The 71,042-nt window shown below is 50.0% G+C and overlaps 3 protein-coding genes and 1 pseudogene across 5 annotated transcripts; all 4 read right to left on the reverse strand.

Annotated features, from left to right (window-relative positions):
• Nucleotides 1–11,114: 11,114 nt before the first annotated feature.
• LOC125539032 (F-box/FBD/LRR-repeat protein At5g56420) lies at nt 11,115–12,978 on the reverse strand. Its single transcript, XM_048702394.2, has one exon. The coding sequence runs from the start codon at nt 12,954–12,956 to the stop codon at nt 11,364–11,366; it is 1,593 nt and encodes a 530-aa protein (XP_048558351.2). The 5' UTR covers nt 12,957–12,978; the 3' UTR covers nt 11,115–11,363.
• A 2,070-nt stretch (nt 12,979–15,048) lies between these two features.
• LOC125539031 (uncharacterized) lies at nt 15,049–21,016 on the reverse strand. 3 transcript variants are annotated; one of them, XM_048702392.2, is made up of 6 exons: nt 20,714–21,016; nt 17,470–18,155; nt 16,817–17,009; nt 16,431–16,495; nt 16,120–16,219; nt 15,049–15,690 (listed from the first exon to the last, which is right to left on the reverse strand). In XM_048702392.2, the coding sequence occupies exons 1-6, from the start codon at nt 20,873–20,875 to the stop codon at nt 15,340–15,342; spliced, it is 1,557 nt and encodes a 518-aa protein (XP_048558349.2). In that variant the 5' UTR covers nt 20,876–21,016; the 3' UTR covers nt 15,049–15,339. The 3 variants fall into 3 exon arrangements, with proteins under 3 accessions (XP_048558349.2, XP_087400618.1, XP_048558348.2); XM_087544492.1 differs by having other exon boundaries at nt 15,049–15,684; nt 16,120–16,330; XM_048702391.2 differs by having other exon boundaries at nt 16,120–16,330.
• A 155-nt stretch (nt 21,017–21,171) lies between these two features.
• On the reverse strand, nt 21,172–27,139 carry LOC125539033 (uncharacterized). The gene is made up of 6 exons (XM_087541889.1): nt 26,979–27,139; nt 26,227–26,357; nt 25,125–25,581; nt 24,714–25,025; nt 24,403–24,607; nt 21,172–24,293 (listed from the first exon to the last, which is right to left on the reverse strand). The coding sequence occupies exons 1-6, from the start codon at nt 27,137–27,139 to the stop codon at nt 23,958–23,960; spliced, it is 1,602 nt and encodes a 533-aa protein (XP_087398015.1). The 3' UTR covers nt 21,172–23,957.
• Nucleotides 27,140–28,272: 1,133 nt separating this feature from the next.
• LOC147986132 (uncharacterized) lies at nt 28,273–29,316 on the reverse strand (annotated as a pseudogene).
• Nucleotides 29,317–71,042: the final 41,726 nt, after the last annotated feature.

Here is a 71,042-nt window from a genome sequence, read left to right on the forward strand (position 1 = left end):
TGCCGTGCGCCCACCACGACAGTTGGCGCCCACCGTGGGGCGGCTCGAGGAACTGGCCGGGAACATGCTTCAGACGGGGCCCTTCTCCTACACCGACGAGTCCGTCACGCTGGCGGACAACGTCGTCAGCGCGCTTGTCGCCTCCTTCGCCACGCTGTGCATCTCCGATGCGTTCGCGGCCGACGAGTATCCCAGCGAGGTGCTCAGCTACTCCGACTCTCCCCTCTCCCTCGGCGGCGGCATTTCCGCCGGGGCAATGGACGTCAACGTAGAGGTCTTTGTCACCGGCGACGGCGCCTCCTCCTCGTCGAGCAAGACAAGGAAGGCTGCCGAAGCCAGGTGTTGACACCAGATTTTGGCATGGTCATGAATCTGGGTTCGTATGCAAAAGTTAGAGGCAACACTTCGCAGGACGGCCCTGAGTGAGAAAGTATTCGGCCTTTGTCGGCTGAATGAAACCTTGCCGATGTGAGGGCTTGCTGGCGTGAAAGCTTGCCGGCGGAGAAGCTTGCCGGCGTGGAAAGCTTGCCGGTGGAGAAGCTTGCCGGTGTGAAACCTTGTCGGGGAGGAAAGCTTGCCGGGGGGAAAAGCTTGCCGGGCGAAGACCTTGCCGGGGCTGAAAAACTTGCCGGGAAGGAGCTTGCTGGGTGGAAATTGTCAAGGCCAATCTGACCAGAAGCTGAAGATGGGCTCAAATGATTATCTAGATGGACTCGGATGAAGAAGTGTTCAACATGAAAGTTATTCATAACGTAGAAACGGTCAACTTTGCTTTTGGAGTCATCATCATCCGACATAGTATACGACCTGCAGAGATGCTACAAGAGTCGGATGCTCCAGTCAGCTACATGACCGAGTCCGACTCGAAATTAAAGATGACCCCGTGGAGTATTCAAGATGGCCTTATTTGGAAAAGTGATCAACATATGGATTGTTGGCCTCATCGAAGCATACAAAATTGATATTTGAACCGTCTCCATCGGAAGTCATATGCAGGTTCCACGGCCCGCGCAAGGAGTAAGACAGAAGATTGGATCAGATTCGGGCTGAATCCAAGTGGGACCAGAACTAGGACTCTAGGTCGTGAATTGATGTGATTTTCTTGTAAGGAAAGCCTAGATGAATCCTTTGCTTGTACGGGAAGTCCAGCCACCTCTTATATATGTTGCGGGTGACGGTCGATTGAACAACACACAATCGAACAAATCAATATACTACTTTTTCATCTACGTTTTATCTCTCCACCGTTTTTCTCTCTCGTTCTTCACTGTTCTTCGTGTTTGAGAGCTGCGAATTCCAAGGCTCTAGGGGCGAGCAAATCAACCTAGGGCAGCCCATAGCCGCCGCACGGGGGTGTGGGGTTTTCGGGTCTGCAAAAGCGCCCGTCGACTGTCTTGCGTATCGCGCTGTCGGTCGGGTCTCCTTCGACGTGAGCTGCGGTGCATCACCCCCGGCGTCGAGGGTACACGTGACGTGTTCGTGTGTCAACACACTTTTTGGCGACTCCGCTGGGGAACAAAGATCAATCGTCATCCTCCACCATGTCTGATATTCCCAAGCCATCTGAAGTAGACGCCGATAACATCATTAAGCCCATTCTTGATGAGATATCGGCCGATCATCGCCAAGTTTATGAGGAGTACAAGAAGGCGCGCGAGGAGAAGGACTTGCAGGAGTTCCTTGCAAAGTTCAAGAAGGATCGCCAAGGCAACATCACTCCGATTGAAGAAATCAAGTTCCCTCCTCTTCAAGCCGAGCAGGTTAAAACCTCTGTAAGTACTGCCTTTTCTCCTGAGCAGTGGGCTGAGATTGAAAGTTGTATTGCTGATGGTAACAATCTAGTCTACCAAACTTTCATAGGAAATAATAATGCTCAGAAGAATACATCTCAATCGTCTAGTGGTAATGATGGTGTAGCTGCTAGTGTGCAAAACCCTAATCTGGCTTTACCTATTGCATCGGCGCCTCTCGTGCCAATGGCTTATTATCCTACTCAAACAAATCAGATTGTGACTACACCTATTAATCCTATTATGAGCATGCCAGGTTCGGTGGAAACGCCGAACCAAACCCTACCTACAGCTACAACCACTCGGCCATTACCGAACTATAGTTCGGCATACGTGCCACAGTTCATACCTACTGCTAGTAGTCCTACTCCTCCTATGCCGCTGCCACAAGTCGCATCGTCCACTATGGATGATGGTCTAGCTAATCTTAGAGAGGAGATGGCTAAGATGCTTCGAGAGAATTTTGGAGTTGAGTTACCTCGTAATCGGATTTACCAAAAGCCGTACCCCGAGTACTTTGATGCCATCCAGTGCCCTCCGGGATATAAGATTCCAGATTTTGTTAAATTCAATGGAGAGGGCACAAAAACCACATGGGAGCATGTTAGTCAATACTTGGCACAATTAGGTGAAGCAGGCTCACTAAATGAGTTGAAAGTGAGGTTATTTCCTCTATCATTAACTGGTACCGCATTTTCATGGTTTTCTTCTTTACCACATGGTTCCATTCGGGTTTGGTCGCAGCTAGAGCAGAAGTTTCATGATCATTTTTATAGCGGCGACAATGAACTCAAATTTTCACATCTAACATCAGTTAAACAGAAGCATGATGAATCGGTCTCCGATTACGTCAAGAGATTCAGAGAAACAAAAAAACCGGTGTTTTAGTTTGGTGATAACCGAGAGGGACTTGGCGGACCTAGTGCTGAGTGGTTTGAGAACTCCCATTAGAGAAAAGCTAGAAGGCTATGAGTTCTTAAATATTAACCAAGTCTTACAAAGGGCTTTGGCTCAGGAAAGCCGAAGCAAAGACCTCAGAGAAGTGCATAGATACAAAGCCGATCGTCCAAAGATGAATATGGTGGAATATGATAGCGATCACTCGGACGATGAGGGTGATGTTTTTTCTACTGAATTTTTTTGGCCATCTAAGGCCAAACCCTTTACTTGCAATGATCTGAAACCGATTCATATGAATCGTGATGAAGAGATGAAGTTTACTTTTAACATTGCTAAGTGTGATAAAATATTTGATGCTTTGCTACAGGCTAAGATTATTAGAATATCTCATACTTTACCGCCGTTTGAGGAGCTGAAATGGCGCGCTTATTGCAAATATCATAATTCTTTTTCTCATACTACTAACGATTGCAATGTTTTTCGACGGCAGATACAATCGGCCATTAATGACAGACGATTGAACTTTTCTGAGATGCAAGTTGATAAACAGCCTTTTCTGATGAATACCATGGATTTGGAGGGAAAGAAGCTACTCATTCGGCCGGAGGTTGCCGAATCTGCTAATAAAGCTAATGTCATTGTTGGTGAGCCCAGGAAAGACAAGGAGGGCGACAAGGTCTTGGGGAGACAGGTTGTGCTTGACAAGCAACCCTGTGGCAAGGAGGCAATCAAAATCACCATCAAGAATCCTACACTCGGGGGTCAACCGCAAGCGCAAGAAAATACTCGTGTTAAATTTGTCAAGCCCAAAAGTCCAGAAGTTGGCAAGTGGAAGACGAATGAAGCTAAAGTGCAGCGCAAGAAAATCAAGCCAACTTTTGATATGTTGTTGTCCAAGTATGCCAATCATGCAGCCGGTTCTAGCTCTAACCGGTCACCAAATTTGAAGCGCTCAAGGTCACCTCCTCGGGAAGAATTTCAGCATCATGCAAGGCCATATAGGTCGTGGGCGCCAGGACCATGGGCACCGCCTCTCCCCTATGTACCATATTACATGGGAGACTTCAATGGAGGATGGTGGCAGCCCCCAATGGCCCCTTATGCTTTTCATCCGGACTGGGCAGAACAAAGGAGGCCCGTTCATGAGAGACTTTCTTATCCCACACGAGGCCGTTTGAACAATAGTGTCAATCGGCCAGTGCAAGATAATCAAAAAAGGGTCGGCAAGCAAGAATGGCGTGTTAAGTCGCCAAGTGCTGTAACGGTCGAGTCAAGCAAAGGCAAGGAAAAAACCAATGCCGACTCACTCATCTTGGGAACCGAAACATTCACCATACAATAGCCGATTATGCATAGCAATCTGACTGAGCTGATACTTGCTATCGCACCAAAGCACTTGGCTAATGACCTTGAAAGAAACACCAGCCAAGTAAAGATGAGAGATCCTAAATACACTCAGCCAAAGTGGTGTCCTCCAGGGCTGACAAAAACACAAAAGAGGAAACTACATAGGTTAAGGAGTCAAGAGATGACAAAACAAGAAGCCAAGAAGCAAAGGGATAAGTTGTTCAATGACACTCGGCCCATGGTGCCTACAAAACAAGTGTGGAGGCCTAAACAAATACAAGATGCAGTCGCTTCTACACCTATCATAGCAGCACCTGCGCCACCAAAGGAGGACGATGCGACAGCTATTACATCGTCTGCGACACTTCTTACTTCTCCTTCACTTGGACAAATTTCAGAATCGGTGGATGCACTTGAAGAAGAGGATGATATGTTGGACTATGAGTCTACGCCGGTTCATGAAGGTATGGATATCAATATGGTGTATTACTTACCTGCTGAGTTTCGAGCTGTAGATAAGGAAGGGGAGGTAGCTCAGCTGGATTTTGGCCCTAAAATGCAAAATTCGAGAAGCCAAAAGACCCAGTAACGCATCTGAAACCGTTGTATCTCAGAGGTCATATCAATGGATCACCGCTCACTCGGATGCTTGTTGATGGTGGTGGTGTGGTGAATCTTATGCCGTATTCGGTCTTCAAAAAAATTGGGGCTGCATGATGAAGAGTTGATAAACACCAACATGGTACTCAATGGATTTGAAGGCAAAGAGAAAACGGAAGCCAAAGGTGTGATGTATGTGGAGCTCACGGTGGGAAGTAAAACTTTGGCTACCGCATTCTTTGTCGCTGAGGTGCAAGGTAACTACAATGTCATACTAGGCCGTGATTGGGTTCATGCGAACCAGTGCGTGTCGTCCACTATGCACCAGTTTTTGATTCAGTGGGTTGATGATGAAGTGGAAGTCATTCATGCGGATAACTCGGCCTATGTTGCTTTGGCCGAGGCGTCAGTGGATTGGCAACACCCAAATGCTACTTGCTTGACGGGACGTGACTTGTCAGAGTTTGATTTTCTCAGCGCAACCAAGAATGGTTTCGTGCCTGTCTCTTTAAAGCCGACTGAATGCAATCGGCTCCAAGGTATGATATGCTTAAATGGATCCTAACTCAGAGTGGTTACAAAAGCGACTTGTAGAATATCGGTCCAATGAGAACGATATGTATGAGTCCATAGAAGAGTTAGATGATATGGATAAATTAGGACAAGGTTTTACATCGGCCGATCCATTAGAAGAGATAGATATAGGAGATGGTTCAACTCCTAGGCCGACATTTGTAAATGCAAATTTAAGAGCCGATCATAAAGCTAAGTTGATCGAGCTATTGAAAGAATATGTCTGTTGCTTTGCGTGGGAATATCATGAGATGCCAGGTTTAAGCCGAGAGCTAGTGGAGCATAGGTTACCTATAAAGGATGGTTTTAGACCATATAAACAATCGGCCAAAAAGTTTAATCCAAAAACATATGACTGGATCAAGGAAGAGATCGGTCGTTTGCTTAAAGCTAATTTTATTAGACCTTGCAGGTATGCCGGGTGGATTTCTAACATTGTCCCAGTGGAAAAGAAAGGATCCGACAAGTTGAGGGTGTGCATTGACTTCAGAGATCTGAATAGGGCTACACCCAAAGATGAATGGCATAGAGATTGATCCCAAAAAGATAGAGGCCATACAGAAAGTGGAAGCTCCAACATGCAAGAGAGATATGCAAAAGTTCCTTGGCAAGGTCAATTACTTGAGGAGGTTCATAGCTAATCTGTCAGGGAAGGTTGATGCGTTTACTCCTATCCTTCGGTTAAAGAATGATGCTGATTTCACTTGGGGGGCAAAACAGCAAGAAGCATTTGATATGATCAAGGATTATTTGTGCACTCCTCCGGTGATGAAAGCACCCAAGCATAGGGAACCCTTCAGGCTTTACATTGCAGCAGAAGAAGAAGTTATTGGTGCTGTTTTGACTCAAGAAACCGAGGGAAAAGAGCATGCTATTACATATTTGAGCAGGCGCTTATTGGACGCCGAGACAAGGTATACATTTATTGAAAAATTATGTCTATGCTTATATTATGCTTGCACAAAATTGAGACATTATTTAGTGCCGAGTGCTTGTATAGTAGCTTGTCAAACCGATGTCATTAAATACATGTTGCATAGGCCAATTCTTAGTGGTAGAATTGGCAAGTGGGCTTATGCTTTGATTGAATATGATTTGGCGTATGAATCTCTAAAATCCATGAAAGGCCAAATTGTTGCTAAATTTATTGTTGAACATCGGATTGATGACAAGTATGACATTGATATAAACCTTGTCTCATTAGTACAGTGGAGATTATATTTTGATGGTTCAGTTTGTAGCAATGGCCAAGGTGTTGGTATTGTTTACATATCTCCCCATGGTGCTGTTTTTAAAGCCTCATGCCGCTTAGAATATTTTTGCACAAATAATCAAGTCAAATATGAAGCATTGTTATTCGGTTTAGAGATGTTGCTTGCTATAGGTGTTACACATATTGAGGCTTATGGTGATTCGTTACTAGTGGTGCAGCAAATATCCAAAGTCTTTCAGTGTTTGGACGAATCACTTAATGTTTATCTTAATAAATGTCTAGATATAATTTCTACTTTGGATTGTTTTAGCATTGCTCATATATCTAGACATGACAATTGGAAAGCAAATGAGTTGGCACAACAGGCATCCGGCTACCATGTTGATCATGGCGTGTTTCATATTTCTGAAAAGCCGATGTCTAGTCTTGCCGACGTAGGGGAGGCCAAACAGGAGCCCACCGTTTCGGCCATTAATGAAATATTCAATGCAGGAGAAAGTCAAGACTGGAGGAAACCCATTGTTGATTATTTGTGTGATCCTAGTAGAAGGGTGGACAGGGCTGTTCGACGAATGGCTTTCAAGTATACAATGAGAGATGATGATCTCTATCGCCGAACGGTTGATGATGTTCTTCTAAAGTGCTTGGACGAGGACCAAGCGAGAGTTGCTATGGGGGAGGTCCATGAAGGTATTTGTGGCACTCATCAATCGGCTCCCAAGATGAAATGGTTGCTATGACGTGCTGGATTTTATTGGCCGACTATGATTAATGATTGCTTCAGATATTACAAAGGGTGTGAAGCTTGTCAAAAATTTGGTGATATTCAGTTGGCTCCTGCTACTATGTTACATCCCATTATCAAGCCGTGGCCTTTCAGAGGATGGGGTTTAGACTTTATTGGACAAATTCATCCGTCTTCCTCAAAGGGGCATCGGTTCGTATTGGTGGCAACCGATTATTTCACTAAATGGTCTGAAGCAGTACCTCTCAAGAACATGACACATACGGAGGTGATTAAATTCATAACCGAGCACATTATTCATAGATTCGACATTCCTCAAACATTGACTACAGATCAAGGCTCCTCTTTCATGTCACACCAAGTTAGAGAATTTGCCGAATCTTATAACATAAAATTGCTCAATTCCTCTCCATATTATGCCCAAGCCAATGGACAAGCTGAGTCTAGCAATAAAATTTTAATCAAGCTCATCAAGAGGAAGATTGAGGATAATCCAAGGAGATGGCATGAGTTGTTGTCTGAAGCTTTGTGGGCACATAGGATCTCAAGACATGGTGCTACAAAGGTGACTCCATATGAGCTAGTATACGGTCAAGAGGCTGTTTTACCGGTGGAAGTGAATGTGAATGCTTTGAGAATAGCCAAACAAAATGATTTATCGGCAGTAGACTTTTATAACTTGATGATGGACAATATTGATGAGATTGCCGATAAAAGTTTGGCTGCTTTGAAGGCCATAGAGAGGGACAAGTTGAGGGTAGCAAGGGCTTACAATAAGAAGGTTAAGTTGAAGAATTTTCAAGTTGACGATCTCGTCTGGAAAGTAATTCTCCCGATTGGTTCAAGGGACAGAAAATTCGGGAAGTGGTCTCCAAGTTGGGAAGGTCCTTTTAGAATTGCAAGAATAGTTCCCGGAAACTCTTATTTGGTGGAATCCATACAAGGGGCACTATTACCTCGAGCTCTCAATGGCAAGTACTTGAAGAAATACCACCCAAGTGTGTGGTAAGAAGCCTAAGTGGGCAATGGCCGATATATGACTATCGCCCTTAGCACAGACATGGCCGATACCTGATTATCATCCTGAGGAAAATAAATGGCCGACGGAGTGTTGACATCGTCCTTAGAACAAACACAATACAAGTTATTTTTCGGCACACAAGCTTTGCCGAAAAATAGGGGGGGCATGTGTTGACACCAGATTTTGGCATGGTCACGAATCTGGGTTCGTATGCAAAAGTTAGAGGCAACACTTCGCAGGCCGGCCCTGAGTGAGAAAGTATTCGGCCTTTGTCGGCTGAATGAAACCTTATCGGGGTAAAACCTTGCCGATGTGAGGGCTTGCCGGCGTGAAAGCTTGCCGGCGTGGAAAGCTTGCCGACGGATAAGCTTGCCGGTGTGAAACTTTGCTGGGGAGGAAAGCTTGCCGGGGGGAAAAGCTTGCCGGGCGAAGACCTTGCCGGGGCTGAAAAGCTTGCCGGGAAGGAGCTTGCTGGGTGGAAACTGTCAAGGCCAATCCGACCAGAAGCTGAAGATGGGCTCAAATGATTATCTAGATGGACTCAGATGAAGAAGTGTTCAACATGAAAGTTATTCGTAACGTCGAAACGGTCAACTTTGCTTTTGGAGTCATCATCATCCGACGTAGTATACGACCTGCAGAGACGCTACAAGAGTCGGATGGTCCAGTCAGCTACATGACCGAGTCTGACTCGAAATTAAAGATGACCCCGTGGAGTATTCAAGATGGCCTTATTTGGAAAAGTGATCAACATACAGATTGTTGGCCTCATCGAAGCATAGAAAATTGATATTTGAACCGTCTCCATCGGAAGTCATATGCAGGTTCCACGGCCCGCGCAAGGAGCAAGACAGAAGATTGGATCAGATTCGGGCTGAATCCAAGTGGGACCAGAACTAGGACTTTAGGTCGTGAATTGATGTAATTTTCTTGTAAGGAAAGCCTAGATTAATCCTTTGCTTGTACGGGAAGTCCAGCCGCCTCTTATATATGTTGGGGGTGACGGCCAATTGAACAACACACAATCGAACAAATCAATATACTACTTTTTCATCTACGTTTTATCTCTCCACCGTTTTTCTCTCTCGTTCTTCGCTGTTCTTCGTGTTTGAGAGCTGCAAATTCCGAGGCTCTAGGGGCGAGCGAATCGACCTAGGGTAACCCATAGCCGCCGCACTCCCTGACGGGGTCCCTCCCGGGTGTGTGGGGTTTTCGGGTCTGCAAAAGCGCCCGTCGACTGTCTTGCGTATCGCGCTGTCGGTCGGGTCTCCTTCGACGTGAGCTGCGGTGCATCACCCCCGGCGTCGAGGGTACACGTGACGTGTTCGTGTGTCAACACCAAGGCCGCGGCGGAACGGATCGAGTCATCTGATCCGTTGCGCGCCGCGATGCAGAGCCTCTGCATCCCCATCGGCACCGACATCGACGCCACCAACGTCGCGGAGGCCCGAACCCAGCTCAAGGAAAGGCGCCAGCAGATGCTGGACCTGTCCGAGACGCTCGCCGCCACTCAGCGTCGCCTGGACGCCACTCAGCTGGAGCGCGATGCCGCCTACGGATTCACGCCCGCCGCGGTCGACCCAAGCCGGGTCACCGATGTGCGTGCCCGGGGAGGAGCGATCGGCCGGGCTCTCGGCGCCGTCCCAACCGTCTATGAAACCCCAGCGAAGAACATGCACGCTGCCCAGGCAGCCGCAGCCGCCTGGACCAGCTCGCGGGTGAGGAGCTGAAAGAGCGCATCGGGCGGATGCGCGAACTCCTCCACGCCGTCAACACCCAGTAGGACCGTCTCAACCATCTCGCCAAGCCGGAGGGATCCGGCTCCGCCCGCCTTGGCGGGTCCGGCGAACTACTGCACACCGCTTCCTCGCCACCTGGCGAGGCGCACTCCGGCCGAACCCGGACTCGGCGCGACCCGGCCGCTACGGCCGCCGATGGACTGGGCGACGAGCCTGTCCTAAAGATCCTGCGCGGACCCGGCCAGCATGGCCGGCGTCTGGCTCCAACCGACCCACCCCCCCCCACCCCCGTGGCCTGGCCGCAAGTCGACTCGGCCCGCGCGCCATCGACGACGCCGACGCTAGCCACAGCCTCGATCGGCTCGCTCACTCCCTGGAGATGGAGGAGAGCGGCGCTATCGGGCCGGCGTGTTTCGGCCCCCGCATCTGGGAGGAGCCCTTCCCCAAAGGATTCATGCTCCCCCGCGACACCCCCAAGTACAACGGGACGGTGAAGCCAGAAGACTGGCTCACCAACTACACCACAGACATCGGCATCACCGGTGCCAATCGTCGTCTCGCCGTGCGCTACGCACCGCTCATGCTCCAAGGGTCGGCCCGCACGTGGTTTAACAGCCTGCCGATGGGCAGCATCAACAAGTGGGTGGACTTCGAGGAAGCCTTCATCCGCAACTTCACGGGGACCTACAAGTGACCCGGCCGCCCTAGCCAGCTGGCCATGTGCGCTGGGGTCGGCTTATATAAATGGGGGCGCATCGCGTACGTGTGGTCGCCGTGTGCACGCGTGGCGGGCGAGAGACGCGCGTCGTCCGGTCTTCACTGTGCCGTCCGTGAGGCATCAATGAAGTAGGCTGACTGGCGCGGCAGCGCGCGGCAACTTTGGCATTGATTCGCCGCGGGAAACGAAGCGATGAGGACGACGAAGCGGCTAGAAGAGAGACGAGTCGCTGGCAAGGAGGACCCACGGCTCTTTCGCGTCAAAAACAATTCGTCCGGCGCCCCCAGCGCGCCGGGTTCGGATTGGATCCGCCGGCACTGATTTCGGCTCAGGCCGATGAAAATCGGGCTCTTAGGACGTGACTGGACCGTTTTTTCGGCGTCAGCGCGAAAAAAGCCTGAGGAGGCCTTTCTGAGGCGCGGCTGGAGATGCTCTAAGGTGTACCGATACATAATGGAGCGTAGAATCTACATTGACTACAGTACAGAGCTGTCTGAATCTCATAAACATCCAACGGCATCCACCTACTCGATAGAAGCCGGTACCGCTAGTTTTTCATTTCGCAAGCTCGACGGTGTCTTCCACCCTCCAAGCACATTAGAATTTGAGTACAACAGCACCTTATAAATCACATCGACCAAAAAAAAAACCGGAGGCCTACAAATTAACTGGACAAATGCACACTTTCACGTTATGGATGAAATTTTTTACAACAAATCATCCAAAAACTATAACCGGAGAAGCGGTTGAGTAAGAAGGAACCCCATTCATGATCTGTTTAAGCGTCTTGTCCTTCTCCTCGTCGGTCCACTGTGACTGTGAGTGCTGCTGCTGCGTCGCCATCTCCCAGTCCCAGTGGCCCTTGTCCCGAACAAGCCCCTTCTTGAGCATGGCGACATGGCGCAACGCCGTGCTGCACACTCCCATGACAAACCTGACGAGGTAAACCTGCCTCTCCGTCCCTTCAAAACCAGTCATCACAAACTCCTTGAGGTGCCGGTGCCCACGCATGGCGGGCCGCCACGATATCTCATTGCCGCTGGGCTCCTCTTCCTCTTTGCAAGGCGGCGGGGCAACGTGGACATGGAGGGTCTCGAGGGAAGGCGCCGTCTCAAGGAGGAGGCGCGGCCACGAGACGTCCCAGCACCGAGGCACGTCGGCGACCAGCAGCCGCCGGAGGTTAGGTAGCAGGGACAGCGCCGGCGAGGAAACGGACGGCACGATCCATCTGTCAGGTCCAGTGAACCGAACGATCATGCCCGTTACGTCCGGGATGCACCCCACAAACGAGGCAAGCTCCAGCTTCGTGCGTGGCACAAAGTAGCGGCGAGCCGTTGCCTCCGTGACGCCCCTGCACAGGGCGAGGTTGCATTGCCTGAGGCAGGGGCACGAGGCGGCCTCGAAGCTCACTCTCGTGCCCAGGGAGGCCAGGCGCTCGAGCCTGGGAAGAGCCCGCAGGCATATCCCTATGAACCCGACGCAGCGGTCGACGACGAGCTCCCTCAGGTCCGACCCGGGGGCGTCCACGGTGATCTGCCCTCGTATGTCAGCGGTGTAGCAGGAGATGAGGTGGAGCACCTGCAGCTGCGGGCACGAGGTGAAGACGCCCTCGTACGCCGACATGGGCGTGTCCTGCAGGACGAGCACGGTGAGCGCGCCGTGCCCGCGGAGCGGCGGGAGCGCGCAGCCAGCAAGCTTGAGGCTTCGCAGGCGTGACGCGTGAGGGTGCCCGCAGATGCCCTGGCTGGGGAAGGCGTGGAACTTCCGGCGTTGCGAGTAGACCGGCTTGGCGACGGCCACGACGTCGCGGACCTCCCAAGCATCGATGGCCGTGGAGATGAGCCGGTTGATGCAGCCGGTGTTGTGGGTCGAGAAGAACTCGAGCGTCAGCCTGCTGACCCTCCGGCCGGCCGCCGCGTCCGAGAGGCGCTCGGCGGAGCTGGCCAAGGCGCGCATGGCGCGGCGCTCGTACCTCCTGATGTGGCGCATGGCCTTCTCCACCTTTGCCGCGCCGGATTTGTGGTGGAAACCGGTGACCTCGGGGTCCCGATGGAGGAGGAGCCATCGGTGGTAGCGCGGCGGGAGTATGTCCCCGACGCGGAAGTCGAGGACGGGGTGCTCGCGGGGGAGGCCGGCCCAGCGCTTGGAGAGCATCCCGGTGGCGAGAACCGTGCGGGTGTCGAGGCGGCCCAGGATGTCGAGGAGGAGGTCGTCGGATAGGGCGCTGATCCGGTCATCACCGTGGACCGCCTGCGGCTGGCAGCTGCGGCGGCGGCGCAGAAATCGATCCCTCCCGCTCCTAGCCATCATGTGTGAACTACCTCCACCGGCGCCACGAATACTCGAGCTTGCTGCGACTAAATAGACCGTCTGCGTCGACACTGAAATCTGTCTGGATACGGTACGACCTGGAATCGGAGTAGAAATAGTATCCGAAACAGCTCTGCCTGGGCGGAGATTCGAGTGCGTGGAAAAAATCTACAGTTACCTCTATCTCTATCTCTTCTTTACTACCTAAAATAATCGTAAGGTTCCCTCTCCCCTCTTACGTCGTTAGTTTCGTCAAGCCCTCCCACACCCGAGCTATTGATTTTTCTTCACGTGCTCCCCACGTTGGTTTTTCATGGAAACCACTCCTAAAGAACCGACGCCAATTGATTTCCCTCCCTTATCCCAATTTTCCATGGAAACCACTACTACAAAACCGACGCCAATTGATTTCCCTGCCTTATCCCACCTGTGATCTGGCCGCCGCCACAAGCTCCCCGATCTGGCGAACAACAGGAGGACGCGCGCTCTCCGTCAATGTTGCGCGACACCCAAGGATTCACCGATGCCGCCCGGAGCTATTTTGCAGCGTCGAGGAGAGGGTGGGCGAGAGTTCATGTCTTCCCTAGGCTCCCACCGCCGGGCTCGTATCGTCACTAGGACATGGAGTCGATGTGGCAGCCGGCCACGCCCCATTCTTCTCCCTCTCTGTCCCAGTTCATGCTCCCCTGCCTCTTCCCCCATTCTTGAGGTCAATCTCGTGATGGACTCCTGATTTCTGAACATATATGTTTCTTGTTGTGCTGCAGCCTATAGGTCGTTGAGGTAGGGTGTGGCAACTCACGATACGGCAAGAAGGTACTATGGTACGGCGTCGATGGTGACGACATCAGCTGCATCAACCTCTACCTGATGAACCTCCAGCTTATTTTCACTTGGGAGTACGTGCTGCTGATGCTATGTGAATTTCCGAGCAATCTCGCCCTTTGCAGATCATCTACCCATGTCACTATCCCCTGCAACAAGTGATAACTCGGTAACAGGCATCGCTGAGAAAAGAAATTGGGAGATACCATGTAAAAAAAAAAGTGCAGCAATTCTTATGGAGGCTAACCCATAATTGTTTTCCTTTGAGACTCTCCCTGAAGCGTACAGGTATATTGTGACACGATGTGTGTGTGCTGCAAAAGATTAGATAAGGACAGCCCCCGTTCATAAGATGCAAGGAAGTCAAGAAACTATGAAGAAGTCTAGATCTAGGACTACATCCACATGGATGCTAAAGAAGTAGTACAAACAGTACCAGACCTGCCGGAAGATCAAAGGGTGCTGGTTACATGCATGCTATGGAGGTGGTGGAGCAGCTCAAACAAGGTAAATGTTGGGGAAGGGGTGGGGGTCGGGGGCATATAGTCATGCCACAATTCGGCTTGACATTCCAGTTCCATGGAGCGCAAGCGGACGCAGCTAGCAGCGGCAAGCCAGAAACACGGTTCCTTCTCCCAATCTGATCCTCTCCAATTTTCCTTGAATCATTTGCAAGCTACACAAAGCGGCAAGCCAGCAACACAATTCCTTCTCTCTACAGGAACTAGATAGACATGTAATCACAGATGCTTAGCTGATGAACTTCTCCGTAATATATATGTGATATTTAGACAAACCCAAATATCCATTTTCCTTACATGTTGGGTATAATGGGCCTTTTGATTTATTTTGATGATGATATTTGTGACTCAAAGAACAAGCCGTATCGATGGAGGTGGCGAGCATGAATCTCTAGGCAGAGACGCTGGGAGGAAGAACAATAATAAGAAGAAAACTGATTTGGCGCTAGAAAGGTTGAAAATGTAATCTTGAAGTGCATTAGAACTTAAAGATGTATGTTCTGACATGAGTAGTAATGAGCAACTAGAATATTTGTGCCCCGTGCAACGCACGGGCATTCACCTAGTCCAGTTAAAAAAAGTGCATGCAGTGTTATCCAGTTAAATCATTTTGTTATATTTTAACTTCTGGACACGTGATGGTTTCATAATAAGTCAGCGAAAAAGTTTACCTTCTGCTGTACTGGCAGTGTAAAAAAAAACTGCACAACAGGAGACCGACATTTCTGCAACAGCTTAAACATAAATTCAGCACAACACAATTTAATAACCGCAAATTGGACCTTTCATGAAAAATATCAGCAACTCATATCGTATTTTAAAATGTACGTGTGAAGCTATCTCCAACCTTGAACTTGAAGACCGAAGTCTGAAAGGAAGGCCGAACTTCTAAATTCTAATGCCGGGCGCCGAAAGACGCGTGGAGCAGCGCCCGAGCGAGCGCACCGTGCTTCCTCAGCCTCATCTTTGTGCGCCCTCAATAGCAGAGTACTTGTTTTGGCCGGCGCCACGTTAGCAAACCCAGTTCCCAAAGTATGTCATCTAGTTGTCGAAGCTCTCTGCTCCCACATTTCAACCTGCCTGATCGAATTTTCTTTCCTCCGTTTTAGCATTGTGAGCTCCCGGCGGCTGAAAGGTGGGGGAAGATCACATGGACCTGAATCATGGGCAGACTTCACCATGGATTCCATAAGAAACTTCCTCTCAGTGCCTTCAGCTTGGCAGACCAAAGAGTCAGGGCAGACCTCAACAGCTTCAGGTGGCTTAGTTGGCTTGAAACTTAGAAGCTTGGCATATTCCCTTAACAGGTGAAGCATGTAATCATACACATGGTCCATATTAACCTCTTGTTCAACGAAATTGCTTGCTTCCTTTCCTATGCGCTGTGCCTATGGAGCAGATTTGTCAAGAAGAATGTAATAGACTAATAAACAACATGGTTAAAATTCTCAATATGCAGGTTCAATAACAGTCAGCTCTTAAGGAATTCAAATACTATACGGCAAACTCTAAATGTATCCTTAAACACCAAACACGTATTCAGCTTGGTCAAATTAAATTGAAGAACACAACAGAAGTTTGGATGAAAATTTCAAGTTACCAGGGCTTAACTGAGGTGCTCAAACATCAACACATCAATGCTTTCTTTCATTTCATGTTTTGGTTATGGTTCACAGTTTATATCACACCTAATCTTGATGCTATTTACTTTTAACAGAAGGTAAGAAATAAATCCATGATGATCATTTGCATCAATAATGTTTAGCACTGAAAAACGTAATCACATGCATATTTGAATTCTGATAGATGGAAAGTACCAATTGCTTGTGAGAGTTGCCCCAGTTAACAGCATATTGTATTGAGGCGCATTTATTGTTATCCCGAACTGGCCAATAATGCTGAAGCGGCATAAGAGACCTTGAAAAGAAATCATAGTATTTTGGTGTGACCAACAATGTCATGGAATCACATGCTAGAATATATTTCTGACTGATAGACCATGCTGATCCTTCTATATAGATCTTGTACCTGTTGAATGTTCACAGTGTTAGGAATTTAGCCACACACAAAATAACCTGTAAATCCTTGTTTTTTATCATCGGACAACTAACACGAACACAAAGTAAACCTGTGAGTGCACTGACTGCCCAAATCCGAGGTCTTATACCCTTCCTTGCTCTCTTTGAACCAGTCCTACAACCCAAACAACAAAGTGAAACCATAAGTGATGTTTACATTCACCACCAAAAGCAAAGATATTTGCACAAGTCAGCATCCGCATGGCTGTGTGCATCCTATCGATGCACTGACAATGAGATAAATAAACTTTTTCTTTTCCAAAAAAGAAAAACAACAAGCAGAGTTTGATTGTTTTGAATATGCCAAGTTAAACCATGTGTTTTAAGTATGCCAAATTAAACTATGTAGGTCCACGTGAAAAGGGGGGAAAGGAGCTGATGTACTTTCTTCAAGGTTCGATAACTACATGAGTGACACCATTAACATGTGAGTTACCTGAGTGTAAATCCTTGCATTCCAGTCTTGCGTGCTGGAGACATTACACTTAACCAATTCCTGCCGTGATGTCGCAACTGCTGCATTCCCTTTCCAGTAAGCATAAGGTTCTCTACTGAACCATCTTACCTTACTATTACCATCCTTCAAATCTTTATGCAGGGCATCCCATGGTTTTATGTTGATCTCCGGCCTGGCATCCATGAAGAGGTATTATAGTGAGAGTTTATGTGCACAACTGAGTATGCAGGGCCCGACTTTTAAGTTTTGGAAGACATTTGAACTATTAGCAATACTCGAAAGTGTTTGCTAACAGTAGTTTACCAGCGCGTGGATAAATGAGTGAATAATGCTTATCACAGCAGTAATAATGCATTTCCAAAATTACCACTCGTGAATCAAAAGGTCATAGGCAAACACATCAGTAAACAACTTCACTGTCATCAAAGTTCTGATACTCAGTTGTTCATTACTATCTTTATTGAAAAATTTCAGACAAAATGTAATCAGTTATAATCACATAGATAGACAGACAATTTACATGTTATCTTCTCAATTATCAGTGATGAAGCATGCCAAATTTAGGCATGAACCGAAGGAGTATTCTAGACAGTTATAAAGTGAGAATGAAGAAGGCGAGCAAGCATAATTACCAGCCCCAGAATGACCAATCTGGGAAGACGATGTCGAGCGTCCTGTCATCCCCGCAGTACCGGAAGAGCGGCGGCATGAAGGGGGCGTGCTCACCGCGGTAGAGGTGCGTGCGGACGACGGGCCAGTCGACGCAGTCGAACATGAGGTCGAGGTCGGGGACGCGGCCGGGGTAGCGACGGAGCAGCTGGAGAATCCCCCAGATGGTGAAGAGGTCGCGCGTCTGAAACGCCGGGCGGAACCGCTGCACGAAGGCCCGGCCGCCCAGGACGACGAGGCGGAAGCTGGCGGTGGCGCGGGCGCGCGCGAGCATGGCGCGGGTGACGCCCCCCGCCGCGCGCCATGGGCGGAGGTCCTCGTGGATGAAGCGGAAGTAGGGCGGGCACGAGGAGTTGGAGGATGAGCCGGCGGCGGTTGCGGTGGCCGGTGGGGGGTCGGGAGAGGAGCGGCAGGAGGACGGGGAGGAGAGCGCGAGGGCCAGGGTTTGGGAAGATTTGCTCGCTTTGGCGGCGTGGGAGATGTTGAAACGGAGGGAAGGGACGGGGCAAGAGATGGAGTAGGCGGCGGGTGGTGGTCGCGGTTGTCTGGAGGGCGACTGCGGTGATGGGTTGGGGTGCTGTGTTTTGGGGTGGAGAACGGCGGCGGCGGCGGCGGGAATGGCCGCGGTGGTGGGGAAGCTTGCCTGCAACTGCAAAAACGAACGAGACGTTCATTGCAACGACTGACGAGGCTTCTTGGTTTTTCTAAAAAAAAAAAAAAAACTCCCTCCGTCCGGTGAAAAATGTACATATAGAAATTTTAGGATAAATTATGAAATGAAGTAAAAAAGACATTGGAAAGTTGCAAAGCCATCATCTCTCTTCTCTTTAATTATCCTACGTCCAATGACTTAAGTGCATGTAAATATTAAAAAGATCATGTGTAGAATGTTATTGGTCTTGATTATCGTATGAGGAGAGTAAAGCATTTTTTTACTTTAATGTGCATTAGGAAGATAGATTTATATTTTTTTTGAACAAATTTTAAAGCCAAATATACATTTCCACCGGACGGAGGAAGTAGGTTGGAAGCCCTGCTTCCAGTGTACTCTACCCTTTTCGATATTTTGAAATAAAATGAAAATGGCTTTTTATGCGGGGAAAAATAAATAGAAAATGACTTTGAAAATGAGAAATAATTATTTCTAATTAGGCGTTAATATCTAATCAATCAGGAGTTTGCCATCATTTCATACTTGCACGATTGGATGGTTCTTAGCGACAACTTTTTTTAGGGAGGCTGCTACTTTCTTGGTTGCATGAAAATAGAAAACATTATCACGAAATGAAGCAGCTTGAAAACTTCAACAATCTGTGGTCATCGTCACCAAACATGAAGGCGAATAGGATACAAATGGGAACATGCCCCAACATTTCAACACTACCGTCAAACCTTACTTCTTTTTCTGATGAGCAACAACATACATAACTACCTAAAAATACATTTATTTATTTATTTTTGAATTTAAAAATACGTTCATATGCGTGGTATAGGATGAGGCCATATTATGATATAATACGAAGAGCGTTTTTTTGTGGGAGCAACTGATTTTTTTTCCTCTTAACACGGGAGCAACTAATTAAGGGGTACCATTTCGATGAGAACCCAACGTGCATTTTGGGTGACCTAAGAGCGCGCCACTTGTTGCACCCAATCACTGTCATGTGTCGCATGTTGGGCGCAACCCGTGGGAGGACGTTTTTTAATTCTCTTTTCTGCATGCGTTTTCGGTTTTTTTTTCATAATGAAATATATTTTGGTCTGAGCTAAAAAAGCTATTGTATTTCCAGCCGATGTGCTATTCACTATAAAAGTCCATTGTTTTTCTTTTGTGTAGAGTGCAGCAACATGTTTGATTATTTACACTAATGTAATATACATACTAGCAAGATGCCCATTCGTTGCATGAAACATTAAGATGCATTTGTATGAGTAGTTTATCTTGTGAGAGAAAATAATGAACGAGAAAAGGCCTTATTTGTAAATGTGAAGAGGGGTGTGGGTATCTTTTTACAAAATTGCCATAGTTTCCTTCCTACCCGTCAGATATAAATCGGGCGGCCTGTATTGCAGGATGGCAGGCACATCATCATCATCAACTCTGTTTTTTTTATATAAAAAGTGGAGAAGATCTATGTACATGTATATTTAAAAAAACTTAAAATTCATATTTTCGAATTATTTAAAAATCGTCTATGGAGCTCGGGAGCAAGAAATCCTCCCCACCTCAACAGACTACAATACCTCCACTCTATTTCTATTCTACATGGACCGTGGATCGTGGTCTTGTTTCCACTTTTCTTTGCAAGTGGCCGAGCTTGGCCTCGCGACAGGAGGCAGGCTCGGCAGAGGCATGGCCGCATGGGCAGTGCCAGCGGAGGGCGGCGGCAGCCATGGCCAATTCCGTGGACATTCCCTTTTTTTTCTGGACGAAACCGAATCTCACAAGTCAGAGACCAATCGTCGTCTTCCTCTTTATTCCAGCATCGAATGGAAACATTCGCTAAAGAAGGCATCTGCGGCCGACCTCCAAAGCTCCAACCACCCGTGCACTCTCCCGTGAGTCTTCGTTTTCTCTACCCTTTCTGCGTGAACGCTCGCGATCTTGTCAAAATACCGCTTTTCCTTTGGCGCCTTCGTTTTCAGTTTTTCTTTCTCCCGAAAAAAGAAAGGAGGCGCGGCAGGGAGGAGGCCGACCTCGCAGCCGACCCTCCGGGTTACACTGACCGAGGGGGGCTGCTGCTTGCGCCCGTAGCGTGGTGCTGTGCGTAGTGCGTAGTGCGTCCATGGGCACGCACCGTGACGTGAAGGGCACAGCACAAAGCGGACACGAGAAAGGAAAAAACTAATACGGCATACCTACCGGCTTTCAACGCCGTGGTCCATGCCGGCGGCTAACGGGCTGCGATGGACGGAAGCACCGTACGTGTCGACACTCACAACGTCGAGTAAAACCCCAGACCTCAAAGTTGCATTCATGCCTGAGCGGCTATCGCCGCCGTAGCCCTTGGTAGGGGTAGACGACGGTCGGCGGCGTCCCTCAAGTCAACCAAAGTACTCGATTCTTTGAGAAGGGAAGGGAAACTCTATTCGTTTGCATCAAGAAGCTGGGCTGCTGCTGCCGATCACGCATGCAGAGTCTTTCAGCATGGCAACACGAGACGGAAAATCTACCCAAGAATCATACGGGTTCAAGTATCAACTCACAGTGGTGGTGTTGGTGGTGATCCAGCGAGTGGATACGGCGACCGCTCCGACGGCGACCACGGAGAAGAAGAGGAAGGTCGCGCTCGTTCTCGACAGCGCCGCGACGAGCTTGCTGGACCGCTGTCCCTCCACGGCCCCAGCTGGTGCCACCGCCATCGCCATGGCGGCCGGCCTCTTCGCCAACCGCCGGTGACCTCCACTGGGTCAGGTGTATATGCTGCAGCAAGGTGTTTCAGAATTCAGACAGTGCTGCTTGAAGAGCAGGCGAGAGTAAGCGGGTGCTCTGTTTCCTTTGACGGTAGGCACGAGCTCTTCTGTTAAGTTATGACGCTCCCAGCGGCACACAGGGGCAGACAACGACCCACAATTTATGACGTCTCCACAGGCTAGCGCAGCAGCTACGTTGAACACGTCAACGACTTTCCACAACGAGCAGATGAAAATGAAAACACACACACACACACACACAGCTCTTGAAAATTATGAAAGTAATTATAGTGGTAAATACAAACCATGCAATCACACAAGAATCTGCAATACTTCCCGAAAATTATGATTATTTTTTGTATCCTATAGAAAAGAAAAGTAAGTGAACTGTGGCTCAATCCGGTGGTCAGTAGGTGACTAGGTGTTGATACCTGCCCACCCGCTTGAGTTCAAATGTCCCTACTCGCATCGTCGGCGTTGTACACACCATTCAGCTTAATGAAACGTTTGTGGGCTGTCTAACCCGCGATCTGATTTTTAGAAGGAAAAAAAGGCATTATTTCACACTTATATATATATATATATATAATCAGTTTACATATAACTCGATTCATTTTTTCCTTGATGTGCTGGAGGTATGGCCTTGTTTTGATTTTCGAAACCCTATAAAGATTTCAATGTGGGAGAAATTAAACGGCTGAAAGCATCGAGAGAGTTAAGTAAGTAGAAACGTGCCAGATTTATAAAAACAAAATAAAGATAAATATTGTGGTGATATGTGTAACTTATCTCTCATATTGTTCTAAAACTCAAAGTGCGTTCGATAGTAATTCATAGGTCATACGTCAAAATTTTCCTTTCATGAATTTTGAAATCTTTCATATGTTTTGATTTGTCGAGTGAATAACTAATGCATGTAGGTGCCAAGAGGCAAACAATCCCCTGTTCCTAAATAGCTACAACCCTCTATCTATTTTTTCTAACTATGCAAACATGCCACATGAGCAAACCATGCATTTAAGTCATAAGCAATTTTTTGCATTACTCTATGCATGTAGCGCAACATCATCAACTCATGCATGTTAGTCATAAGTTACTTTTTCCGCAAAAAAAGTCATAAGTTTCTTTTTTCATTAGATTTTGTATCTTTATGGACGTTATTTGTGTTGGGCGTTTGCAACATATCCATGTAGTTCATCCTTCTCTTTTTGTTAGAAACAACGTTCTTTTAACCGTAAATCAAAAAATCCTTCTTTTTTAGAGGTTTCATATGTTTTACTGTTTTTAAGCTTATATTTGCTTTCCATCAGATTTAGTTGTTTTAGCAACTATTTGTTACAAGGTTTCTACAGCAACACGCGAGACATCATCTAGGTTCAATAGTTATGACTACCCATTTTCACGGTTGAGGGATAAACTCTAGACCATAATAATATCCACTTAATTTAAATAATTGTTGAGGTATTTAAATCTGACTTTAAATGGTTTGAATTTGATCCTAAGTTTTGAGGCTGCATTCACTTTGTTAAAAAAAATTGAACCATGTTGGACCTTCGACTGCATTCAGTGATGATGGTGTGGTGAGCGCTTGGTCGGATGCTTCTATAAAGGTTGCAGGCCTCGCTTTGATGGGCTAACATTCTCTACACCTCATCGCCATATAATTATTGTTGTGTGTGTATGATCTCTTGGTAGCACTCTTATAGGGTTACAAGGTAGCATGGTTTTAAGTTTTAGTTTCGGAAATATTTCAGCACCTACCAAATTTCAGTTAATTTCAATGATTTTGGTTTACATTTCGGCCAAAGCACATAAACATTTATTTGAAATTCTAAAAAAATATTTGAAAATTGGGATTCATCTGTACAACTGAAATAAGTAAAATAGTTTGATCAAAAGGTAAATATTTTTGTGTTTATTGAAATCACTGAAATTCATAATCAATTTTGACATGCATTGTGTTCCACAATCCGCCATCATGTGTGTTGTTTTTCTATTATTTTTCTCCAAGTCTTTTGGCTATGTATATAATGTTATTATTATATATCTACAGCTGGTGCAGAGATCATAGTTAATGAATTTATGTTTTCTAGAATAATTTATGGAAGGTGATGAGACGTAGAAAGGTCGAATGATGATTCATCAAGAGCTAAGTAATACTCCCTCTGTCTCAAAATAAACGTCTCAACTTTATATAAATTTTAATACAAAGTTGTATTTAGGTTGAGACACTTATTTAGGGACAGAGAGAGAGAGTATAAGTGAGGTAAAAAAGAAATCCAAATTGAGTCACGAGTACGGATACCATGGATCAACCGCTCCATCACTTCCATGACTGACCGGTGAAGCATACCAACAACCGAACGGTATCTTTCAGGACGCACTTTGGTACTGCCGCACGAGTAATGCTAGACTTAGGTAAGGTTACGTAAATGTTTTACGTAAAAAGGAACGTGGTGAGGTGGGATTGGATGGAGTTTTGCTAAAGCACATCTAGATGTGCCATAAGTATTCCACATCTAAATTCTATGTTATTGATCTTACACGGAGATTCGTGTGGAAATTTTCTTTTCATATTTGATTGTGTCACTTAGATGTGCAATAACTATAGCACATCTAAATATACCATAGACAAATAAGGGCAGTAAGAACCCACCCCGTTAAAAACAGGGGGGCAGAGAGTTTTAGTTAGGAAGCTTTCTTAAGTCTTCGTAGTGTGTTAGGTAGATGTGGGATTTTAACAGGATGGGCCCCTGCTGCCCCTATCCATCCAATCCCGCCTCACCACGTTTCTTTTTACGTAAACATTTACGTAATCTTACCTAAGTCTAGCATTACTCCTGCCGCACAGCACTAACGCCACGGAACATCGCTAGCGTACTGCGTGCTCTGCAATTCCCTTTTACCGTTCTCATCGTGCTTCCCTGCCATTACCACTGCAACTGCACTATGGTCGATCCAATGCGCATGTCAGAAACTCAGAACACGTACGTACGCCATCCTTTGACTCTTCTCTCCTTCGTTCGTCAGTCGTCGGTCACCGCTCCTCCCACGTCTCCACCTGCCTCGCCGCATCGGCTTTCCTCCTCCGCAGCGACTCCAGCTCCTCGGACCCGAACGGCGACGGCAGCTCGCACGGTTCCGCGCTGCCCGAGACGTTCACCGCCGTGCCCGCCATGAACTCCCGCTCCAGCCCTCGCCTTCCGCGCGCCATGGACTGCACGGTGACCTCCACGGCCCCGCCCGGCACCGTGGGCTTGTACCGCAGCAGCCTAGCGTACTCGCTCAGAAGGTGGAACATGTAGTCGTACACATTATCCATCGTCAGCTCCTCCTGCACGAACCGGCTCGCATTTCCTCCTATTACCCGCGCCTGCAAGTGCGAGCACCGACGAGCGACGAGACGGGAGCAGTGGTTCAGAATCTCCGGCGGTGCGACGGGCTGGACGGAGGCTGCCGAAATGAGGTAGCAGTACGTATACCTTGCCTGGGTGCGAGTTGCCCCAGTCCACGGCGAACTTGATGGACCGGCACTGGCCGCGCACGGGCCAGTAGTGCCGCAGCGGCACGAGCCCCCTGGAGAAGAAGTCGTGGAACCTCGGCCGCACCACGAGCGCCACGGAGTCGCACGCCAGGATGTACTTCTCGCTCACCGACCACCCGCGCCCTTCCACGTACATCTTGTACCTGCCCGTCGTTGCACCAGCGGTGCCAACAATGTCAGCGTCAGGCGCCAGCCAGCGTGCCAATGTGCCCGTGGCACGACCACGAGCGTGGGCGAGAGCAATGTTACCTGTGCGTGCACTGCTTGGCCAAGTCCGATGCCCTGAACCCGTCTCGTACCTCCGTCCTCCAGTCCTGAAAAAAATGCATTACTGACACTGAACTACGTGCGGCATAGTTGTGGCGTGCCTGCGCGTAGATCCGGGCGTTCCAGTCACGCTCGCGGGAGACGTTGCACTTGAGGAGCTCCCGGCGCGCCGCGCCCACCGTCGGGTTCCCCTTCCAGTACGCGTACGGCGTCCTGCGCGTCCAGTCCAACGCCGCATTCGCCTCACTGATCTCCCTTCTCAACGCTTCCCATGGCTTTATGTTCAGCTCCGGCCTTCGTATAAGTTCAAACAGAACCGATCAACAATTAGCACTCCTCAATAGACGCGGCATGATTGGTGCGATGCCATGCAGAGTAGTACTAGTACTTTACCAGCCCCAGAAGGACCAGTCAGGGAAGGCGATGTCCAGCGTGGGCTCGCTGCCGCAGTACCGGAACAGCGGCGGAGGCGCGTGGTCGCCGGCGTTGACGACCGGCAGGTCCTGGCAGTTGAACATGAGATCGAGGTCGGGGAGGCGGCCAGCGTAGCGCCGGAGCAGCTGCAGGATGCCCCATTGCGTGAACACGTCCCGCGTCTGGAAGCACCGGCCGTAGCGCGCCACGTAGAGGCGCCCCGCGAGCACCGTCACCCGGAACTTGGCGCCGTACCGGCGGGCGCCTTCCAACGTCTCGCGCGTGATCCCCGTGGCTCGCCATGGCCGCAGGTCTCGTGGATCCACCGGAAGTAGGCCGGGCACGCCGTCGTCGCTGGTTCTGCGGCATCCGGCGCCGGAGCAGGTGGCTGCTGCGGAGGAAGGGGCCCCCAACCGGCAGGAATGATCGAAGCAACCTGTAAATTGTATACAAATTTCATACTAAGATGTTGGTCACTTAATCTTCTATATCTAAATAGCTAGCTCCCACTAAGATATTTCTCTCAACATGCAAGTATGCCACCTCGTCATTCAACATGCATAAGAAAAGACCCACCTCAATATGCAACTTGCATATTAAAAATTCACTACAACATGCATGCATTTAAAATTCCATTTTATTATGCTATTTACATTTAATTCTTATATACTTTCAGAAACTATTATTTCAAGAATTCATATTTCATATAATCAAAATTTCATTGAAATATTGTAAATATTCCCACAACAACATGTGGGGCATCATCTAGTAGTAACAAATGATGCAATCCAGTTCCATCTTAACGAAATTGTTTCCGAATGTTCAGTGGCTGGTGGTTCGGTTGCCCGGCAGACTTGTCGGCAACCGTGGTAGTGCTGTTCTATGTTCCTGAACTTCTGATGCATCGGTCGGCCGGTGTCAAGTACTGTCGCAACTCTCTGAAGTCCGTTTGGGTCAACAAACTACTATTAACTCAAACTACTATTCTGCGATAAGCCATGATGCATCTGTAATTATATCACAGCATTTCAGCAAACAAGAGAGAGAGAGAGAGAGAGAGTGCGAAGCTAGAAAACTTTACTCTGGCGCTGGCAGATATCCAGTAGGCGGAGACGAAAGCGCCGGCGACAATCGCGGCGATGAAGATGAACACGCCGCCGTTCACAACCAGGCTCCGAGTGAGCTGGCCAGCCTTCGCCGGAGGCTGCATCTCTGATCTCTCAGCCTGATATGCCTTCTTCCCTCCTCGGTAGAACGAACACCCGAAGCGATGAACTCGCCATCTCTCTCTTTCTCCTTTTCCTGCCTTTTTTTATGAACTTAGACTCTGTCCGGTCTTTAGTGATTCTAGCTTGGCGGGCATATTTGGGAAGTGGGAGCGTACGAGGGTGTTGAAATGCGTGGAAGAAGGAAGGTTTCAAGGATGTGAGAGCAACTCCAACGGGCCGCCGATCAAAACGGACGGCGTTTTTGTCCGCATTTTGTCCGTTTGGGTCAGCCGCCCGCTCGCCGTCCGCTCTTTTTTAGTTTTGGGTCGGCAGTGCGCCCAACGGGCCGACCCATTTTCGTGACTGCGCGCGTTTAACATCGTGCCGTCGCCCTGATTTTGACGCTCCAGTATGCGGGAAAGGTTTGCGCGCGCGCCGCGGCCGGCGCTCGCTATAAAAGAAGGCGCTCCCTCCACACTCTGTCGGCCGCCCACTCTCGCCGCCTCTGCGCCACCATGTTGATCCGCCGCCTACGCGCTTCGGATTTTCGCGGAGTCCACGAGCGCCGCTCCGGCGCCTTCTCCGCCGAGATCTGGTTTCGGGAGAAACGCCTCGTCCTCGGCACCTTCGGCACCGCAGAGGAGGCGGCCTGCGCGCACGACGTGGCTGCATGGCGCCTCCTGAGGCCTCGTCGGGATATGAATTTTTCCCAACGTGTCGACCCAGCGGGCGCAAGATCTGGCGCCTCTCCCGCGGCTTTTCACCGACGAGGATCGTCGTGTCCATCGGAGGCGGCAGCGTCGCCTCGCCATCACAGAGAAGGACGTGGAAGCCTTGATGCTGTGGCGAGGAGGCTACCCGCAGAACATCGTCGACGAGCGCCAGTTCTATAAGCAATTGAGATCGGAGAGGGGCGCGAGGAGAAGGGAGCGGGTCGCCTATCGGGAGGACAAGCGTTCGCGGAAGCAGACAGCTCAATTGAAACTGAAGTTACAAGAAACGTCGGGTTGGGACTTTGAAGACGAGCAGCTTGCTGACGCCTACCTTCAAACGTCGGAGGAGGACATTACCGAGTCAGAGTCAGAAAGCGACGAGTAGTGGTCTTTTTCTTTTATCTGTGTACACTAGAACTATCTATGTATCCGTTTTAGTCTGAAAAAATGGCCGGCGGCATCGGCGACGTAGCAGGCAGGCGAGTGTGTGAATCCAATATACCACCGACCAGCGGGCCTGATGAGGAAAGAGGGCGAGCGCGCGCACGTCTGTCTTGTATCCGCGCCGACGCAAATCAGCCTAAAAAATGGGCCAGGAATGGATCGGCAGGTAGACGAAAGCGGACGCGCGTCCGTTTGGGTCGGCGCGTTGAGACAGCTTTTTTGTCCACGCCAACCCAAACAGACGATCGCGAACGAAATGAGTCGCTCCATTAAAATTGCTCTCATGATGCAAGTGCACTTGATCATGTGATGTGGACTGGCTAGCCTCCCTTCACCCAACTCGCTGCACCAGATATAAACTTAACTTTTAGACGGAAGGTGGTGATCCACCTACGGGTTGTTTTCACATTTATTGGCGTGCAGAAATGCTAGTAGGGGTCGCATGGAGCTTTCTCATAGTGCATTAGCATGTTAGAGCAACTCCAACAGGCCGATCCAAATGGATGACGATTTCGTCCGTTTTTTTGTCTATTTGGATCGGTTAGACGGACACGGATGCCCGTTTCGGCATCTGGGTCGGCGCCTGCGCCCAACGTTGGCCGATACCCATTTTGACGGCGCCAAAAAACATAAACGCATGCATATAAAAAAAGAGAAACAACATTAATTAAACATTAAAGCCGGTCACGAAGGCCGGCGAGAGTTCACGCGTCCACACATTTGCATTAAAAAACAGCCTAAACTACGTGGCGGCGCGCTGCCCTAGGCGTCGTCGTCGTCATCCTCGGGGTCCGTGAGGTCGATGAGCGTCGGCGCCGGCCCGGCCCAGGCGAATGCCGTGTTACAGAGCGCCGCCATGTCGGGCTGTGCCGGCGCAGGCAGTGCCGGGGCGGGGGTGTGTGCGGCCGCCTGTGCAGCCGCGGCCTGGCGCGCCTCTTCCTCGGCCTCGCGCTGCTCCTCCTCGAGGTCGCGCTCGAGCATCTCCTCGTACTCGCCGTGACGGCGCTCCTCTGCCAGCCGGCACTGGCGCCACATCTCGAGGTACGCCTGCTCCTGCGCCGGCGTCGCCCCCAGCCAAACCGGTGGCACGGACACCCACTCGGGCACCACTCCATTCCAGGAGAAGCGCGCGATGGGCTCTGGCTCGGGCTTCGGCTGCTGCTGCGGCTCCGGCTTGATGGGGGACGGCGGGGCCACCGGCGACACCACGCTGTCGCCCGCCGCGGAGAGGGCAAGGGCCTACGCCATTGCCGCCTCGTAGCGGGCCTCCTCTTCTGCCTCCGCCGCCTCCGCTCTGCGCCGCTCGTCCTCCTCGCTCTCCCGGTAGACGGCCGCAAGGGCCGCCAGGTAGGCATCCTCCGCCGCCTGGTCCTCCTCGCGGACGACGAGTGGCGTTGGCCTCCAGTCGACCTCGCGCACGCCCCGTCGCCTCGCCTCCTCGTGCTCGAAGGCGAACCACCTCGTCCAGTTGGGCGAGTCGGTTGCGTAGGCCTTGTCGAGGCGCTGCTCCGGCGTCAGCAGCGCTCGCCGGCGTCACACCTCCTCCGCGTGAGCACGAGTCGGCCGCGGCGCCGCCGGCACTGGGATCCTCTCTGGATCCAGATGCCAGTCACGCGGCAGCGTCACGTCCGGATATGGCAGAGGCTGGCGGTTCTGCCAGTGCCACTCCGCCTGGTGCACTGGCACGTCGACGCGCTGCCTCTGCCGGCGAGGCGCCGGCGGAGGTGGGAGGAACTCGGAGGGGAAAGGGGTGGCGGGGGACTTGCCCTTGGCCTTGCTGCCGCTGGCGCCGGAAAAGAGGCCCATCTCGCTGTGGTTGTGGTGGCTAGGGTTTGCCGGCGACGAGGGAGCAAAAGTGGGCAGATGTGGACAGCGAGTATTGATGAGGACGGCCCCGCCGCATGGTCGGCTTAAAAAAGGAGGAGCGCCGTCACTGACGCGTGGGCCCGTCGTCATAAATTAAGCTGACCGCGTGGGCAGCGGGTAGTTGGACGGCTGCCATGTGGGGACACGGCGGATAGCGAGAAGGCGCGCGAAGCGTCCGTTCGGCGTCCGCGCCGACGCATTTGTGACGCAAATTTGGGCCGCACATGCGCCAGCGCGGACGCGACGCAGACGTGATTTGAGTTTGGGTCGGCGCGTTGGGCCGCCACTTTTGTCCGTGCCGACCCAAACGGACGCAGGCGGACGAAATAGGTCGGCCCTTTGGAGTTGCTCTTAGTGCGGTAGGCAGTGGCTGAGCCGAAACTTTTTGTGAAGCCTGGGCAAGTTAAGTCTGTGTGTCTAATCTAGAAATCAAAAATCAGGTTTTCAAATATTATAATATATAGCACCCAACATCTGAACCACAAATTCACATTGATAATGAAATGTAAATATAAACACAAATGTCATGCAAATGTAATTTCAAAGTGAACTAATATATAATGTATCAATATTTCATTTCACAGACCAAATAAGCTTGAGGTATGACAATAGAAGTCACAGAATGAGGTCATGCACAAAGCCAAACTCACCATGCTGCCAACAAAAGTATAGCCGTCCAAACTACCATCCAAACGTCCTAGAAGACGCTATAAGATCGATAAGAACATGGAGTTGTAATTCATACAATTTTACTGTTGTGATTAGTGAATATATATTCATATAGAGAGCTTGCAAGAATGTAGATGGTCAGATCGAACATGCCCATGGTATGCTAAAGAAAATCATGAGGAAAATGCCCTTTTCAAGACTTCATTGAGTCAATCGAACCATCTGCCACCGTTGATGTCGAAGTATCCCTCGCATTAGACAAACTACCCAACACCACAACGGAGGTATCAGCCACTGATGGGTGGCCGATGCACGCGGAGCGCGGCTTCATGCAGATGGGGGTCGAGGCAGGCAACACCCTCTGCAACTCACTAGGGCTGTAGCCCCCCACCTTGTAACAGAGGTGACCCAATGGTCGTGATTGGCACTACTGACGGGGGAAAGAATCAGGCGCAGCGTAGGTGTTCCATCGGCGGCCATCGATGAGACCGTATGAATTGTGAGAGAGAGTTGTGTAAATGGAGGTTTGGGTGGTGAGAGGAGAGGAGTGTGGGAAGTAGTGACGATACATCCTGTCTCCTCTAGTTGTGCAAGCCACAGCTACGCGTGGCTTGCCGGAGCCTGGTTGTGGAAAAAACGGTCGATTCGGCCGCTCCTCCCTAGTCAGGCCCAGAGATGCTTTGAGGTTCATGAATTTGGTTGGGCCGGGCTACATGTAGGCCACATCTATACATCCTTGGATGCATCATGGATGATGACGGGCGCTCCTATGTATCGCTTGGGAGCTCCTGTTCAGCGCCTTAAGCGCCCCACCACTCCAATGGCACTATGGCCGGTCCATTGCGCATGTCAGAAACTCAGAACATGCACGTATGTACGCCATCCTTTGATTCTTCTCTCCTTTGTTCGTCAGTGTCGGTCACCGCTCCTCCCGCGTCTCCACCCGCCTCACCGCAACGTCTTTCCTCCTCCGCAGCGCCTCTAGCTCCTCGGGCCCGAAAGGGGACGGCAACTCGCCTTCCGTGCGTCATGGACTGCACGGTGACCTCCATGGTCCCGTCCGGCACCATGAGCCTATATCGCAGCAGCGGAGCGTACTCGCTCAGAAGGTGGAACATGTAGTCATACAAGTGCTCCATTATGATCTCCTCCTGCACGAACCTACTCGCATTTCCTCCTATTTCCCATGCCTGCAATGCGAGCACCGACGAGACAGAGCAGTGGTTCCGAATCTCTGGCGGTGCGATGGGATGGACGGAGGCTGGCGAAATGAGGTAGTACGTACCTTGCCTGTGTGTGAGTTGCCCCAGAGTCCACGACGAACTTTATTTCTTTTTGAAACGGAGGCAAAAGATTTGCATCATTGGTTAATTAAAAAGAATAGAATTGCCCAATTAATCAATGGAAAACCGGCGAAAACCGATACAAACCAACTGCATGTATACTACTCACAGAGCATGCAACCCCATAAGCCACGATCAACCGAACAACCATACCCAACACGCACCGACCACCAACCCTCACACTCCTGGATCACAAAGAAATTCCCAATGAGTACCAAGCACAACCTAAAAAACCGACGACCATTCATCAAGCAACCGCGGACGCCTTTTCTGTGGCGCCACTCTTCTTACTTTTGTTTCTGAGAGCCTTCTCCACGATTGTCTTGCCGGATCCAAGGCTAACTGCCTCCAAACGTTTGAGCAAGATGTGAATCTCTATCTCAAAGAGAATCGCATCAACTTTGTCACACACAGACTCCACCTGCCCAACAGTCACATGCAATTGGGTGACCGCACCGTCGGAACCTCCATGGTCCACAAAGGCGATCAACTGGTTGAGCTCCGAAGGATCAGGCACCAACATACCGACCACCGCAAATCATCAGCCACCGGTATCTTCGAGACAATGGACTCTGGCGCCTCCAGTTGCTCAAATGGCAGAGGTGAATCATGTCCCTCACACAAGGTCTCCAGCGAGATGACCGCCATATGCCCCATAGACAACGCCAAAGCAGATCTCACACATAGATGTTGAAGCTCAGGCATGATCTGCAGCACCGGGGCCACAAGCGTTGCGACGGACGCGTCCTCAGAGGCAGGCAACACGGGAGATACGACAGGTTTCCCACACAACACATGTAGCACGGGCATGATCTTCAGCACTGGAGACACAACCTTAGCGAAGGCCCCGCCCTCGAAGTCCGGCAACACAAGGGGCGTCGAATTGGACCCAACATGAGGCGAGAAGCTACCAAATAGATCCACATCTGCCTCATCCATGAAGCCAACAACAGGATCAACCATAGTAGCCGACGCAAGAGGGGGCTCTAACAAGTGGCCCAGCCGGCCGACAACAACCTGCATCCGCTCCAAAAATCCCTGAGCAGAGTTGTCCACCCCTGCAAAGCAACCATCACGTCATGAAGGGGCTGGACCACCTCCTCCAAACGAGACACGGAGGCATGCATCTCAGAGCGCAACACTTCCATCTGAGAATGAAGGAGATACTTGAACAATCTCAAATCAGCAGCAACACACTTGCTGGGATCCACTATGGCCGAAGGAGCAACAACCGGCTTGATGGACCGGTACTGACGCGGTAGCCGCGCATGGGCCAGTAGTCCCACAGCTGCACGAGACCCTTGGAGAAGAAGTCGTGGAACCTCGGCCGCACCACGGGCGCCACTGAATCGCACGCTGATACGTCTCCGTCGTATCTATAATTTTTGATTGTTCCATGCCAATATTATAGAACTTTCATATACTTTTGGCAACTTTTTATACTATTTTTGGGACTAACATATTGATCTAATGCCCAGTGCCAGTTCCTGTTGGTTGCATGTTTTTTGTTTCGCAAAAAATCCATATCAAACGGAGTCCAAATGGGATAAAAACTGACGGAGATTTTTTTTGGAATATATGTGAATTTTGGGAAGTGAAATCAATGCAATACGATGCTCGAGGGGCCCACGAGGCAGGGGGCGTGCCCCTAACCCTCGTGGCTACCCCGCAAGGCGGTTGGTGCCCTTCTTTTGCCGCAATAAAGCTAATATCCGGATAAAAATCGTGTCCAAAATTCAGCCCAATCAGAGTTACGGATCTCCGGGAATTTAAGAAACGGTGAAAGGGCAGAATCTGGAACGCAGAAACAGAGAGAGACAGAGAGACAGATCCAATCTCGGAGGGGATCTCGCCCCTCCCATGCCATGGAGGCCATGGACCAGAGGGGAAACCCTTCTCCCATCTAGGGAGAAGGTCAAGGAAGAAGAAGAAGAACGGGGGCTCTCTCCCCCTCTCTCCCGGTGGCGCCGGAACGCCGCCGGGGCCATCATCATCATCGCAATCTACACCAACAACTTCACCGCCCTCATCACCAACTCTTCCACCCTCCATGCAGTGGTGTAAACCCTCTTTTACCCCCTGTAATCTCTACTTAAACATGGTGCTCAACGCTATATATTATTTCCCAATGATGTATGGCTATCCTATGATGTTTGAGTAGATACGTTTTGTCCTATGGGTTAATTGATGATCGTGATTGGTTTGAGTTACATGTTTTATTATTGGTGCTTTCCTATGGTGCTCTTCGTGTCGCGCAAGCGTGAGGGATCCCCGCTGTAGGGTTTGCAATATGTTCATGATTTGCTTACGGTGGGTGGCGTGAGTGATAGAAACACAGACCCGAGTAAGTAGGTTATTTGCGTATGGGAATAAAGAGGACTTGATGCCTTATAATGCTATGGTTGGGTTTTACCTAAATGATCTTTAGTATTTGCGGATGCTTGCTAGAGTTTCAATCATAAGTGCATATGATCCAAGAAGAGAAAGTATGTTAGCTTATGCCTCTCCCTCAAATAAAATTGCAATAATGATTACCGGTCTAGTTATCGATTGCCTAGGGACAAATAACTTTCTTGTGTGACAACAAGTTCTCTACTAAAACTAATTTAGTTGTGTCTTTATCTAAACAGCCCCTATCGGCGTTCTGGGAACGGAGGTCCCCAGACTTGCCTGCCTGCGGCCCGCGACGTGGCTGAGCCAGCCGGCCGTACGGCCCATCATCACCAACAAAGCACCCAAGACCCTCGCGAGGCGGATGACGCAAGGCCTCCTCGGGAGTAGCCTAGCCAGGCAGGCTCGCGAGGAGCGGAGATATCAAGGCGGGGCAAACCTCACGAGACTCTCGTGACGTGAGCCATGGCGAACGGCGCCATGTAGGCGCCAGGCGGGCGCCAGCGTCGTTGTTTCCTCTTTGGTGCAAAGGAGGCCAGCGCAGGCGAAGAGTACCGAGGCATCAGGAAAAGATTGCTTTATTGGTGCAATGAGACCAAGACCAAGAGGACGGCAAGATGGAGGTCATCATGGAGCCCAAGACGGTGTCACCACAGAGCTTTTTGCAGGCGAAGACCATTTTTGTCAGGATAGCTGGTACTAGCTGTCCCCCTTCAAATTGGCCCAGCATTGTTAGCTTCCTTCCCGCTCGATATTTTGGAAGAGGACCAGGGCCAATATAAATAGGACTAGCCACCACCTTAGTCAGGGATGGATCATTCAGACCATCCCCCCACACACAAGCTCACCGAGCTCAAGAACACCTCAACCTCAGGAGGCTGTTCTTCCCTTGTACTGTTCATCATTAGCCCTAGAGGCAATCCACCACCACCACACTGGAGTAGGGTATTACACCACAACGGTGGCCTGAACCAGTATAAATCTTGTGTCTTTCTGTGTTGCGAGTTCCTCGAGTTCGTCCACGAGATCTTAGCGAGTTAGGGCGTAGATTGGTGGGAAGGAAAGACTTCGCGCGCACCCCAGTGTTCGAACCTTAAGGGTTTGCCGGAACCCCACATCCGACATTTGGCGCGCCAGGTAGGGGTGCGCCGTAGCTTCCCTCCCATCAGTTCGTTGCTCTGTCGCTCCGTTGTCTCCATGACGGACGCTCACCGTGCTCGAGCTGAGCGTCGGACTGCCCTCATCGTCCGCGTCGCTCAGACGGCTCCCGTCGACGGGCCACATCGCCGTTCTCCGTCTCCCGCCACCAACGCAGCCACCGGTCCGGCGGGGAACGAGCAGCAGGCGTCCTCGCTGCATCCTTCGGTGCAGCAGGACGGCCGCACCACCACTCCATCGCTGACCCCTGCTGGTTCTTTGTCTCACGTGCACCGTGCTCCCATGGAGGCACGAGCCACGCTCCTCGTGGCGAACGAGCTCCTGCGTTAACGCCCCGTCGACGACCTCTACGAGGAGTGGCTCGACTACGTCGCCGAGCTCGTCTGCGCCGCAGGGAGCTCTCCGGCGCCGTCCCACTCTCTGCCTCCCCCTCAACCAGCCGCGGGCGACAAGGCTCATGGCACGCCTCAACTGCCTCAGCCCCAAGGCGTCGCCTTGGCACCAAGGCGCGCGGCTCTGCGACGTGATCCGCCGCGCCCGGCACCCGTGCGGAGGAGAAGAAGGCCAAGGCCAAGGACGTGAAGCACAAGGAGGTAGTTATGCTCGCAGCGGAGCCCGACATCAAGCGGGGCGGAGATCAACCCGAGTCATCCAAGAACGGCCGACCGTTCCGCGCCTTCCACAACCTGAACACCCACAACACCAGCGACTGTCAAGAGCTCAGAGCCATATCAGAAGGACGCTACGGTCGATGCCCCGAGCGCAACGACCGGGGCTACGATCACGGAGCAGGACGTGGAGGCGGATGTTGGGATGACCGTGGCCCGCGCCAGGAGTGGCGCGACCGGCCTCGTGAGGACCACTGGCTGGACCAGCCTCGTGAGGGCGCCTGGAGGGACCCGCCGCGTGAGGATTGCCCCCAGGGTAACGCCGGTCTTCCCCCGCTGCCACCACCAAGAAGGAACGATGACCACCACCAGGACGAGGGGGCTGGGGGCTTCCAGGAGCCGCGTGCAATCGCCTGCATATTGGGCGGCGCCCAGGCCCCAGCCTCTCAGCGCATCTTCAAGCAGTTCGCTTGCGAGGTGAACGCGGCGCTTCCCAAACTCGAGGCCACGCGCCCGCTCAGGTGGTCCCAATGCGCCATCACTTTCAACTCGGCAGATCAGCTCAAATGCGCAGCCACCGCTGGCACCCTCCCCATGCTATGTTCCCCAGTCATCAGCAATGTGCAGGTCACCAAGACCCTCATCGACGGTGGCGCAGTGCTCAATGTCCTATCCGTCGACACATTCTACAACCTCCAAGTGCCATATGAGCAGCTCCAACCCACCAAGCCTTTATCAGGAGTGACCGACGGCTCCACTACGCCGATAGGGCAGGTCCGCCTGCCTGTCACCTTCGAGAAGCGCAAGAACTACCGCACCGAGCTCACCAACTTCGACATCGCGCACATCCGCCTGCCGTACAATGCTATCCTCGGGTATCCAGCCCTGACAAAGTTCATGGCAGTCACTCATCACGGCTACAACATTCTCAAGATGCCAGGAAGCGGAGGAATCATCACGGTCCTGTGTGAAGAGAGGGATGCGGTGTGCTCCCTCGAGCGCGCCTTTCAAGCTGCAGCAATCGACGACCCCGACAGCAGAAATGAAGGCCCTTTGGAGGCCATCCCCAAGAAGAAGCAGCCGCGCCGTGCAGGACCTCAGGAGGATGGCATCGCGGCAGGAGCCACGTCAGGACCAGCGCCCGCTCCAGGGGCGCCCTCCTCAGGCAGGGCTCAGTGGCTCTCTTCTGGAGGGCCTCAGACCTTGCCAACCTCATGTGGGAGGCGCTTGGGCACCACTTGGAAGCGTGCTTTGTGGCACGTGACCCTCAGGAGAGCACAGGGCAAGGAGTTCCCACCACCCAGGAGTTCATCACCAAGACCACCCATGAACTGCAAGAAGCAAGAGCCATGTGCAGCGACAGCCGCCCACGGGGCGCAGCTCCGCATCCTGGCGAGGATGATGGGCTGTGTGTCTACATCGATGTCCCAGGGCTCAACGGGGCTGCATCTCAGGAGCGGTTCTGGCCTTCGCGTATGGGCCGCTGCAGGGGCTCGCCGCACAGCTACATTCGTATGCCCTTTGGCTTGCCGAGCGTGGTCACTACAAAAAAAGACACATCCGTGACATTTTGGGCCGAACGAATTTTTTTCCTGTCATACATATGACACTTCTATGACGATAATTGTGACAAAACCCGGTATCATCATAGATGTGGTGGGCTCCTACTTCTATGAAAAAAATCATGACAGAAAATGGGCTTTTCGTCCTTGGCGGGCCGGAGACGTAGCTGCATGACATTCTTTGGGCCGTCCATGACGGAAAAAACCGTGGTAGAAGCGAGGGGGGGGGGGGAATTTCGGGGAGTTCCCGGTTACGGTGGGAGGCCGGGGGCCGAGCGATGTGCGTTTCTCTCGTACACGTACGCGCGCGTGTGTGAGGCGTTGGCTCTAACTGAACCCGAGCGAGGCGTTGGGCTCTAACTGAACCCGAGCGATTGCACTGCAGGCTACGCGTTACTGAACCCGAGCGATCGATCGATGGCTGTTAACTGAACCCGATCGAGCAATTCCTTGGCTATTGCTACTAACTGAAGCCGATCGATGGGATGAACAGTGAGCGTTGCAGGGGGGTTTGGATGAACAGTGAGCGGTGGCATTGCCTTTGGATGAACAGGACCCCGTGGTGTGGTGGAGGGCTGGATGAACAGTAGAAGGTGGAGGGGTGCCCGTGGAGGGGTGGATGAACAGGCCCCCATGGTGTGGAGGGCAGGATGAACAGTAGACGGTGGAGGGGTGCCCGTGGAGGGGTGGTTGAACAGGACCCCGTGGTGTGGAGGGCTGGATGAACAGTAGACGGTAGAGGGGTGGTTGAACAGTAGCCGGTGGAGTAGCGCGCGGTGGAGGCTGGATGAACAGGAGCCCGTGGAGGCTGGAGGAGGTCGACGGTGGATGAGCAGTAGCTCGTGGAGGCTAGATGGGGTCGACGGTGGAGATGAACAGTATCCCGTGGAGTCCCGTTTTGCGGTACGCCACACCCCTCCCGATGAACACGACCCTCGTTTCGACCGTAGCAGTCCAACGCAAGTCCGTTTCCTCCGTTTTGCGGTACGCCACACCCCTGCCGATCAACAGGACCCCCATTTCGACTGTAGGAGGTCCGTTTCCTCCGTTTTGCAGTACGCCACACCCCTCCCGATCAACAGGACCCCCATTTCGACCGTAGGAGGTCCGTTTCCTCCGTTGTGCGGTACGCCACACCCCTCCCGATCAACAGGACCCCCGTTTCGACCGTAGGAGGTTCGTTTCCTCCGTTGTGCAGTACGCCAGGCCTCGTTTCCATCGCCTCTTCCGTCCAAGCCCTCCCGATGAACACGACCACGCATTCCGTTCCGACCCATGAACACGACGACGACGCTGTTTCTCCGTTCCGACCCAGCCATGTACACGAGTCCTCGCCGTACGTATGCGCGAGTAGGCGTTCGAGACCTCGCCCTTATGTACACATACGTGGCCGTATTTTCTTTCTTGCACCCTGGCCGCCTCTACTACGACATGTGCGCGCCTCTACATCCACCAGTCTATATGTACGTACACGTTCGCGACCAGAATGACAACGCTACGTACGCTTCGACCAGATGGGTCCCGACTGTCAGGCACTTCCTTGCCTGCGAAGATGTAGCTGGTGGGTCCCAGCAGTCAGGGGGGCGAAATACGGTGGCCTGTCCGGTGGGTCCCCGCTGTCAGGTGGAGGAATAATTATTTTTCACGTAATAAGGAGGCACTTCCTTGCTGCGGCCATGGACCCAGTTGTCAGCCTCTCCACATACAGTCCACGTCTGATGGAAGTTGTTCCTTCACCACGTTGACCACGCCGCACCGAGAGCACCAGGGTGTGGACGACGGCGAGGCCTAGGAAGGGGACGACGGGGAGCCGGGGATGACGCGACAGTGGAAGCCCGCGCGCGCAGAGAAGAGTACGAGGGTTCACTGCTTCGGCTGCGGTGTGAGGCTGCCGTCGCCGCAGGGCCTGGCCAACGGTGGGAATAGTAGGGGCGGTGAGGCCTCCGCGACAGCACAGCCGGCCACGGGAGGCAGGAGCATGCGGCCCGACCGGCGCTGCTTTGGGCGGCTGGAGCAAGAAGACTAGAGGTTGAAGAAGCACTACGACCATTGGGTGGACATCGTACGGTCACTAGAGCTAGAATGGTTCATATTGACTAAGTTGACAAAGCCCTTCGTCCCCGTCAACTTATAGGCCCACAAGTCAGCCTCCCACCACGGTGGGTCCCAACAGTCAGGGGGAAACGATTTTTTTTGCAAAATACTGGTGGCCCATCCGGTGGGTCCCTGCTGTCAGGTGGAGGAATAATTATTTTGCACGTAATAAGGAGGCACTTCCTTGCTGCGGCCGTGGACCCAGCTGTCAGCCTCTCCACGTACAGTCCACGTCCGATGGAAGCCGTTCCTTGACCACGTTGACCACGCCGCGCCGAGCGCACCAGGGCGGTGGACGACGGCGAGGCCTAGGAAGGGGACGACGCGGAGACGGGGAATACGCGGTAGTGGATGCCCATGCGTAGAGGAGTATGAGGGCACTGGTTCCTGCGGTGTGAGGCTGCCGTCGCCACAGAGTAACAGGGGGTGTGGGTGAGTAGAGGGATGGCCTGGCCAGCAGTGGGAGTAGTAGGGGGCGGTGAGGCCTCCGCCGCATCGCAGCCGGTCACGGGAGGTAGGAGCACGAGGCACGACCGGCGCTGGTTTGGGCGGCTGGAGCAAGAAGACCAGAGGTTGAAGAAGCACTACGGCCGTTGGATGGACATCGTAAGGTCATTGGAGCTAGAATCGTGCATTGTTGACTAAGGTGACAAAGCCCTCCGTCCCCGTCAACTTAGTAGGCCCACAAGTCAGCCTGCCACTATACTGGGTCCCAGCTAACAGGGGGAGTATTCATTTTTTTGTGCGTAATAAGGAGGCACTTCCTTGTGTGCGAAGATATAGCTGGTGGGTCTGAGCTGTCAGCTACGGCAACGATTTTTTTCGTGAAATACAGAGGCCCTTTCGGTGGGTCCCTGATGTCAGGTGGAGGAATCATTATTTTGTGCGTAATAAGGAGGCATTTCCTTGCGTGCGGCCGTGGACCCAGCTGTCGGCCTCTCCATGTACAGTCCACTTCAGATGCATGTCGGTCGTTGACCACGTTGACCAGGCCGCGCCGAGAGCACCAGGGCGGTGGACGACGGCGAGGCCTAGGAAGGGAATGACACAGAGGCAGGGAAGACTCGGCAGTTGTTTCCCACGCGGAGGGGAGTACGACTGTACGAGGGTTTACTGGTTCGTTTGCCGTCGCTGGAGAATAACAGCAGGTGTGGGTGAGTAGAGGGATGGCTAGGCCAGCGATGGGAGTACGGTGGGGCGGTGAGGCCTGCGCTGCAGCAGAGCCGGCCACGGGGAGGAGGGAGCAGGTAGTCCCGCCGGCGCCTGTTTGAGCGGCTGGAGCAGGAAGAGCAGAGATTGAAGAAGCACGACGGCCGTTGGATGGACATCCAACAGTCACTGCTTGTGCGTCAACATTTTTTTAGGAAAGCCTCAAATCTGTGGAAAACAGCATACAACCCATCTGCCATTATTGCTAATAACTTTCAGCCCATTTGCTAATTTTTAAGGTTTTTTTTGGAGCCCATATTCTTTTTGTTAGTATTACAGCCCAAATTGTGGCCACGGTTAAAAAATTATACGAAATTTTGCATATTTCGGTGCGGTCCGAACTGTTTTTAATCCCGAAATTTCGACTCACATTCAAACTAATTTTAAAAATAAATGTATATCAATATAAAATCCAACAAATTCTCCATGCATAAAAATTAATGTAATTTAAAATCTTGAAATGAAAAAAAGATATTTGAAACTAATTGCCGGTTTGATGTGTTTTAAAAATGTACAACCCATTTCTCATTACTGATGGGCCATTTTCTTGGCCAGCCGAATGAAAGCTCTCCTCATCTTGAAAGATTTGCAACCCAACAGGCCTGACGAAGCGACTTACTTGGCAAATCACAAAAAACTGGGCTGTGGCCGTGGACCCAGCTATCAGCCTCTCCACGTACAGTACTCTTACGATGGAAGTCGTTCCTTGACCACGTTGACCACGCCGCGTGGAGAGCACCACGGCGGTGGACGACGGCGAGGCCTAGGAAGGGGACGACGCGGAGCCGGGGAAGACGCGGCAGTGGAAGCCCGCGCGGAGAGGAGTACGAGGGTTCACTGGTTCGGCTGCGGTGTGAGGCTGCCATCACCGCAGGGCCTGGCCAGCGGTGGGAATAGTAGGGGGCGGTGAGGCCTCCATGGCAGCACAGCCGACCATGGGAGGCAGGAGCATGCGGCACGACCGGCGCTGCTTTGGGCGGCTGGAGCAAGAAGACCAGAGGTTGAAGAAGCACTACGCCCGTTGGATGGACATCGTACGGTCACTGGAGCTAGAATCGTTCATATTGACTAAGTTGACAAAGCCCTCCGTCCCCGTCAACTTTGTTGGCCCACAAGTCATCCTCCTACTATGGTGGGTCCCAGCTAGCAGGGTGGTATTCATTTTTTTATGCGTAATAAGGAGGCACTTCCTTGCGTGCGAAGATATAGCTGGTGGGTCCGACATGTCAGCGGGGGAAACGTTTTTTTCGCGAAATACTGAGGCCCTTCTGGTGGGTCCCAGCTGTCAGGTCCTCGTAAAAAAAGGGAAAGAAAGTCAAAGACTTGGGAAGGCGTACAGAACAAGCTAGTGTACCAGTAAAGAGACGTTGCCGAGTTTTAGAAAAAGGAAAGACGTGCTCCTATAGCTGGTTCGAATCCAAACCTAGACTATGACTATATATGGTGCTATGCTACTCTGCAAGTAATGAAACTGACATATCCAACTTTTGCTTCTCCTCTTCTCTACTTACTCTGCCTAGCATCAGAAGCTTTGGCCGCAACAACCATGTTCGCTGGCTGCTCGTCCACCTGCTCTTCAGCAGGCAACAACCAGATATGCGCCAAGTCGCAACCCGTACCATCGCCTGTGGGTCTCATCACACCCTCGCCGACACGTGCACCGCAGCCGATTGCTCATCGCAACCCGCTGCCGTTGGTGTGGTGCCACTGCTGCAAATCACGCAGAGTCATCCGGCGCGTCTCAACCACAATCCGCAACCCTGGCCGAGTCTTCTACAAATGCCCGAATCATGGGGTAATAATATGTTTAAGTGTTGTTCTGCTGCTTTCAGTTGCTGATTTTTTTAATAGTTTGGTTGATGATCTACCAATTTGATTCGTGCAGAAAAGGGAAGATTTGTGTGATTTGTATTTCTGTGAAGTTGCTGATGTGGGGGAATGCAACTACGCTGATTATTTGGTTAGCCGAGGAATCCCAATACCAGCAGGTTGGGGTGTTGGACAAGTAACTGAAGGAACGGCGGAAGAGGAAGATGCATAGCAGAAGGTTAAAGATGCAGTTCCTCTGATCATGGCCAAGCAACAGCTGCTGAACGGCCTTGACAGCAATGAGGAGATGAAAGAGCTTGTGAAGATAATGGGCAAAATCGATGTGCTCTATAGGATGATTGTCTCTTTATTTGCAGTGTATGTAGCACTCGTGATGTATTCAGTGGCTACGACATGAGCACTTTGCTGAAACTAGTAATGAATGAAACCTGTGTAGCAGGCTGGGCATAGTGTTTTGAACATCTAATGATTTCTATTAACGGAAATCAGGGGTATCCCCTTTTGCTCATATAAATAAATAAATAGCAGAGGCCCTGTCGGGTCAGCTTTGTTCTCATTCGAAGACGTCGAGCAAATTGCAGTCCAACAGCAAACTATGTCATCAAATTCAAGTTTCACAGCCAAATATGAGTACAACTAAACAACCATGTCATCATGTTTTATTTGTCATACAATCACCAAACACAAATCAGCATACATAACAAGTGATGTTCTCATAGCAAAATACTAAACAACATGTTCATCAGGTATCAGTTGTCATAGCAAACACAATTTCACATAGTAGATAAAAAAACATCTTCTGACAGGCAAATACAACAAAAGCAATGTAATCATCATCTGCAGCAGCAGCGTCAACATCTTCGCCATGTGTATCAGTCTGAATCGTAATTCCCCACGGTGTCATCTTCTTCTTCGTCCTCAACGTCCTCGAACGTTGGCTTCTTCTTGATCAACTCTTGTATGTCCACAGCACGACAGGCAATCTTTTTGCCGGCGTCATTGATGTGATGGTTCTCGAAGATATTAGGAACATCTGTGTTATCTTGTACATCAGGAGCAGTGTAAGCATCATCTTGTTGTGCAACTTCATTAAACGAATTCCTCTGCTCAAACCTTTGCAATACTCTCCAGTCATCGCTACGTGCAAATGTGTCTTCCAAGAAAAATATCTGTGTTGCTTGATTTGCCAAAATAAAAGGCTCGTTGGTCTGGTATGCCGCCTTGACATTGATGGATTTGAAATAATCATCAGCTCTGGGTTTTGCGATCCTGGAAAACAGGTTATACCAACGATAGCACAAAAGAACCACACACCGATGATCCTCGAAACTGGAGATATACTGCAACTGAACAATGTCTGTTATGTTAGCATACATTTCAGTTGTCTCTTTGTCATACGTATCCGTGCTCATGATGGCACTATTTTGTGTCTTCCTGCCTTCGTCTCGTGCAAGGGTGTTGTAGCGCACATCTCCAACAACACAAGATCCATAATGTCTTACCCAAGTATCGGGACCCATTGGTAGTGAGTAAAGGGCATCATCAACTGCCTGCCCATCCTCCCGCATCTTCTTAACCTATGGTTAGAAAATAGAGAAGCTGATCATCTTATGTACTCAATATATTAAAAAAACTGACAGTGCACTTCAAAAGCTTACATGGTTCTTGAACCATTTCGCAAATCCTGCCATAACCAGTTTGTCAATGTTTCTTGGATTTTGCGGCAGTAACTCCTCTTTGTAGATGCTGCACAACATAGTGATCGCGTCAAACATGTAAATATATAAGAATGTGCTGCAAGTTTAGTAGATTACGATGTATAAGCTGCAGTACTGCACTTACTTGATATAAGGTAGTATCTCAGGACAGTTATTCAACACATACCAAACCATTTTGTCCAAATCTTTAGGTTTGTCCTCTTGTTGACTCTTCCCTGTAACTCGAACAGAATAATCAAAAACATTGAGCCCGGGATTGTCTTCACCCACCTCTTTGCTAAGCTGATCAGCTGTTTCAATGTATTTTGAGAAGAATGTCAACGCTTCTGTAGCAATGTAGGCCTCTGCAATGGAACCCTCGGGTCTAGCTTTGTTCCTAACATAGCCCTTGAAAGTGCCTAGCCGCCTTTCAGTAGGGTACATCTAGCCATTGAAGGAAATATGCCCTAGAGGCAATAATAAAGTTATTATTTATTTCCTTATATCATGATAAATGTTTATTATTCATGCTAGAATTGTATTAACCGGAAACATAATACATGTGTGAATACATAGACAAACAGAGTGTCACTAGTATGCCTCTACTTGACTAGCTCGTTAATCAAAGATGGTTATGTTTCCTAACCATGGACAAAGGGTTGTTATTTGATTAACGGGATCACATCATTAGGTGAATGATCTGATTGACATGACCCATTCCATTAGCTTAGCACCCGATCGTTTAGTATGTTGCTATTGCTTTCTTCATGACTTATACATGTTCCTATGACTATGAGATTATGCAACTCCCGTTTGCCGGAGGAACACTTTGTGTGCTACCAAACGTCACAACGTAACTGGGTGATTATAAAGGTGCTCTATAGGTGTCTCCAAAGATACATGTTGGGTTGGCATATTTCGAGATTAGGATTTGTCACTCCGATTGTCGGAGAGGTATCTCTGGGCCCTCTCGGTAATGCACATCACATAAGCCTTGCAAGCATTGCAACTAATGAGTTAGTTGTGAGATGATGTATTACGGAACGAGTAAAGAGACTTGCCGGTAATGAGATTGAACTAGGTATTGAGATACCGACGATCGAATCTCGGGCAAGTAACATACCGATGACAAAGGGAACAACGTATGCTGTTATGCGGTCTGACCGATAAAGATCTTCGTAGAATATGTAGGAACCAATATGAGCATCCAGGTTCCGCTATTGGTTATTGACCGGAGACGTGTCTCGGTCATGTCTACATTGTTCTCGAACCGTAGGGTCCGCACGCTTAATGTTACGATGATAGTTTCATTATGAGTTTATGTATTTTGATGTACCGAAGGTTGTTCGGAGTCCCGGATGTGATCATGGACATGACGAGGAGTCTCGAAATGGTCGAGACATAAAGATCGATATATTGGAAGCCTATATTTGGATATCGGAATCGTTCCGGGTGAAATCGGGATTTTACCGGAGTACCGGGGGGTTACCGGAACCCCCCCGGGGGTTATTGGGCCTACATGGGCCCTAAGGGAGAAGAGGAAAGGAGGCAAGAGGTGGCCGTGCGCCCCTCCCCTCCCTAGTACGAATAGGACAAGGAGAGGGGGGCGGCGCCCCCCCTTTCCTTTCCCTCTTCCTCCTCTTTCCCACTTCTCCTTCTCCAACTAGGAAAGAAGGGAGTCCTACTCCCGGTGGGAGTAGGACTCCCCCTTGGCGCGCCCTCCTTGGCTGGCCGCCCCCTCCCCTTGGCTCCTTTATATACAGGGGCAGGGGGGCACCCTAGGACACACAAGTTGATCTTCGTGATCGTTCCTTAGCCGTGTGCGGTGCCCCCCTCCACCATATTCCACCTCGGTCATATTGTAGCGGTGCTTAGGCGAAGCCCTGCGACGGTTGAACATCAAGATCGTCACCACGCCGTCGTGCTGACGGAACTCCTCCCCGAAGCTTTGCTGGATCGGAGCTTGGGGAGCTTCATCGAGCTGAACGTGTGCCAAGAACTCGGAGGTGCCGGAGTAACGGTGCTTGGATCGGTTGGATCGGGAAGACGTACGACTACTTCCTCTACGCTGCGTCAACGCTTCCGCTTCGGTCTACGAGGGTACGTAGACAACACTCTCCCCTCTCGTTGCTATGCATCACCATGATCTTGCGTGTGCGTAGGAATTTTTTTGAAATTACTATGTTCCCCAACAGCCATACTGTACTGGACCTGTAAGTAGTGCCTCATCAGGTAGATGAATAGCCAAATGCACCATCACATCAAAGAAGGCTGGAGGATATATCTTCTCAAGGTCGCATAGGATAGTTGGTATCTTGTCTCTAAGACACTCCAAAGCATCTATCCTGATATTCCTACTGCAGAGTTCCCTGAAGAATTGTCCCAACTATGCAACTACTCTATATAAGTCAGGGCGGCCCAATCCTCTAAGGATAACAGGTAAAACCCTTTGAAGTAGGATGTGGCAGTCATGAGTTTTCAACCCTTGTACCTTGTTTCCATCTGCACTGACTCTCCTTTCAGGGTTGGAAGCAAATCCATGTGGGAATCTCACACGTGACAGGACCTCGTAGAATTCTTTTCTTTTTACCTTGTCCAAGACGTACACAGCTGGTGCCATATCCCATGGTTTACCTTCATCTTGCACCTGCAAATCCTGTCTGATACCCAGGTGTGGAAAATTAATCCTAGATTTTAAGGTATCTTTCGTCTTGCCTTCAATATTAAGAAGTGTGCCGATAATGCTGTCACATATATTTTTCTCGATGTGCATCACATCAAGATTATGCCGCAGATCCAAATCTTTCCAATACTCCAAGTCCCACAAAGTGGACCTACGGGTAAACAATAATCTCTCTTCTGCCCTGCCACGCTTCCTTTTCCCACTACCATTATCAGGATGGTTTCCTGGTGTAATATGCCTGGCCTTCTCTAATTCCAGTTGCAACTCATCGGCGGTGAGCCTCTTTGGCGCATCACGGTTTTCATGCTTTGCATTGAACACATGTCTTTGGTATTTTCTAGGAAGCGGCTTGTCCTTGGCAAGGAAACGGCGGTGTCCAATGTAACAGATCTTGCTAAGTATTGCGTATGACAGCGGATTCCTGTCACAGCGAACACATGCATTGTAACCATGTGTCGTTCGCCCTGACATAGTGCCCAAAGCCGGATAATCATGGATGCACCAAATTATAACAGCACGCAGAAAGAAATCAGCTGGTGGGATGCTATATAGGTCTCGAGTGAGAACACCCTTCCATAGCTGTTGAAGTTCCTCCATAAGAGGCTCCATGAACAAAGCAAAATCCTTTCCGGGACTTTTTGGACATGGGATGAGCAAGGCCATCATGTAGTTTGATTCTTTGGTGCAGACATTTGGAGGCATATTGTAAGGGATAACAAGCACTGGCCACATGCTATATGTGGCGCTCTGGTGGCCAAATGGGTTAAATCCATCTGAAGCTAAGCCAAGTCTAATGTTTCTCGGGTCAGCAGCAAAATCTTTGTGTTTATCATTGAAGCTTTTCCACTCACTACCATGAGATGGATGGCTCATTACATTCTGATCTCTGTACTCCTGGTTCCTAGAATGCCACAGTACATCCTCTCTTGTTTCAGCATCATGAAACAACCTCTGCAATCTTGGTGTAATTGGAAAATGTCTCAGAACATTATGAGAATCCTCTTCACAGCATCGCCATCTTTCCATCTTGATGATTTGCATTTCGGGCATTCACTTAAGTTGGCATAATCCTTCCAGAACAGAACACAATTATTCTTACAAATATGGATCATATCATATCCAATTCCAACTGCACGAAGAAAATTCTTCATTTTACTGTAGGTGTGTGGCACCTCAGACGCATCTGGGAAAGATTCGCGGAAAGCAGCCAACATCGCATCGAATGATTTGTTGGTCATCCGCTCAGATGTCTTCACCTGAAGAAAGGTGACCATAGCTGAGAATACTGAAAGCTTATTTCCTGGGGTTACAGCAACGTTGCATTGTTCCAACATGCGGGCCCACCGTTTTTCTTCTGTAGGTGAAAGTTCACGGAATGCATGAGCATTTCGTAGCATTGTTTCAATGTTGGTCAAACTCACTGGCTCCGCCACCACCACCTCCTCCTCCTCTTCCACCTGAGCATCAGGCAGATCAAGATGGTGATCTGCTGCTTCCACGTAGTCAATAACATTGACGTTCACAGCTTCATCGTGATGAACTCACCTAGTATATGTGACCGACATCCCATACAAGTGTAGATGATTTTGCACAGTTGACTGGGGTCTTGTAACTGAATTCATACAACTGCTACACGGGCAGAGCACATCTGATTTTGGACCACCGTACTCAGCTCTGATAAAGTTCATGAAGTTTTCAACCCCCTCGACATATGCAGCGGAGAATCTTCGAGCAGAAGTTATCCAAGTCCTGTCCATCTGTTAGACATACAAATTAGTTCTTCTACTAGATATTACAGGAAAAATATATATGCTTTTTTATGAAGTCCAGAAAAAAATACCTAGGTCGATGTCTAAAGCTATGGCAAGATATTTGGACGAGCAGATCTAAGTAATGAAATATATGTAAAGCTAATTCAGCAAACAGATTTGAGTGCCAAATTATGGCAGGCTGTTTCAGCAGTCAATGAGGCCGAGCACACAGCCATCAAACTATCGAAGGCCATCGCAGCAACAAAGATCGAGTATAAAACGGTGTAGAGCTATTTCACCTAACAGATTGGCTACTAGACCATGGCAATCTATGTCACAATAAATATATGGCAGGATATTTTTAGCAAATAATCAGCCTTGGCATGCCATCTCAGCTAAGCAGATTGAGTGCAGAACAGGGCAAGGAAGCTTCTTAAGCAGAGCATATTGATAGTAAACTACTTCGGCAAACAGTGAGATTAACAGCGTCTACCAGCTAACATTCAACGCTACACCGACATGAACGGGGCCTCAGTCTAGAATGCGCATACCGTGGGAGAAGCTGACTGCCGTGCGTCTCCACACGAACGTCTCCAGCGGTGGCGGCGCTGACCGCCGTGCGCCTCCACAAGAACGTAGCCAGAGGTGGCGGCGCGGCTAGAGGACGGCAGTCTACGAGAGCGTACTGTGGGAGCAAGAGGATCGCCGAACCGCGGCGCCAACGTATCGGCGCGGTGGGGAGGGCGGCTTTGGCGGAGTGAATGGAGTGGAGGGGGACAGGCGGGAGGGGGGTTTGGGGAATATTATTGGCTAGTTGGTCGAAGGGCGGTTGAATCGGATTTGGGGGGAATTTTTGGGTGTGGGGGGGGGGAGGATTTTCGCGCGGTGGGCGGGGGGAGTTTGGCACATGGTCGGTTTCTCCAAGTGCAGTCTCACGTGTCAGTGAAGAGGCAAGCCGAAGCGCGTTCCGTTTGCGTGAGCCGTGTGCAGGACCGAACGTGTGTGGGGTGCAATGCGACCGCGACAGGAGTGCCGTGAGTGTACCGCATTTTCTCCTTTTAAACTAGGTGCTTCGCCCCCACAAAAAAATATGTTGCTTCGCGTGATCCATCGATACTACTACTAGTAATCCGGTAATCCCGACTAAAACGGCGCGGCTGGGTCTTTTCCCGCGCGATATGCTGGGAGGTTGGCTTAGTTGGGTTTTTTAGGACGAGTAATGCTACACCTACGTAATCCCAGTTACGTAATTAACGTAATGTGAAACGTGTGAGCTGTTGATTGTAGATTGGGGGGAGGGAGGGGCCCACCACCATGAAAATTAGGGGAGGAGAGAGAGAGGCAATTTACGTTAACCCTTTCGTAGGTTCCGTAGATGTAGAAAGATGTGTCCGATCCTGCAATATAGGCCGTCCGATCTATATCTAATGGATAGGAAGGAAACTATGACAATTTACCCGCACTCCTCTCCACATTTGCAGATAAGGCTTTCCCTCGTTCATCCTTTTCTCCCACAAGATCTTGATCTTCCGTGCAACGCACAGGCATCTTGCTAGTACTCCTACAATATGTATATTATTGTGAAAGTTCATATACACCGGCCGAGATTAATGCAAACACGGCGGATTTTCATTACATTTCGAACTTTTATAGGACAAAAAAAATAAAAGAAACCCAACCCTAAACCTATTCTACGACGGTGACCGACGTCCTCCATCTGTGATCTCCATGTACGGGGGCGGGGTTCAAGACCCGTGAAGTGAAGGTGCGGTCTCCGGCGAGGAAAAGTAGAACACGGGAGACGGACCGGCCAGTTGGCACACCATGCCCTGCCGCCTCCCATGCCCTACTCATCCTCGGAGGAGTCCCCGACCTCGGCGGTGCCGGACGTTGGACGGCGGCAAGTAGGACGCGTGGCTGACGGTGCTCCCATCGCCGGCCGCCAGCGTGGCCACCGCTTGTGCGGCGACTTCATCGAGGGCGGCGACCTCGAGATCCATCCCCGAAGACAAGCTCTCCCGCAGAGCGTTTGCGCTTGCGGTCATGGCGGATGTGGTTCCAGGTAGGAGGACGATGCACTATGGTGTGGAGGTTAGCTGGGCGTTGCCGCTTTAAGTAGTGCATTCCGGTGAGGCCAAGCGTCCGGGTGCGTCATTAAGTCACCGGAGTTGTTCCTGGGGCACCGAGCCTCTTAATGATGACATACGAACGGACGACATGAATGCAGGCAGCTGGCGCCGGCTGGGAACGCACCGTGCGACGGCATGAGGGACGAGGGTTTTGGTGTGCCAGGGTAGTCAGCTGCGGTCGTGGCAACGTTGGAGATGCCCTTTGCTCACATGCGATCCCCGCATGTCATTGAAAAAGCAAGATGACCCGGCATGGTCTCAGGTCCAGAGGATGCAGTTGGCCGTGCTACACCACTCTGCGGACGCGTCGCGGCGCCCCGTGCATCCTCGACGAGCTGGGTGTTGGGGTGTGTTTGGATTGTGGCCAAAGTGCACCTTGCCAAAATTTTGGTCATGACCAAAAGATTGGTCTTTGTTTGGATGGTTGCCATTTTTTTGGCATGCCAATGAACTCTAGCCAACTCTAGTTCATTTTTCTTGCCAATGTCGGCCAAATCATGGGCAACCAATACCTCAACCAAAATTTTGGTCCTGACCCAAAGATTGGTCTTTGTTTGGATGGTTGCCATTTCTTTGGCATACCAATGAACTCTAGCCAACTCAAGTTCATTTTGCTTGCCAATGTCGGCCAAATCATGGGCAACCAATACCTCAAACAAAATTTTGGCTACCCAATGCTTTGATGGGGCAACCTTGGGAACAAACCAAACATACCGTTGGTCGTGCCACAACACTAACGCCACCCTCGGCAAACTAAAACTGACCGTGTCTAGCGACAATATGAGCGTGTCGCTCACCGCGGTCGCCGTGTCCAGAGGCGGTGCTGGAGCTGCGCCCCGTTGTTGGCCCCAACGACCCACATGAACGGTTGTCGGTGGCGAGGAGGTCGTGGGCCAGCTCCTCCATTGGACTAGTCTGTGCTACGTCGTCCCGACGGGTGTGCCCCACATGTCTGTTTCCCTGTTTTCCCGGCCATATTCGAGCGTCAGTGCTCCACATTGCGCATTAGGCCTTTCACTATGTAGGCCAAGCGAGACAACTTATTGTTATTTGAGCCGTTCAAGTATAATCATGTGGCGTTTGCTTATTTCTCATTCCTCTCCGACCCTCTTCTCCATCGATCATGTCGCCCTCCAGTCGAGTCCATCCTCCCGCATGCCTCATTTGAACATTCCGCCGAGTATCATTCGCATGTACCCACCCTAGTCCTCTTTCAATAGATCGCCGAACCCCGAGATGAAATTGAGAGGGAACAAGTGGGGGCACGTGATACCTAAGGCGGATTCAAAATTTTTAACCGGTGATCATAGCATCCGCAAATCATATATAAAGGGTATTCAATGTTCGTTTCGTTTTTGAACGCACAATATACTCCCTCCTATCCTTTCCACTCCGCAAATCATATATAAAGAGTAGTTTACATATAAGTTTTATGTGTAGTCAAAGTATATCTACTTTGATAAAAAAGGTATCAACATTCAACAACGCCCAATCAATATTGTTAGATTCGTACGTACTCCTAGATTTGTACTCGAGATGATTTCCAATTTGACTATTGACAAGATTAATAGTACATGAGATGTATATTGTGAAAATTATATCATTGGAAACTCCTTTCACATATGAATTTGACCGTATGCTTTGTGTAAGTTGCATGTCATATATTATCACTCTAACATTTGGTCAAAGTTAGCCTCGAAAAACGCATTAGACCCTGTATGCTTTGTGTAAGTTGCATGTCATATATTATTACTCTAACATTTGTGTAAGTTGCATGTCATATATTATTACTCTAACATTTGGTCAAAGTAGTATAGTGGAAGTGGTTCCTCTGACGTAGGTATCCCTGCCTTACCCTCCCTTTCGGTCACTTACTGGCGGACCCCATGCTTGCTAGGCCCCGCATGTCAGTTACTCAATGGGTTCGGCCACGTCAGGGGATCCTCATCCGCAGTAATACTCCCTCTATTTTTATTTACTCCACATAAAATAGAGGGAGTGGTGGTATAATAAATGACGCGGGCGGGGGAGGGGAGGGACGTCGGTTTGCTCTCAATTGCGGTCCCACAAGCGAGTGAAAAGCAAGACGAAGCGCGTTCCATTCGATGAGCAACATGGAGGGTCCAGCGTGCCAGGCTGCAACGCGAACGCGACAAGAGCGATGTACAGTCAAAACCGATTGACCGGTCGTCACCGGAACCACTATTCACACCAGAACCTTCGCTGCTCGGCCTACGCCAGCCACTGCCCTAAAACCACACCAAATCTCCACTCCATTCCCCCACCCTTCGATCCCCTAGCCTACATCAAGCGTCCCCTAGTTCGCCGGAAAGCCATGGTGCGCCGCAATATCACTTACTACAACATGCTGACGCCGGAGCGCCGCGCAGAAATCACGGTGGCGGTCGGCGCCATAGACCTCCGTTCCCAAGCTCGCTTTGCGGCGGGCCAATCCCCGAGTTCTTTGGAGCCAAGCTACGAGGAGGAGGAAGTCGATCCAATGTTCATGGTGGAGGTCGTGGCGCAGAAGGCCCCCGATGGGTATGAGACGATGGACGTCGACTTCGTGCCGGCGTCCGAGTCCCGCATGGTGTAGGCGGACCAGCGGTTCAACATGGCGATACTAAAGGAGGACCGGGAGGCAGAGGCTCAACTCGACGTGGAGCGCGCGCATGCCGCTGCCATCGAGGCTCTCCTGCAGGCGGAACCGGATGTCGTGGATGTGAACCGGGCGGTGGAGGCTCAACTTGAGGCGGAGCGCGCGGATGCCGCTGCCATCAAGGCCCTCCTGCAGGCGGAACCGGACGTCCTGGACTTGAACCGGGCGGCAGAGGCTCGACTCGACGCAGAGCGCGCGGATGCCGCTCTCATCGACGCCTTCCTGCAGGCGGAACCGGACGTCCTGGACTTGAACCGGGCGGCAGAGGCTCGACTCGACACGGAGCGCGCGGATGCCGCTGCCATCGAGGCCCTCCTGCAGGCGGAACCGGACGTCCTCGACTTGAACTGGGCTGTGCTCTCGTCTGTGCAGAGCGCCCGCACGCTCTGCTTGAACAAGTAGCTGGAGGCCGAGGACAACCACGGTGCGGAGACACACGTCGGCAGTGATGGCTGGTTCGCACCGGCAGCCAAAGACGACGAGGCCGTCTCTTTCCGCGAGCAGTGATAGTTTTTCTTTATGTTGTTGTTTTCATGTATCTTTTGCTGTGTAAAAACATATATTTGTTATGTAAGTCGCCTGACTTGGGTCAGTCTACCATTTCAGGCAGTTGGATGAATATCCTACGTCTCCTAACCCTTCTTTCCTTCTTCCTCACCTCTTCTTCCCCAACAGACCACCGCACGGGCCGTACGGATACTCCCCAACATGCGGTTGGATAAACATACTCTATGAATGAAAATTATGTGTCAGTGATAGGATGGCTGAGTTTGGCGTGTTCACATGCGACAGCACGTGTCAGCGAGGGTGCGTCCCCTTGGTTGGGTTTGCGGCGTGCAGGAGCGGCTGTGTGAGGGTGCGATGCGACCGTGGCGTGCAGGAGCGATCATGTGAGTGTGCGGTGCGACCGCGGTAGTCATGCGCAAGTGTACCTCCTTATTTTGGAAACTTTAGGCAAGCTTGGCAAAAATGTGTGGCGAAGTTTGGCAATGCAAGGCCTAGACCCAAACAGGATAAGTACGTACGTACTAGGAGTACTAGTGTTAAAAAAGAAAGGCTGGGTTTTCCTTCGCGAGATTTAATCGATACAAATCCTCGTTTCACGTGTCAATTAATGCGTATTTTCTTCTCCAAAGACCAAAGAGCTAACCATCTCACTCCTCATCTCTTGATTAATGCAGCGCCATGCAAACCAACCTTCTCACTTCCGCATGCATGCAGGGGATATTAATGTCCTTGGTTGCTAACCCCATCAATTTTGCCTCGATTAGTGTTAGTGGCCCTTTCCAAATTGTAATTTTGATATACTGGCCTTGTGTACAAAAAAATGGAGGTAGTAACTATATTTGACTTCCTTCCCCATTGCGGTGACGTCAACGATATTTTTTTTTTGTGGTGGTTTGGCGAAGTGCGTTCGACGGAGAACACCATTGAGGTAGACCACGGTAACTCGTTCGCAAGTGCCGCCTGCAAGCCGACACAACCGCCTTATTTGCATCCAGGAAGTCCTTTACTAGTACTACTAGGAGTAACTAATGCGGTGAGATGGCTTCTCGAAGAAGACGATGGAGAAGCAGAGTCAGCGAAGAGTGAAATGATGGTTGCTTCGTCCGTGCTTTTGTGATTTAACGCCTCACTGCTTTGTGATTTGTGATAGAAGGGACAGGGGAGTAGACTCTGTGCTCTATACTGTAGTACTACATGCGTCCAAGCATGGGAGAAAGAGGAGAGACGTTGCATTTTTCTATTCCTTCAATCAATCAATCACGGAGCTTCGATTCCATCTTTTTGGCTTTGGCAACACCGTCCATAATGGTTCCCACGATGCCAAAAGCTATTTTCACATTTGGCTACACATTGTGGATGCCTTAACCGTACCACTTGGTTTTGCTCCTGTGTGCTATCTATACAAATCTCAATTATATTGATCTAAAAAATTATAGAATCGATATTAGTAAATGGGAGGTGATTCTGCCGCGCGGATGGCGGGGGAGGTTTCTTATTTGAGCAACTACGTAGCCCTTTGTAAGTCTAGGATTAGGCTTCTTATTTTCGGAGGACGTTGTCCTGGCGGTTTGCTAACATGCGGTCCCACGTGTCAGTGCTTTACCAAGCCGATCCGCGTCCCACATGAGGCAGAACAACAACAGAAGCAACACGTGGTTAAGTTGAAGAAGATGAGGGAGAAGCGGATTCAGCAACGAGTGAAATGATGGTTGCTTCGTCCCTCCAACTTAACTGCGGGAAAGGTGCAGCTTTGTGATTTGACGCCTCATTGCTCATTAGTACGCTGGCGCCATGACTGGGGTGCTTCACCCCGGCTTCTATCACTATATTCCGGTATGGCACGTGGACCCGGTAGCTTGATGTCCCACATGTCGGCGAAAGGGACTAGAAGATTTATGAAAGCGAGCGCTCCACTCTTACGACGGAGAAGTAGATGACACGACGGCCCAGTGAACTGTCACTTGTACTGTATAGTACACTAGTATAGTTTTGCTGTTTTGCACGATCCATCGAAACAAACCCGATTAAACAGGAAAGGGCGGGATTTTTCCAACACGGTAGATGATACCGGCCATACATTTCAAAGGCAATTTTAATGTATGCAAACTGAATAATTATAAGTAACAATATGATATCTAGTAAAACTAAAAACACATATGATTTATTGTGTTAGAGTGTAGTAGTAGTGCTGAATTACATAGTTGTTAGATGTAACATGCGAGAACGTGTAGAGATGTAGTTTTGGAGGGCCTACAGAGAGAAAAGCGTAATACGGTCACCGAACTTCAGAATAAGCTGATTACGGTCACTATATACGTTTTGCGGTGATTATACGGTCACTTGCTCACAGCTCAGCATCGGATTGCACTCTGTTGACCGGCCAAATAGTCTGCGTGGCGCCATGTTGACTAGTTAAATTGACCATGTTCGTTGTGGGTCCCACCTGTCAGTTCGCATAGGCAAAAGGTCAGATAAACACAAATTTACGCAGGCACGACAAGGCTCCAACCCGTGCGCGGGAATCACCTGGTTGTGTATGTGTCTGTCAGGGCCTGATGTGTGCGCATGCACGTGTAGGTTGAGCACTTGAGCGTGAGAGTGTGTGTTGGTCGTGTGGTGTACTGGTGTGTGCATGCATGTGTGCGTGCGTGCGTGTGAGTGTTGCGTGCGTGCGTGGCTGCGTGTGTATGTGTGAGTGTTGTGTGCGTGCGTGGGTGCATGTGTTTGTGTGAGTGTTGCGTGGATGCAGTTCGTGTGCATGCGTGCGTGTGTGTATAATCACCACACCAGCTCATGTGTGTTAAAACAGACGGCTCAACATACCAATACAAGGCCACCTTGTCCGCTGTGCCCGCGGTCATGACTTCGAACCACCGTCCAAATATTTTTTTTGTCGTTTGTTTTCATTCTTACTAGCAAGATGCCCGTGCGTTGCACGTAACATCAAGATGCATTTGTATGACTTGTTTATCTTGTGAGAGAAAAGGATGAACGAGGGAAGGCCTTATTTGCAAATGTGGAGAGGTGTGTGGGTACCTTTTTGCAAAATTGCCATAGTTTCTTTCCTATCCGTCAGATGTAAATTGGACAGCCTATATTGCAGGATGGCAGTCACACCATCATCACCAACTCTGTTTTTATAAGAGTTTATTTTATGTATTTTATAAGAGTGTAGATGTAGAGTAGATACAAGTCGACAGGTGGGCACGATGGTAGTGAGATAATGTGATGCAACACTAGAGGTGCCATGTGGAGCGTTTAACTGGTCAACTAGTCATGTCATGAGCAAATACAAAGTTGTACGGTGAGCCCATGACTGCATAATAACCACTAAACATAAATGGTGACCGTAATGAGTGGATTCTGAAGTCCAATGTACGTATCATGCTTTCGCTTCAAATACAATGATCGTCATTGCATATATCGCGAGAGAAAGATGAAACATGCCTGAATTTTCTGGGGGGGCTTACTTTTAGAGGACCTGGAGATAGTTTTGTGTGCATACGTGAAAGGGAGTACGGGGGGGGGGGGGTATGCGATGGAGAGAGATGCTCTTCGTTTCTCTTTATTATGACTAACTTTGTATATAGTATAAAAATATACAAATTCATAGTGCGGAATAAATATCATTGTGGGCACCATGCAATGCAAATCAGCGTTCGTACTCCTCCATATAACTTTGTAATGTTGTATATATGTAGAAACTCTAAAATATTTTTTTGGCCACACTTTATTCAAAAGGAATGTTGTATGCGAAATAAACGTGAAGAGAGGGCTTTTTAGATCAATGGGGTACGTGATGTAACATGTGTGAATGTGTAGTTGATGCATTTGGCGGGGCCTAGAGAGGTATGTGTGTGTATTACGTATTCGAGAGAGGCATGGATAGAGGGGCCGACCGGGGGGGGGGGGCGTGGGAGAGATAGCACGAGAAATGAGAGTGGTCTAGAGAGAGATGAATATGACGTCACGACAAGAGATTCCATTCCCTTGAGTGTGTATATGCAAGGGGGAGGGAATAGAGGCACCATGAGAAATTTTCTGTGTGTGTGGTGTTTGTGTTGGTATGTGTGGGTGTGAGAAGATAATGAGACGTGGGGGCAGAGGGTGTGTCACCGCGTGAGGTCCGGTGGGTCGAGGTGAGGCCCTTCGTTCTGTTCCATCCTGCGCCACATTGGTCGGCCCATGACGCATTTAGGAAGACCCATGGATGACTAGTCGTACAAGACTAAGATAGCAGAATTGTGAAGGATTCTGTGTCCACTGACAAAGCCGGCTAGGATTTGTAACCCTAGGTTCTCGGACTAAGGTAACCCCTTTATCTCTGATATTACTATTCATCCAGCCTAACTTTAAGGGGCATCCTACAGAATGCTCTGCTAGAATCATACTCGTCGATTAGGAAGAGAGGTGTGAGACAATGCGTGAGAGACAGGCGTAAAGATAATGTGCGTACATGAGACACGTAGGCAGGTCCATGTATATAGAAAGGGTCGATGAGGATTGTGCGTGTGTATGTTTGCGAGAGGAAGAGTGCTTGTGATAAAGGTTAGTGAAAATAGTTGTAAATGGTTACGAGAGAGAGGGAGGGTTATATCTAGTGCATGTGTGCGAGAAAGACACCTCGGGAGAGAGTGTGTGAGCATGTGTGAGAGACCACCGATGGAGAGTGAAACTACACGTAAAAGACTGCTCTACACATTGATTAAAGATATAAATTGTATCCAAATATTAGGATGGGATCATGATATTTGCAATTCGCGTAAGGAGCGGTCATTGATCCATCAGACATCTAGATTCTATCGAATTTGAGCATGTCTATGTTATTATTCGACACAATTGATCCACATAGTTAGTATTTTGAACTCCAGACAATGCATCGCTTTAGCAATCGAATATAAACGTGAGTATAGTTCATGTTGTGTGTGTAAAGCACATTATACATACGAAAGTTACACAATGGACATTATAAATAGCTACTACCTATGAACTAGCATACATTTGAATTCAACTTAAGGTGGTTTAAAAAAATCGAATTCAACATGAAGTCCATTCAATTATTTGAATTTGATATCATGGCATTTGTAAACCATACCTAAATTATGGGGGCACCAATCTTTGCTCTGATTTTGTACATAATAGCATATGTAGTCGTGTACAAAATAGATTCAAATTAGCTCCTCCATTCCAAAATAATCGTAGTTATAGGATTTTCAAGTGTCAAAATTTCAAAAAGAAGTGGATAATTTAATGAGGTTTTCAAACATACAAGGTCAAATATAACGTTGTATATTTAGGTCAATCCTCATAGTTCAAGAGTACTCTAAACGTGAATGCTTGTGTTTCAAAATTTTGAACGAAGCGCCAAAAGAGCCTCTACTTACCCGAAACCGCATGAGACCAATGTTTGGTAGTACAAGGAAATTACTTTTCTAATAACTCTGACCCGTGAAACCTACCGGCCCGACGTCCAAAGGTCTAAACCGGGGTAGGTTTGTAGCTTCATCTAGACGCCACACAACCGCATCCGAAAAACATTCATACACAATGGCGCCTAAGCACACATGCGCGCGGCCGAAATCGCTCCCGCCCACTATTTGGGACACCTGGGATTACCATCCTACCCCCGACTCGCAGTAGGTCCAAAATTTAAGAGGGGGGCAAAGTTTGTACTTTCCCCAAATTTCAAACAAGCGCGTCCCATCTTCTGTTCAAAAAAGCCAAAAACTAGCGTGTCCCAGACCGAAACATGGTTCCCCCCCACCCGTCCGATTCCCCATTCGTACTCCATGGGCGCCAAAACTACCTCTCCACCAGCCGTGAAACCCCGACGTCCTCCGTCCGCCACCACATCCCACCCATCAACCGCCGCCCTCCTCCATCACGCCGGAGCCGATACCCCGACGTTGTCGTCCACCGCAACCTCAACCGCAACGCCCTCCACGGCTAGTAGTTGAAGCCGAGGCCGAGCCGTCCGTACCCGAGCCAGTTCAACCACACCGTCCTGCGGCTCACCGCTACCGCTCCAACTTCGCCACCCTCCACCGCACCAGAGCTTTTCTTTCTACGCCGTCCTTCGCCGCCTCGGATCTGCTTCCCATCCGCCAACATACGACCACGGAAACACAGTCAAAAATTTGGCCATGGGTTCGTCCAAGCATGCACCCTCCAGAACATCGGTTTCCTCGGTAAAAACAAGAAGATCGGTGCGACATGTGGGGGTGACCACACCGACAACCAAAAAAGGTACTCCTCTTCCCTTATTCATGCAAATCTTACGCCTCTGCTTGCATGGTATTCGTCCCACAGAAGACACTAGTTGACCGCTTCTTCTTGATACTAGATGTTCCTAGTAACTTGCGATGCACAAGGTTTCTCCTCATATACTATTTCACCTTAGCTAGAGGTCCATCGCCCCCCTAAATTTCAATTTCTGGCCAGTTGATTCCCAATTAACGGAAGCATTCCCCGGCGTAACAGGAGCTAGTATGCCTATTACACCGGGGAAGCAGCGCCTTGGTGTTTATCTTAGGGGCGTGTGCGGCCTAGAGCTACTGGCGCCCGATCTGGAGGTCGGCCGGGATTAAAGGGATGGCCTGGGGGCGCTGCCAAGCATGGCGGTGGTGTGAGGTCGATGGGAGGGCGGGGCGGCAGAGGCAGGGGTCTGGGCCGGTGGTCGCTGGCAGTTCGAGAAAGATCGTCAACAGTGACTGGCGGGAGGTAGACGAAGGCCATCTGCCCGTTCCTTATAGATCGGACGGTTCATGAAAAAAATCGACTGACCTATTTATTTTCAGTCGACTATTATCTTAGATATGACCACATGTGGTGGTGTGCTGGAGGAGTACCTGCATTTCCTGTGCTCATATATTACAAAATCATCCGGAGTAGAATCTAATTTTGTTTGACATGCAATGTTGTAGAGCTATCATATGTCTCCTGTCATTTATTTTTCAGCCACCCACTATCTGCTACTTTTACAGTGCACTAGTTCTGCACACACTTCACCCTTACTCTCACTGTTGTGTTTTTATGCAAGGGTATTTCAGACTCTGCTGCCATGAGAGAAGCCAAAAAGAAAAGAGATAAGTCGCTCCAGCTTGTTGTGCGGCTAGGCAAGACACGTCTCAATGCTTTAATGGGTGCAGTGTCAGCAGATGGAGACGGGGAACGTAGGTCTGGAGTTGATGACCTCGCTCGCAATGAACCACCATCCCAGGTGCTTGCTTTAACTTCGCGGTGTCATATGTGGTTGCATGTTCCATATGGTGTCTAGCTTGTATTCGAAAGGCCGAAGTCGATAAGATAAGGAAAGATATTTTTTTACATGAACCACCATCCCCGTGAGCACCAAAAGACAAATAGCTAGTTAGGGCACTGGCCGAGCCAGTGACAAGCCCAGCAAAGATAGGCATCACCTGGAAGCCAATTAAAAAGCTGCGATGGTGGCGAAGCAGCCCGCCTCCCACCAGGCTCTCAGGTCCTAGATGATCATGCTCACCACTCCAGCCGGATGTCTAGCTTGTATTGCTTCCAATTTGGTTAAATTGCATATGCTTAGCTTACACATTATACCTTTGAATATGACATGCCTTTCTGTTTTTGGTACATACTAGGACATCTGTGTATTAACCATGTTCTTACATCAAACTAATGTTCTTGTGTATCCCTCATCCATCACTTATGACGAGGCAGGCAGGCAAGGGGACTACTCCTCATTTAAAGAATGCAGCGTCAGCCTCCCGACATGATTCTCAAGAAACAGAAATGCTAGATGAAGATAGTGAACGTAGCTCTGTAGTTGATTACAACATTTCCCCTACACCAGCATCGCAGGTGCTTGCTCTAACTTGGCAGCGTGATATGTGGTTGCATGTTGCATATAGTGTCTAGATTGTAATTCTTCCAATCTGGTTAAACTGCATGTGCTAGTCTGCTTAGCTTATACATTATACCTGTTAATGTGACATGCCTTCCTGTATTTAGTACATAGTACATCTGTCTATTAAGCATGTCCTTACATAAAACTATTGTTTTTTTGTATCCCGCATCAATCAACATGACGAGACACCTTTAGTATATGAAGTGGGATATTAGTTGCATCTTTCATATGATTCATAGCATGCGCTGCTTCTAATTTGTTGAAATTCCATTTATGATGGGACGCTTTTAACTTGGCAGAGTCATATTGGTTGCATCTTTCATGTGGTGTCTAGCTTGCATTGCTTCTTATTTGCTGGAATGGTTTCTGCTTAGTTTACACAAACAGTTGTGAACATGCCATGCCGTCCTGTTTTTCGTACATATTCCATCCTGGTATCATGTGTTTGACTTACATCAAAGTAGTGATTGTCAGTATCATGCATGAATGAGTTCTGAAGAGAGAATTTTATTGCTTTTTCTTGTCGGTTTTACTTGACAATTCAAAATCAATAAAGCGGGAGGAAGTTAGCAAGGCAGCGGATAAAGGTGCTCCTTCCGAACGGAGGGCCTCTACAGTTTCTACTCCTCCACACTCCCAAGATGATTTCCAAGACAACACATGCATAGACACTCAACAAAGCTGTGTTTATGATGAGCACGTCTCCCCTAGTGCAGCATCACCAGTGCTCCCTCTAACTTGGCACTGTTATATGTGGTTGCATGTTATGTCTGATGTCTAGCTTGTATTGCTTCTAATTTTGTTGAATTCCATCTGCTTACTTTACACATTATACTTGAGTAAGACACGTGTTCCTGTTTCTAGAACATACAATATCTGTCTATCACACCATGTTCTTACATCATATTACTACTATTGTGTAACCTGCAACAATCACTTATCATAAGACACGTTTGACTTCGGAGTGTGATATAGGTTACATCTCACATTCTTTTCTAGCTTGTACTACTAATTTGTTGAAATGGCACTTATGACGAGACAATTTTAACTTGGTAGAGTGATATTCGTTGCATCTTTCATATGGTGTCTAGCTTTCATTGCTTCTAATTTGTTGAAATGACTTCTCCTTAGTTTACACATCATAAGCTATGAATATCCAATGCTGTGAATATGCAATGGCACTAATGACGAGAGACCTCTAACATGGTAGTGTGATGTTGTTTGCATCTTGCATATGATTTATTTCTTGTGCTGCTTCACATTTGTTTAAACGCCATTTATGATGAGACACTGTTAACTTGGCAGAGCGACATTTGTAGCATCTTTCATATGGTGTCTACCTTCCATTGCATTGCTTCTAATTTGGTGAAATGTCTTCTTCTTAGTTTACACATCATAGTTCTGGTTATCTCTTCCGTCCTGTTTTTCATACATATTACATCCTCCTATCATGTGGTTGTCTAACATCAAAGTTCAGTTTGTCTGCATCACGCATCAATTTGTTCTGAAGAACTAAATTGTTATTCGTTTTTCTTGTCGGCTTGACTTAACATGGCATAGAGAAAGAGGAAGAAACACAGAATGGCAGGGAATGAGAAGCGGATGAATCCTGCAGATTCTGCTAGTACTGATGGTGCAATAGAAGGTCAAAGTCCAGCAGAAAATTCTACAAACACGGCATCCCATGCTACACGAGTTGCAAAAAAAGACAAACAGAAACAAATAGCTGCCACCAAACAAGCAGAGACAACCCTAGTTCTTGCAACACCTACCACAGTAGTACCAGTTGCACGACATACTCGTGCATCAACTGAGCTAGCAGCACGTTCCCAAGCTCCCTTGCCACCTGACACTACTTCCCAAGCACTCTTGACACAAGACGAGTTGGCAATATCAGATGAACCTTGTGAGCTTCAACAGCAAGAAGGTAGTTGCTGGAGTCAAGTTACAGTTGCATGCTTCTTTATATGTAGTCTCACAGTTTGATGTACACTAACACTTCCTATGTTTGTTGTTGGACTAGCACCTAGGCGCAAGAGGAAACAAACATCAGGGATAATGCTCGATAGGTTAACTAGATCTAGAGGAGGAAGAATGGAGATCTGTTTTGAGGCAGGTTTAAAAAGGCCACGTGATGCTACCGAGTCAGCCAAGTTAGTATCAGAGGCAGCGGTTGCTGTTAGGTGTCATGTACATATCCTCCCAACATAGATTCAGTACATGAATGACAAAGACGAAACCCAGTTCAACACCTTCCTCGACCATTTATCTGTAAGTATGGTTATGTATGGAAACTAGTAATATCGTCTTGCTCTGTCCAATACTTTCTAGGTTGTTGATAATGAGACTCCCATAATTTTAAACAGATGAGGTTCAAGTTGGATAGCCAAGATGATGCAACTAGACAAGCTTGCACCAATGTTTTCAAGTCTGCTCTGCGACAGTATCGGTATAACTTGAGGAAAACTCACTTTGAAGGCAAGGCTAACAGTGAACTTGCCCAAAAATCTCCAGTGGAAAATATATCTGATGAAGACTGGAGAGGCCTCATTAAACACTGGTCCGATCCGAAGTATCAGGTACATTATATATATGTCATCAGATCACATGTTGAAGTCCTATTTACCCATGTGCCATACAAATCTATCTTCTTGTAGGTGAACTGTTCAAAGAACAAGGCCAACTGTACGAATGTGAAATTCCAACAGACGACAGGATCTCGTAGCTATATTGCACAATGCGAGGCTCTTGTAATTAGCTGCCGTTTCACTCTTTTCGCTGTACCATATTATCAGATCTATATTGACTTGTTCCAAATGCAGAGGAAAGCCCGCAAGGACCAAAAAGTACTTGAACCAAATGCTGTGGAAATCTTCAAGGACTGTCACACCAGAACGAAGAAGGGCATGACTACACCAGTCAAAGCCGCTGTTGTAAGTCCTTAATTCTCATGCCTTTTAACTACTACTTACTCTAACTTGTGCCTTGAACTGCATGGTTTGCAGCCAATGTCTATTACTCTTTTCAATTTTATACACAATTGTCTTAGCGTATCATTGCACCTTACAAGGTTTAAAAGAGAGGAGTGATGTTCCTTTGATCTTGACCCATAATCTAGTTCCGTGCTGGACTTGCCCACACAACGCTACAATTGCCTGTTTGTCTGTTCTCAGTTGTTTCGTGATATGAATGACGTCATACTATGCTTACCGTATTATAAACTTCGTCTCTTCATCCTTAGCCCTCAATACAATGTGAAGAAATAAACAATACATTAGCGATGGTACATGGTCATATGTTTGGAACCTGGTTTTATTATGTACTTTGCAATAAAATACAACTAATATTTTACATGGGTTCACTAGAATAAGTTCTGTATATAGACCAAAGCTATTTTGTTTAGTTTTGTTGCTTCCTTAATATCTTCTGTTCTGGTACTACTAATGTAAAACCTCAACTTTTCAGTGAGCTATGGAAAAAATGGTGGAACCGCCACCTTCTGAAGGTGGCGAGGCAACTATAACCGCAATGTCAGCTCTTGCTGCAGTGGGTCAGTACCTGTCCACTAATAGTGCCAAAAGCACGTTCCTGCGTAATACTGGGTTGGTTGTTCAGGCAATATCGTCCAAACTGCCTCATGATCATGATATGCAAGCTCAAAGCAATGTTGTATCTGCGCTCCAGACACAAGTCCATTCCCTAACAGAGACCCTTTATGAAACAAGGAGAAACATTGCTCAATGTCATCAATATATGCATGGTTTTGAAACCAGACTATCATACATTTGCTATGTTGTTCAGGAGCCTAGGGGAAATGAAGGCGAGGGTTATGGTTCTCCATCGGACAATACAGCATGAAAACATAACAGTCAGGTCAAATGAACTGAGCTTCTGAACTTCTGGTGGTGCATTTATCTGCTAGACTGTTAAGTTTTATGCCAACCTTCCTTTTATTATATAGTTGTAATTTGTTTTGGTGCGATACAAAATGTATTCTTAACGTGTAGCCACCGCCTGAAGAAAACAGCAAGCCATTTTTGTATAGTGTAGGGTGTTCCCTATATTTGCACTGGTGGCGATCTTTGATGCCGAGTGGATGTAATATGTGCAATCGCCTTAATAGCCTAGCGTTAGTTTCGGCCTTATTTATTTCCTAGTCTTCTTTTTCCCTAGTTTGCTAGTGGCCGCAACTACCATTGGCCATATACGGGCCATAGGATCCATGGGTCTCCTACGGGCCGTCGATAAATGGGCCTGTAATCGGTGGGCCTCAGGCCGTCGAATAAATGTGTCTACATGGGTCATAACCGGGCGTAATTGGTATCGGCCCAGCACGGTAACAGGCCGTAGGACAGCAAAGGCTTAATTCTGTCACAGACATAACGGGTCGTTAATGGGCCAGAATATAGGACGGGCTGGAAACGGCGCAACGGGTTAACAGGCCAGAAACGGGCCGACTCTTGCCATGGGCCGATTTTGGCCCATTATGGTAACAGGCCAGTAACGGGCCGACTCTTGCCATGGGCCGAATTTGGCCCATTAGTGGAACAGGCCAGTAACGGGCTGACTCTTGCCATGGGCCGAATTTGGCCCATTAGGCGAACATGCCAGTAACGGGCCGGAAGTAATCGAGAGCCGAAAAGGAGCCCAAGAACGTATGGGCCGTCAATAGGCCGAAAGCTAACACGGGCTAGAAACGGCCCATGTAAATCACGGGCCATTAACGGGTATAAAGAAAATTACTGTTCATTATGGGCTAGACTCACCGTGGGATACGAAGGCCTCATATGGGCCGAAAGACGTCGTGGGCCATACATGGGCCGAAAGTGAAATGGGTTGGTTTTATATTCGACGGCCCACATGACGTTGTTGGGCCGATTTCCTTTAGGGCCTAACGAGCCGTGAGTTAAGGGTCCGTAAAATGGGCTATTTGCGAAGAGACCGTTAACAGGCTTTTCATGGGCCAGCACGTTAACTTTTGACCAAGTCAAACGGGCCGACTTTGTAAGCTAAATGGGCCACTGTTGGTCCGTGCCACGTGTCGACATATCATAGGCGCCTATCTGACCCACTGATGAACTGACACGTGTTTTGTCTGGCCAATAAGAATTTTACACGTGGAAATTTTACATTGGTCGGGGCTGTTAACGGGTTATCGGATCCAAAACCCGACCCGATAGCTTAACGGCGTTCCGTTACGGTGGATGCCACGTGTCGGTCACCCTTGACGAAAGCACTTCTGTGAGGCGCGATTTATCGTCATGGAAGTGGACACTTTCATGATGACAATTTTGGTAATGTCATGGAACACTTCTACGACAGCACATGTATGACTATCTTGATTCTCTCATAAATTTGTCATGGATGTACATGCATGAAAAAAAAGTGACCTACTGTGACAAACACGTATCATCACGAAAGTGTATTTTTTTGTAGTGGGTGTTGGCCTATCAGCTCAACATGCGACGTGTCCTGGCGGCTCAGGAAGCCAGGCGCCACGCCGTTCTGGAGGAGATGGAGACGGTCTTCAGGGAACCTCCTGAGCCCCCAGAGCCTCCCGAGGCTCAGGGTTCTGGCGGCTCACGAGGAGTCATTTCTTCAATGCACGCCTTCAGCTGTACCAACTCTACTTTGTCTGCAGAACCAGGTGACATCTTCCAAGCTCGTTTAGCTGGGAGCGCCCCTCGGGCTGCATTATTCCCAGGCCGCGTGGGTCCGTCCCTGCGGCATGTATCCCTTTTGCTTATGTCTTCAGCTTACCTTGTTGGGGGAGCCCCTCGGGCTGCATCATCCCCAAGCCGCTCGGGGCGGACCCGGTGGCACACATCTTTCTGCATTTATCCAAGTTGATCTGCTCTCCATGCTCAACCTGCCAACTGCTGTCACCTGCTCGATTGCTGCCCACCATGGGTCTGTTTATCCCATGCAATTCACTTGCACGTTAAAAGGGGGGCTCCTGAGCATCGCGACTCAGGAGCTCTTACTGGCTCTCCAGCCCTCACCCCCTGGCCATGACCACGGCATCGCGACCTGGCATACCAGCGGCGGCTGAGCTCGCTCGAGGGCCGGGACCTGAGGACATAGAGTGCTTGCATCTAACCGCCTTGCAGGGACATACAGTCACCAAGACTCAAGACCAGGCGCAACCCGCCTTAAGGTAGGGCCTCGTGAGTCCCGTGCTGGCTCACGAGTGCCCAGATACACCTCGCAGCCCTGCCGTGCAAGCCACGTGTCAGGGCGGGGCTGTACATGCCCCGGGGGCTCCTCCCGGAGGGGGCCCCCATCCCACGTCCAAGTGGAAGCACCAAGCTCTGTGCTGGCTGACGACACTACCGAGGAGCGGCTATGCCCGTGCACAAGCGGAAGCACTATGCTCCGCGCTGGTGATTAACAACTGAGGGTGGCCCCACGGTCGTACCAACCTCAGGGAGCCCAGAGCTCAGCGCCCAGCCTCGCCACAACGCCTCCCCTTGGGAGAGCCACCCAACCAGGTCCCCTGGACCTGGGCGTTGCGCGCCCCTCCCGAGGCCTCGGCGAGGGCAGGTATGGAAATTGTTTGCACATCAAGGGGGACTCCTGAGCATCGCGACTCAGGAGACTAACTGGTCACGTAGCCCCTCACTCCTTGGTCCGTCCTGATCTCCGGTCAGCCCAATGGCGGTTGAGGTATGCGCGTGGCCGGGCTCTGCCGACCTAGAACATTAATCTATCCTCACGAACTCTCCCTATATGATGTTTGCGCGTCAAGGGGGACTCTTGAGCATCGCGACTCAAGAGCCTAACTGGTCACGTAGCCCCTCACTCCTTGGTCCGTCCTGGTCTCCGGTCGGCCCAATGGCGGTTGAGGTATGCGCGGGGCCGGGCTCTGCCGATGCAGAACGCAAAGCAAATAGGAAGGAAATCACCAAATCTCGAAGCAAATATTACAAGCATATTGTTCTCACAATACCAAATGAAAAGTCAAAACGCCTCCACGAGGCCTGATACATGTCGCAGGAACAAAACGGGAAGAGTAGCCGCAGGTCACCCCTGGATATCGCCATCACCCGCGGAAGGAGCTCCCTCATGGGCAATGATGTTCTCACCTTCACCACCAGTCGCAGGACCCGCGGTGTCACCAGACAGAGGATCGGAGACAAAGCTACGGAACCTCCCCAGCAAGGCCTCCACTTGACCTTGTACAGCCGCGGCGGCGGCTTCGCAGTGATCTTCAGCCACAGGCTCCAGCAGCTCATCAAGGCGAGCGCTGGGAGCGTGGAGGTACAGATGGCTGAAGACGCGAGTCAGTGCGGCTGAAGAAAGGATGCGAGCTTCTGCCTCCGCCATGGGACCAAGGCCATCAACGACCTCCTCAAGCGCCTTCACCACGAGAGGAAGCAGCTGCGCGGGGCCGTCCTCGTCGGTGTCCAGCGGCCTCTCCAGGCCATGCTCGTAGAGTGTCTTCAGCGCCTTGCGAGATCTCTTCTCGAGATCGGCGAAGGCCACGCGGTCTTCGGCCAGGACTCGCGCCTTGGCGTCAAGATCGGCCTCCCTCGTCCCCATCTTCCGCTCTAACTCTTCCAACTGGTTGCGCTCAGCATCCTGCTTCTTCCCCAGCTCCGCCAGCTCAGCATCATGGCTCTTGATGACTTCCTCTCGGGCCTTCATCTCCTCCTCCTCTGCTTGGCGGCGGCGTACCTCTTCGGCGTGCTTGTCGCGCAGGCTCTGCAACTCGCCCTCCAGCGCTTGGCAGTGGTCACGAGCGGCCTTGGCATCTTTCAGCGCTGCCTCGCGATCGGCTACAGCGCCAGCGGCTCGTTGCTTCTCCCTCTCGAAAGCCGCGGCAGCCTGGCCCAGCGCCGCACGAACCGCCATGTCAGAATGAAGCTAGCCGGAGGCCAACTCCAGACGCCCGGCCACCAGGCGCGGGTCAGCGCTCAGGAGATCCGCCTGCAGTTGGGTCATCTCTGAAAGGGCACACTCCAAGATGGCAGCAGGAGCAGAAGAATCAGGGAGTGGAGGTACAGTAGTGGGAGGAAGCGACACCGTCACTAGGGCTCGGGAGACCGCGGGTTCCGGAGCAGCTGGGATCTCGTCAACCGCGCCAAGCGCCGGCGCCTTCGGAGCCAGCGGGGCCATGGGGGCTGACTCCACGCGGCGATGTTCCTCTTGGCCCCGCGAGGACGACCGGGCTGGGGAGATGTGGGTGCTACTGCCTCCTTTCTCTGCGGAGGGAGGCACGGCCGCCGTATTCTCCTTCCTCTTCTTCGCCGAAGATGCCGGCCTGATCAACCAAGGGAGAGTGTCAGGAAATAACAAGTACCGGCAGGGATAAAGCGAAGCTCGAAACACCTACCGGTCCACCGCGAAGTACTCCACCTTCGCTTGTGAAGCTTGAGGCCCGACAGCATCGGGACCTGAGGGGCAGGCGTTCGGGCTCCTGCGGCGACAGGCGGTGCGGAGGCAGAACCGGGTCCAGCCTCAGGAGGTGTTGGGGTGGAGGCAGCACCACGAACCACCAGCGACAACCTACCCTTCGTCGGGATGAGGGGTTACTTCCTCTCCCATTGGTAGGCATCGGCTTCGGCATCATCAGGAAGGGCGCAGAGAATCTCGGCCTTGCTCAGAGGGGAAGTCTCCCCCACCTCTTCTGGGGTCTTCTCCGAGTCCACCTCCTCTCCCCCCTCTCCGTGGGACTCGCCAGAAGACACCTCCATCGGTTTCTGCGCCATAGGAGCTCCCGAAAACACCGGCGGCACCAGCCCGCGCGCATCAAAAGTCGGCCTGGAGGTGACGAATTCCTCCCGGTCCCTGCGTTGGCATAGGGAAATGAAGGCGCTACGCGGGTACTCCTGGTTGTCTCCGACTATGAGACGCAGGACGGCGTCCAGTTCGTCGTCAGGCAGGTCCCCCGGCCTCAGACGGGCCTTGTTTTCCCCTCCTTCAAGCTCCCAAAAGGGGTGCGCGCGCGCCTGGAGTGGGGCAACCTGCAGCGTCAAGAACTCCCTCAGGAGCATCGCTCCTGTTATTTTGGCCACCCTCGCATTGCCTGGCTTCAGGTTAGTCATCATCTGTCCCAACACTAATGATGCCCGCTCGTCAACAAGCTCCGCCCTGGGCCACTCCTTGCCCTGCCGGGGCGCCTCCATCGGCAACATCAGGCGCGGATGGGCGAGCTTGGCATCCATCATGACCCATTTGGATCGAATATTGTTGGCCCTCTTCCTAGTGCTCGAGATCGAGTTGGCCTTGCCGGACGCAACGAAGTTGGCGCATCCGGAGATGTGACCCTCGCTGACGCGGAGGAAGAAGAAATGGTGCAGGAATGCCACGGACGACATCACGCCCAGGTACGCCTCACAATAGTAGGCAAAGATGGACAGGAGGAGGACAGAGTTGGGATGGAGATGCAACGCTTGCAGCCCATAGTGGTCGAGGACTTGATAAAAGAAATCAGAGAAGGGAGGAACCAACCCGATGGTGACGCTGCTCGAAAAGAAGGGGAAGAAGGTGCT

This window comes from Triticum urartu, chromosome 2A (genome assembly GCF_056163025.1).
Source record: "Triticum urartu cultivar PI428250 chromosome 2A, HENAU_Tu73, whole genome shotgun sequence".
Taxonomy (NCBI): domain Eukaryota; kingdom Viridiplantae; phylum Streptophyta; class Magnoliopsida; order Poales; family Poaceae; genus Triticum; species Triticum urartu.

What these genes read in the sequence shown, in the direction of transcription:
- LOC125539033 (XM_087541889.1), bottom strand. Translation starts at nt 27,139, where the DNA reads ATGGACACGACGATCCTCGTCGGTGAAAAGCCGCGGGAGAGGCGCCAG. An exon ending in CCTCCTCTGCGGTGCCGAAG is followed by an intron (nt 26,358 to 26,978) that starts GTGCCGAGGACG and finishes CTGAGAGATCAG; the next exon opens with AGATGCAGCCTCCGGCGAAG. An exon ending in GGATATCTGCCAGCGCCAGA is followed by an intron (nt 25,582 to 26,226) that starts GTAAAGTTTTCT and finishes TACAATTTACAG; the next exon opens with GTTGCTTCGATCATTCCTGC.
- LOC125539031 (XM_048702391.2), bottom strand. Translation starts at nt 20,875, where the DNA reads ATGGCGATGGCGGTGGCACCAGCTGGGGCCGTGGAGGGACAGCGGTCC. An exon ending in ATGCAAGGATTTACACTCAG is followed by an intron (nt 16,496 to 16,816) that starts GTAACTCACATG and finishes TTTGGGTTGTAG; the next exon opens with GACTGGTTCAAAGAGAGCAA. An exon ending in GCAACTCTCACAAGCAATTG is followed by an intron (nt 15,691 to 16,119) that starts GTACTTTCCATC and finishes TCTGCTCCATAG; the next exon opens with GCACAGCGCATAGGAAAGGA.
- LOC125539032 (XM_048702394.2), bottom strand. Translation starts at nt 12,956, where the DNA reads ATGATGGCTAGGAGCGGGAGGGATCGATTTCTGCGCCGCCGCCGCAGC.